Raw genomic sequence first — 72089 nt, 5'->3', positions numbered from 1 at the left:
TGGGCTAATTTATGCTGATTTTTAAGTTAAATAATAAAATATCCTAAGCTTGACACATGGCATTTTCTTATTGGTCCATTTTTAAAACTTTAAAAATTTAAACTTTTTATCTCCACCACATGATTAGTCAAAGGTCAAAAATGAGGATAAAGGAAGACCATGTGCTGGACAAATGTCCTGGTGGTGGAAAATTACAATTTTGCCCTTGGGGTGGTAAAATTACCATTTTACCCCTATACTCTAAATTATACTGAAATTAAAATTTTTCACTTCTAAACCTCAAATCATACTCCAATAAGTCAAATGGGGCCAAAAAAACTTTTCTAAAATTCCCACTTTGTCCTCAAATGGCAAATGACCATTTTACCCCTAGATAGTGAAAATTTCGGTTTGACTCCAAATTGATCCTCAAACTCCGAATTACCATTTTGAGTCATCCATGGACTATGAAGCTCTTAATCTCACCTTAAAATTCCTATCTGATCTAGTTCGAGGATTAAATCAACTTTGTTGTACCTCTAGGTACAATACCGACTTTTGTAAATTTTTCGGGACTCTCCTAGCATGCAATCATGCTATCATCACATGTATATCATGACGAGTATTGTATAAGGTTAAGCTTTACAGGTATTTTCCTAATTTGTTGTCGAGACTGATAATTTGCACCACACTGAGGGACATTGTCACGACTTGGAACCATCCTTGAGTCTGTGACAACCGTCGCGATGTTTCGATAGGCACTCATCCCCCGAACACAAGGCTTTCGTAAGGCTTTCGTATCAGTTTCTTATCTCCCTTGTGGTTAATCGTTGCTAAATGTCGTATTTTAGAGGCTTTTAAGCCTTTTTCCGATTTAAAACAGTGGAAAAATAAATTTCACTTCACAGGGGCATTTTGGTCATTTTTTGTCAAAAATTTTAAATTCGACCAAATGTAGTACTTAAGCGAGAAATGCATATTTTGAAATAGAAATTAAATTTGAATGTCTAAAACGTGATTTAAAATGGAATTATAACCATTTAAATAAAATAAAAATATTCGACAAAATATTCTATTTTCTTACAAATTAATATTTATAGAGTATTCTGAAAATGATTTTTAGTAGCGTAAAAGTTAAATATATTTATACAAACTACAATACGGAAAACCAAAGTATGAAATTTAATTTACAGTGCTACGTGGGCCCATAAATGAACAAAAGTAGTAAAGACAGTAAACCTACAGTTTTTGAAGTAGTATGGCCAACTATAGTCCTCGACGATGTCTGCTATCTACAAGCTAACCCGGCCTGAAATGATGGGATAAAAAAAAAGGTGAGATTATAAAATCTCAGTGAGTAAACAAACACCATCTAAATAATCTAAAGGCGAGTAAAGGGAGACAATTAAAAATAATTCATTTCAGTAAATTTTTCACAACACGAATATTCATTTCAACCAAATAATCAATATGGCTCGTGAATTTCTCAAAACTTGGCTCATGCCAAATCCTGTACTCGGGGAAACCTAGACCAAGGGTATCCAACCGAGTCCGCCAAGGCTGTGAAAATTTTTATACAATTATAAAACTTGTTTTTATTTTTAAAAAAAGCAGTCGTTCCTTGGCGTTGACTGAGTCTCACTTCATGTGGTGGTTAACGTGAACTGCACTCAAAAAGCCCACCTCAGGAGATACCCTACGCGCCTCTACGATCGAGGTGAGAATATAAAAGAGTTTACTATGCCCCTTTAATTGGTTGATCCACGGAACCCCGCCACTATAGTAGCTAATCTTTAATCCACCAATTGCTCAAATCTCAATGGCATAGCATGGCAATTACATTACTAACTAATTTATCAAGACAAAACAGATAGTTCATATTTTTCAACACAAGTATAAATTCAGCCAATCATGCCAATTTATCACAAGCCATTTAATTCAAATCATAATTTACAATAAATCACATGGTCTCCAATTACTCAAATTTTCAAATCCAACATTCTATTTTCAAATCAATTTATAAAAAATTCAATTTATTTTATAATTCCATTTATTTTATAAATTCATATTTTTCTCATAAAACAAGAAATTCATCATTTAAAATAATTTTCACAAATCACAAAATTGAATTAAAACTACTCTAGATAATTCAGATGATAATAGGTTTACTCACAAGTTTCAAAAGTTCAGATTTCGGGTGTACTCAGCTTAGTGATCCCCAAGCGTAATTTCCTTGCCTTTGTCGAAGGGCACACCATCTTGACACAATATAAAATCAAGGAATTTACTACGTTGCCCTTAAATTGAAATAACTAATTTAGATCACTAATGCATGGTATGAAATGTAAAAGGTCTAAATTTTGCCTAAACATCGTATTGACCTATTTCGGTCTTTTACCCGATAAATTGAAATACGCATCCAATTTAGCTCCAATTGATCCCATTTCTTTTTCTAATGCTTCAAATCACCAATGTCCAGCCAAATAACCCAAAAATCAGCAAAGCCACATTCATATTCCTTCTTGGAAAAATTCGGCCAAAATGGTGCATCATTGTCACAAATTTTCCTACTTGATTTTCTTTCCATAATTCATTAATTTCCATATCAAAAACCATGATTTCATAATCAAATAACCTAAAATAACATCACATTCTTCTTCACCATTGACTTGAAAATTCAGCTAAGGCTAGGTAATGGGAAAAATGAATGTTTTTCTACATATTTTGTTTACTAACATGCTAAACTAACACTAAACACTAACATATATCAAAATCAAATCAATCCAACAATTTTCTCTCTCTAGACCCATATGACCAGCCATTAAATCACCATGAAAACATGCAATTTAATCATGGAAAATTAGGAGAAATTCTTGGGAATAAGAAAACTCAAGCTTAATAGAAAAAATCTCACCTTTTTCACTTAATTTCCTTGAAAATTCACACTTTTTCTTTGATTTTCTCTCTCTAGGGTTTTGTTTTTATTTTCTCTCTCTTCTTGCTGGTTTGGCCGGCCATGGGGTGGAAGATGGGCTGATTTTTGTGCCTTTTAAAAAGGAAAATAATAAATTAATAAAGGCATGACACGTGGCATCATGTCATTGGCCCATTTTTAAAACTTTAAAAATTTTAATCCTTTTTATCTCCACCACACAATTAGTCAATGGTCAAAATGAGAATAAGGGAAAACCATGTGCTGGACAAATGTCTTGGTGGTGGAAAATTACTGTTTTGCCCCTAGGGTGGCAAAATTATTGTTTTGCCCCTATGCTCTGAAAAATACCAAGAATAAATTTTTTTCACTTCTTAATCCTCAAATCATACTCCAATAAGTCAAATGGGGCCAAAAATCTTTTCTAAAAATTCTCATTTTGTCCTCAGGTGGCAAATGACCATTTTGCCCCTAGATAGTGAAAATTTCGGTTTGACTCCAAATTGATTCTCGAACTCCAAATCACCATATTAAACCATTCTAGGACTTTAATTGTAAAACCCGACCCTATAAATACATGTCATGACATACATGCATTGAGTAGCATGTTATTACGCTAGAAAAGCACCTAAGAATAGACGAAACCCGATATTGTACCTAACGGTACATTTAAATTGATTTAACCTCGAACTAGTTCAAATGGGAATTGTAGGATGAAATTTAATATTTTATAGTCCAGGAATGACTAAAAATGATTGTTCGGAGTTTGAGGGTTCATTTGGGGTAAAATTAGAAATTTTGATATTCAAGGGCAAAATCGTCATTTTGCCACCTAAGATAATAATTTGATTATGGAGTGAAATTTTTGACCAAGATTAACTATTTGGAGTATAATTTAATGATAGGAAGTGAAAAAGTTTAATTCTGGTGATTTTTGGAGTGTAGGGGCAAAATCGTAATGTTGCCACCCACGGACAGAATTTGAGATTTTGAGAGAATTTAGATCAAATTTGACAAATTGGAGAATGGTATGAGTATAAGGGATGAAAAATATGTCTATGGGCAAATTTTCAATTTTTGGGGTAAAAATGTAATTTTTGACTTTTACGGGGGCAAAAGTGTAAATTTCAAAAAAATTACTCCACCGAGACTTTGGATGAGTCTGACAATTTTATCTAAGCTATGAATATATGAGACAAGTGTATGGTGAAAATTTGGAAACAAATGGATGAAATTTTAAAAAATGGGCCAATGGGAAAGTGGCATGTGGCATTTTTTAATGATATAATATTATTTTAATGAAAAGTCAGCCATTTAAACCCAAATTTTAAGTGCTGGCCGGCCATAAGGAAGAACAAGAGAGGAAAGGAAGAAAAAAGGAAAAACCAAAGAGAAACAAGAAAATTCAAAGGGAAATTCACGGTTTTCGACCGTTTACGAGTCTAACGGTAAGATTTTTCGATTTTAGCTTGATTTCTACCTTTCCTATGCCTTTATTTCCATTTAGCATTCTTGAGGAGAGAGATCAAAAAGTGATATCAAGGGCTGGACAAAATTCTAGGGGAGAGAAATTGAAATTTTTAGGTTTTGATTTTTAGTTAAATTGATAGTTTTAGTTAGTTAAATGTGTTTAGAAATTAAATTGGGCAAGAAATCATTAAATTTTCACAATACCCACTCTTGGCTGGATGCGCAATGCTGTACAATGATGATGAATTGATTTTATTCTAAGGAAAATGAAGAGAAAATGATGAAAAACGATTAAACGTGATAGAAAAACAAAGTAGAAAATCAACCGACTTAATGTCCCATTTTTGGCCAAATTTTTCAAGGAAGGGAGTGAGCTGATTTTGTTGTTTTTAGAAGGTTATTGGCTGATATTTAATGGTTAGAAATGTTGGAGAGAGAATGGGATGATTTAGAGCTAAAATGGAGCGCGTTAGCAATTTATCAAGCAAAGTGTCAAAAATAGGTTAATACCGCGTTTAAGCCGTTTTAGGCTATTGCATTTCATACCATGCATTAGTATAGGATTTAAGTTAATTATATAGTGATTTAGCATCAATGTGATGAATTGTGTAAATTTTTGTAATGTGTCTAGGAGGAGAGCCTTCCGGAAAAGGCAAAGAAGTCGTACCCGACGAGTAGTGATCGGGGCGCTTATAAAGCTTTTAGTTTGTACAAACGGTGAGTAAACATATTATTATTGTAAATTATCTAGAGTTTATTTTAAATGCCATTTATGTATTTTATGAAATGAGAACGAGATTAAAACGGGATTTTTGATGTTTTAGGAATAAATGTGACAAATAAAAATATATTGTATTGATTATGAAATTGAGTAATTGGAGGCTACAAATTGACTTGAAAAATATATATTTTCCTAGGAATGGCTTATGAGAAATGAGTATATGTGGCTATATTTTGTGAATGCATTGGGAAATTTATGTAAGTTGTTTTACTATGCAGGCTGGATAAATAAATAAAAGTCACGTTATACTGTCGAAATTTTATTAAAATTGGTGGGTTAGTCACTGCAGTGACGGGTTTTCGTGGACTGCCTATTAAAGGGGCACGGTAAACCCAGTTATATAGTTACTCCGATTGTAGAGGCGATGAGGGTAACTCTTGGGGTAGTATTAGAGCTCACTTCACGTCGAACCCCCACGTGAATGTGTAACTCGGCCAACGCCAAGGAACGGCTGGTTTTTTAAAAATAAAAATGTGTTTCACGTGTGAATATTTTAACACCCTTGGCGGACTCGGTTAGATGCCTCGGCCAAGGTATCCCCGAGGATTAGTTTTGGCTTGAGCCTTGTTTTAATAAAAGACATAAGCCTTAACAATTGTTTTGGTAAATTACAAATATTTTATGGTTTAAGAAATAAATTGAAAACATTATGAAATGGGTTAAAATTTGTTGTTTAAACTTGCCTCCATTTTACTCACCTTTAGATATTTATGATAATGTCTGTTTACTCATTGGGATTGCAAAATCTCACCCAACTCCTTTCCACCCATTTCAGGTTCAGTATAGACTGTAGATAGCTGATCTCATCGATGACTACCATTGGATCTGCATTTTCCAAACTGTAGGTTCACAGTCCTCTTTACTTTTGTTTATTCGGGGGCCCTCTTGTTATTGTAAATTAAATTAAATATTTTGGCTTACTGTATTTCAGTATGTATAAATTTATTTAGCTTTTACGTTATAAAAATTATTCAGTATAACTCTATAAATATTATTTTATAAGAAAATAGAATATTTTACTTAATATTTCTTTTATTTTCTTATTATATTCAAATAATCGTAATTTCGTTTTAAATGAAGATTTTAGACTTTTAAACTCATTTTGAATATGAATTATGCGTTTTGTACTTGTATATTACGTTTTAGCCAGTTTCAAAATTTTTTAGAAAAAAAAAAGACCAAAATACCCCTGTGTGGCAAAAATTTTATTTTGATTGTTTTTGATCTAAAATAGTGTATATTCTCTAAAAACTCGATATTTAACAACGATTGCTCACAAGAAAGGAAAGAAACTGATATGTAAGCCTTGCGGGGTTTCGGTTGGCATTCCGGATAATGAGTGTCAATCAGGGACGTTGCGACGATTGTCATGGGCCTGAGGGAGGTTCCAGGTCGTGACATTAATATTCTTAATTTCATCTTAAATTCTCTATTTGATCTAGTTCGAGGCTTAAATCAACTTTGTTGTACCTCTAGGTACAATACTGACTTTTGTAAATTTTTTTCGGGACTCTCCTAGCATGCAAACATGTTATCCATCACATGTATGTCATGACAAGTATTTTATAGAGTTAGGCTTGACATCTTTTCCCCTACTTGGATCAACCATATGATCCTTCTTCATGTCTGATTTCGACATCCGGCTAAATATTAATATTTTAATATTATTTCATTAATAAAATATTATTTTATTTCAAAAATTTTATCTTGTCTCTTTGGTTCCCAAAGTTCTTTATTATGCCTCAATTTGCATTCGATCAACTTTATTTATCACCATATCAAAGTATGGGGCATTTCAATCTCCCCCACTTAAATAGAATTCGTCCTCGAATTCACGTCGATATTGCATTATTAATCTCCTTCTATGATCCTATTCCTTTTTCCTTCTATAGGTGTAAAGCTTGACCTTATAAAATACTATTCATGACATACATGTGATGATAGCATGATTGTATGCTAGGAGAGTCCCGAAAAATTTACAAAAGTCGATATTGTACCTAGAGGTACAACAAAGTTGATTTAATCCTCGAACTAGATCAAATAGGAATTTTAAGGTGAGATTAAGATCATCACAGTCCAAGGATAACTCAAAATGGTAATTCAGAGTTTGAGGATCAATTTGGAGTCGAATTAGAATTTTCACTATCGAAGGGCAAAATGGTCATTTGCTGCCTAAGGACAAAATGGTAATTTTAGAAAAGATTTATTTGTCCTCATTTGACTTATTGGAGTATGATTTGAGGTTTAGAAGTGAAATATTTTAATTTCGGTATAATTTGGAGTAAAAGGGTAAAATGGTAATTTTACCACCCCAGGGGCAAAATTGTAATTTTCCACCATCAGGACATTTTTTCCAGCACATGGTCTTCCTTTATCTTCATCTTTGACCCTTGACTAATCATGTGGTGGAGATAAACTGTTTAAATTTTTAAAATTTTAGAAATGGACCAATAAGAAAATGCCATGTGTCAAGCTTAGGATATTTTATTATTTAACTAAAAAATAGCATAAATCAGCCCATTACTCTCCAAATATTCGGCCAAGCAAGGAAGAGAGAGAAAGAGAGGAAGAACAAACCCTAGGTGAGGAATTTCAAGAGAAAAAGTGTGAAAAATCAAGGAAAACAAGTGAAAAAGGTAAGATTTTTCAACTTAAGCTTGAAATCTATTTTCCTTAAGCATTTCTCCTTATTTTCCATGCTTAAATTACATGTTTTTATGATGAATTGTTGGCTGATCAAAATGGGTTAGGAGAGAGAAAGTTCTTAGATTAATTTGATTTTAAGTTATGTTAGTGTTTTTAGTTAGTTTAGCATATTTAGAAACAAAACAACAAGAAAAGAATTTATTTTCTCCCACAACCATTAATGGTCGAATTTACCATGTATGTGTGAGGATGAGTTTGATTTTTGTTCTAGGAGAATTGGTTAAGAAATGATGAAGTATGAGCCTAGAAAAATAATGGGAATTTTCAGAGCAAAAATATGAATTTTTATCCACTAGGGGTATTTTCGTAATTTGCTGTCGAGACTGATAATTTGCACCACACTAAGGGACATTAAGTCAATTTGGGTGCAATTGATGTATAGAAACTGAAAAAAATTAATTTGGGATTAAATTGGACGCGTTAGTAATTTAATCGAGTGATAAGACGAATTAGGCCAATATCGAGTTTAGATAGTTACCAGTGCATTTTTGCATTCCATATTATGCATTATATAAAACCCGACCCTATAAATACATGTCATGACATACATGCATTGAGTAGCATGTTATTACGCTAGAAAAGCACCTAAGAATAGACGAAACCCGATATTGTACCTAACGGTACACTTAAATTGATTTAACCTCGAACTAGTTCAAATAGGAATTGTAGGATGAAATTTAATATTTTATAGTCCAGGAATGACTAAAAATGATTGTTCGGAGTTCGAGGGTTCATTTGGGGTAAAATTAGAAATTTTGATATTCAAGGGCAAAATCGAAATTTTGCCACCTAAGATAATAATTTGATCATGGAGTGAAATTTTTGACCAAGATTAACTATTTGGAGTATAATTTAATGATAGGAAGTGAAAAAGTTTAATTCTGGTGATTTTTGGAGTGTAGGGGCAAAATCGTAATGTTGCCATCCACGGACAAAATTTGAGATTTTGAGAGAATTTAATCAAATTTGACAAATTGGAGAATGGTATGAGTATAAGGGGTGAAAATATGTCTATGGGCAATTTTTCAATTTTTGGGGCAAAAATGTAATTTTTGACTTTTACGGGGGCAAAAGTGTAAATTGCAAAAATTACTCCACCGAGACTTTGGATGAGTCTGAGAATTTTATCTAAGCTATGAATATATGAGACAAGTGTATGGTGAAAATTTGGAAACAAATGGATGAAATTTTGAAAATGGGCCAATGGGAAAGTGACATGTGGCATTTTTTAATGAAATAATATTATTTTAATGAAAAGTCAGCCCATTTAAATCCAAATTTTGAGTGCTGGCCGGCCATAAGGAAGAAAAAGAGAGGAAATAGAGAGGAAAGGAAGAAAAAAAGAAAAACCAAAGAGAAACAAGAAAATTCAAAGAGAAATTCGCGGTTTTCGACCGTTTACGCGTCTAACGGTAAGATTTTTCGATTTTAGCTTGATTTCTACCTTTCCTATGCCTTTATTTCCATTTAGCATGCTTGAGGAGAGAGATCAAAAAGTGATATCAAGGGCTGGACGAAATTCTAGGGGAGAGAAATTGAAATTTTTAGGTTTTGATTTTTAGTTAAATTGATAGTTTTAGTTAGTTAAATGTGTTTAGAAATTAAATTGGGCAAGAAATCATTAAATTTTCACAATACCCACTCTTGGCTGGATGCTCAATGCTGTACAATGATGATGAATTGATTTTATTCTAAGGGAAATGAAGAGAAAATGATGAAAAACGATTAAACGTGATAGAAAAACAAAGTAGAAAATTAACCGAGTTAATGTCTCATTTTTGGCCGAATTTTCCAAGGAAGGGAGTGAGCTGATTTTGTTGTTTTTAGAAGGTTATTGGCTGATATTTAATGGTTAGAAATGTTGGAGAGAGAATGGGATGATTTTGAGCTAAAATGGAGCGCGTTAGCAATTTATCGGGCAAAGTGCCAAAAATAGGTTAATACCGCGTTTAAGCCGTTTTAGGCTATTGCATTTCATACCATGCATTAGTATAGGATTTAAGTTAATTATATAGTGATTTAGCATCAATGTGATGAATTGTGTAAATTTTTTTAATGTGTCTAGGAGGAGAGCCTTCCGGAAAAGGCAAAGAAGTCGTACCCGACGAGTAGTGATCGGGGCGCTTAGAAAGCTTTTAGTTTGTACAAACGGTGAGTAAACTTATTATTATTGTAAATTATCTAGAGTTTATTTTTAAATACCCTTTATGTATTTTATGAAATGAAAACGAGATTAAAACAGGATTTTTGATGTTTTAGGAATAAATGTGATAAATAACAATATATTGTATTGATTATGAAATTGAGTAATTGGAGGCTGCAAATTGACTTGAAAAATATATATTTTTCTAGGAATGGCTTATGAGAAATGAGTATATGTGGCTATATTTTGTTAGTGCATTTGGGAAATTTATGTAAGTTGATTTTACTATGCAGGCTGGATAAATAAATAAAAGCCACGTTATACTGTCGAAATTTTATTAAAATTGGTGGGTTAGTCACTGCAGTGACGGGTTTCCGTGGACTGCCTATTAGAGGGGCACGGTAAACCCAGTTGTATAGTTACTCCGGTTGTAAAGGCGAGGAGGGTAACTCCCGGGGTAGTATTAGAGCTCACTTCACGTCGAACCCCCACGTGAATGTGTAACTCGGCCAACGCCAAGGAACGGCTGGTTTTAAAAATAAAAATGTGTTTCACGTGTGAATATTTTAACACCCTTGGCGGACTTGATTAGATGCCTTGGCCAAGGTATCCTCGAGGATTAGTTTTGGCTTGTGCCTTGTTTTAATAAAAGACATAAGCCTTAACAACTGTTTTGGTAAATTACAAATATTTTATGGTTTAAGAAACAAATTGAAAACATTATGAAATGGGTTGAAATTTGTTGTTTAAACTTGCCTCCATTTTACTCACCTTTAGATATTTATGATAATGTCTGTTTACTCATTGGGATTGCAAAATCTCACCCAACTCCTTTCCACCCATTTCAGGTTCAGTATAGACTGTAGATAGCTGATCTCATCAAGGACTACCATTGGATCTGTATTTTCCAAATCGTAGGTTCACAATCCTCTTTACTTTTGTTTATTCGGGGGCCCTCTTGTTATTGTAAATTAAATTAAATATTTTGGCTTACTGTATTTCAGTATGTATAAATTTATTTAGCTTTTACGCTATAAAAACCATTCACGTATAACTCTATAAATATTGTTTTATAAGAAAATAGAATATTTTTCTTAATATTTCTTTTATTTTCTTATTATATTCAAATAACCGCAATTTCGTTTTAAATGAAGATTTTAGACTTTTAAACTCATTTTGAATATGAATTATGTGTTTTGTACTTGTATATTACGTTTTAGCCAGTTTAAAAATTTTTGAGAAAAAAATGACCAAAATACCCCTGTGTGGCGAAAATTTTATTTTGATTGTTTTTGATCTAAAATAGTATATATTCTCTAAAAACTCGATATTTAACAATAATTGCTCACAGGAAAGGAAAGAAGCTGATATGTAAGCCTTGCGGGGTTCCGGTTGGCATTCCGGATAATGAGTGTCAATCGGGACGTCGCGGCGATTTTCATGGGCTCGAGGGGAGTACCGGGTCGTGACACATTAATAGTCTAAATTAGTTTAATTTCAATTTAGTACCAATGTAGTGAGTTTCTCAATTTTGTACTGTGTCAAGGTGGTGAGTCCTCCGATAAAGGCAAGGAAATTGCATCCGAAGACCAGTAGACAGAGTGCTTCGAAAGTCTGCATTCTAGACATTGTGAGTAAATTTACTGTCATTTTAATTATCTAGGGTGGTTTTTAGATGATTTCATGAATTTTATGGAAAAAGGAATTTAAAAAAAAAAGGTAAATTTTCATGTTTTATGAATAAATGTGTTTCAATGAAATTAAATTATAAATTGTTTTGAAATTAATAGTGATTTTGAAAAATAGAGTACACGGAGACTGTTAATTGTGGTAATTTGATTGTTTAAATTGATTGGCTTATGATAAATCGGGCATGATTGGCTAGTTGGTAATTGTATTGAAATGCGAATTGTTTGATTGCCTTGAAAGACTGTGAATTACAAAATTGCCATATCATGTTATTGAGTTTTATTGTATGGTGGATTATATATATTAATTAATCACTACAGTAGGGGGTTTCTATGGACCAGCCTTTTAGAGGGACACGGTAAACCTCATTATATTCTTACCTCGAACGGAGAGGCGTGTAGGGTATCTCCTAGGGTAAAGCTTAGGGTTCACTTCACGCTAAACCACCACGTGAGGGGGAACTCAGCCAACGTCAAGGAATGCCTATGTTTTCAAAACAAAAGAAACATGATTTATGTGAAATGTGAATTTTAATAGCCTTAGTGGTCTTGGTAGGATGCCTCGGCCAAGGTGTCCCTGAGAATGGATTTATGGCACAAGTCTAGTTTTTATGAAATTCATAAGCCTCTTTACATATTTTAAATGAAATGTATTCTTATGCTGTGACCCAGTTTACTATGATTTATTTTATTGTCTCCATGTACTCAACTCTAGATATTTATGATGATGTCTGTTTACTCATTGGGATTTTATAATCTCACAACCCTCATTTCCACCCATTTTAGGTTCAGTATAGGCTGTAGATAGCTGATCTCATCGAGAACTACCGTTGGATCTGCATTTTCCAAACCGTAGGTTCACAGTCCTCTTTACTTTTGTTTATTCGGGGGCCCTCTTGTTATTGTAAATTAAATTAAATATTTTGGCTTACTATATTTCAGTATGTATAAATTTATTTAGCTTTTACGCTAATAAAATTATTCACGTATAACTTTATAAATATTATTTTATAAGAAAATAGAATATTTTACTTAATATTTCTTTTATTTTCTTATTATATTCAAATAATCGTAATTTCGTTTTAAATGAAGATTTTAGACTTTTAAACTCATTTTGAATATGAATTATGTGTTTTGTACTTGTATATTACATTTTAGCCAGTTTTGAAAATTTTGAGAAAAAAATGACAAAAATACCCCTACGAGACAAAAATTAATATTTTATTTATTTTTAGTTGGAAACAATTTAAAATCTTTTAGAACACGATATTTGACAATGGTTGCTCACAAGGAAAATGAGAAACTGATAGTAAACCCTTGCGGGGTTTCGGGTTGACATTTCGGGCAATGAGTGTCTACCGGGACACCGTGGCGGTTGTCACGGGCTCGAGGGGAGTACCGGGTCGTGACAATAGGGACATTCAATTTATTTACCTCGTTCACCTTCAGTTCAATTAAATGCTTTATTTATGGCAATTATCATCCTTTGAAGCCAGATCAACAGTACCTTTCTCATTCATGATTTCTTATATCGAGTCACCAAGCATACCTTTATCACCCTTATTAAATTTGAACCATAACTTCATCTCAATTATACCGATTTTGATCACATATCATACTTACTTATGTATACTTAATCATCATTTTATTAATTTGCTCCATGCCAAATTTCTCAACCTTGATTCATTCATCTTATACTGGTCCATACCCTTCCTTTAATAGAGTTCCATTAAGAACTTAAACAATCCAAGGTTTACCTTCAAAGTCACTCATAACTTTAATCATTCATTGCATGCCCGTTAACATTTTAGCTCACTGACCTCTCTGGACATTATTTCAAAATCTCCCAATTATTGAGAACAATTCTTCACCTTAGTTAGTAAAATTATCAATTTCATGTATACATATGTACATGTATTTTCAAATGTCAACATCTCTCATTATGTATAGAGATCCATGTGTTCAAATGCCTTGGACTACATTCCCCTTTATTCATCCACATCCCAATCCAAGTTTCAATATAATAACTCTTATAGTGCATATCAACCTTCTTATTATACTTGCGTACAACTTCATATCATTCATATCTTTTCCAACCATATACTTAAGTTTCCTTGTACTATATGTCATTGCATCACAATGTCATCTCCATTGAATTATAATCTATTATGCGTGTATGCTTTATAATCCTATTGATGCCTCAAAGATTTATCTCAACTTGATCATTGCATCTCATGCAATACCACAATTCCTAAGAGTCATCATTTTTCCTTGATTATCCTTCATATAATGTAGAGGCATGATTCATGCACATCCTTAGCATTTTCGAACTCCGTTTTCCACAATATGTATATTAAGAAAGTTTCATTACAATATTCCCTATAAACTCATTTACTATATTATTCTTGAAACCTTTATTTACATTCTCATCACTTAATATTTACATCTCTTATTACTATTTTATACCTATGTCTAACTTTTCACTCATTCTCTCTAGGTTGGACTCGTGCTTCGTCTTCCGCTACAGCAAAAACCCTTGTCGAAGTACGAGTCTGTGGTCTAGGAGGTGGATATGCCGGGGTGTTACTCTCCACGTCAGATCGTATAGTCACTCCCTATCTCAGTTATAGTTTAGTGGAATCTTTCCTTTGTATATTCGTACGGGCTGATGGAGATGGAACAACTACAGTGGTTCGTCCTAACTGTGGGCAATCACTCCTATAGTGACTTAGCTGATCACAATGAAAGCATCTTACAAGCTTCCTACATAGTCCGACGTGATATTTCCCACAATGTCTGCATTTATCAAAACCTCCGAAACTCTTCTCAGAAGTAGTCATCTCAGACTTACTAAATCTCGGATGCCTCTGCTGTGTCTGTGAAACTAAAGGTCGGGAAGATGTTATTGGGGCAGAAGTAGTACTTCTTGAAGCCATTGAGTCGTTACTCCTTTTTGGCTGCTGACTAGAAGATCCACTCGGATTCCTTCTCTTTGCAATTTCAGCTCGCATTCTCCTATTTTCATTTGCTAGCTTCTCGTCCCTTAGAGCCATCTGTACCACTTCCTTACGTGGCTCCCTACCTATCATTGTCATTCGTTCTTTTATCTCATTACGAAACCCTTCCTCAAAATAACTAGCCTAGTCTTGTTCCAATTTCACCAAATCAGGCACGTATAACATCAGCTCGTTAAAACGAGCTTCGTACTCCTCTATTGTTAGATTCCCCTGCTTCAAATCTAAAAATTCTCTCCTCTTTTCTTTCTGATGGAAGTGGGTATAATATTGGCCCACAAATTCCCTCAAAAAGTCTAACCAGGTTAGTGGAGTAGTAGTTCGAGATTTTACTGAGTTCCACCAAGTATGAGCCTTCTTCTTCAATAATCGCGTAGCCACCATTAACTTCATGTCTGTAAAACCCGACCCTATAAATACATGTCATAACATACATGCACTGAGTAGCATGTTATTATGCTAGGAAAGTCCTTAAGAATAGACGAAACCCGGTATTGTACCTAACGGTACACTTGAATTGATTTAACCTCGAACTAGTTCAAATAGGAATCGTAGGATGAAATTTAACATTTTATAGTCAAGGAATGACTAAAAATGATTGTTCGGAGTTCGAGGGTTCATTTGGGGAAAAATTAAAAATTTTAATGTTCAGGGGCAAAATCGTAATTTTTTCACCGTGGAAAAAATTTGAGATTTTGAGAGAATTTAGATCACATTTGACAAATTGGAGAATGGTATGAGTATAAGGGATGAAAAATATGTCTATGGGCAATTTTTCAGTTTTTGGGGCAAAAATATAATTTTTGACTTTTACGGGGGTAAAAGTGTAAATTTTAAAAATTACTCCACCAAGACTTTGGATAAGTCTGAGAATTTTATCTAAGCTATGGATATGTGGGACAAGTATATGGTGAAAATTTGGAAACAAATGGATGCAATTTTAAAAATGAACCAATGGGAAAGTGACACATGGCATTTTTTTTAATGGTTTAATATTATTTTAATGAAAAGTCAACCCATTTAAACCCCATTTTAAGTGATGGCCGGGCATAAGGAAGAACAATAGAGGAAATAGAGAAGAAAGGAAGAAAACAAAGAAAACAAAGGGAAACTAGAAAAATTCAAAGGGGAATTTACGTTTTTCGCCCGTTTACGCGTCTATTGGTAAGATTTTTCAACTTTAGCTTGATTTCTAGCTTTCCTATGCCTTTGTTTCCATTTAGCATGCTTGAGGAGAGAGATCTAAAAGTGACATCAAGGGCTGGCCGAATTTCAAGGGGGGAGAAATTGAAATTTTTAGGTTTTGATTTTTAGTTAAATTGACAGTTTTAGTTAGTTAAATGTGTTTAGAAATTAAATTGGGCAAGAAAGCATTAAATTTTCACAATACCCACCCTTGGCCGAATCTGTAATGAGGTACAATGATGATAATCTGATTTTTATTCTAAGAGAAATGAAGAGAAAATGATGAAAAATGGTTAAATGTGATAGAAAAACAAAGTGAAAAATTAATCGAGTTAATGTCCCATTTTTGGCTGAATTTTTCAAGGAAGAGAGTGAGCTGATTTTGGTGATTTTAGAGGAATATTGGCTGATAATTAATGGTTAGAAATGTTGAAGAGAGAATGGGACAATTTAGAGCTAAAATGGAGCACGTTAGCAATTTATCGGATAAAGTGCCAAAAATAGGTTAATACCGTGTTTAAGCCGTTTTTGGCTATTGCATTTCATACCATGCATTAGTATAGGATTTAAGTCAAATATATAGTGATTTAGCATTAATGTGATGAATTGAGTAAATTTTTGCAATGTGTCTAGGAGGAGAGCCTTCCGGTAAAGGTAAGGAAATCGTACCCGATGAGTAGTTATCGGGGCACCTAGAAAGCTTTTAGTTTGTACAAACGGTGAGTAAACTTATTATTATTGTAAATTATCTAGAGTTTATTTTTAAATGCTCTTTATGTATTTTATGAAATGAAAACGAGATTAAAACGAGATTTTTGATGTTTTAGAAATAAATGTGACAAATAAAGATATATTGGGTTGATTATGAAATTGAGTAATTTGAGGCTATTAACTGTCTTGAAAATTATATATTTTTCCTATGAATGGCTTATGAGATATGAGTATATGTGGCTATATTTTGTAAGTGTATTGGGAAATTTATGTAAGCTGTTTTTACTATGCAAGCTGGATAAATAAATAAAAGTCACGTTATACTGTTGAAATTTTATTAAAATTGGTGGATTAGTCATTGCACTGACGGGTTTTCGTGGACTGCCTATTAGAGGGGCACGGTAAACCCGATTATATAGTTACTCCGGTTGTAGAGGCGAGGAGGGTAACTCCTGGGGTAGTATTAGAGCTCACTTCACGTTGAACGCCCACGTGAATGTGTAACTCAGCCAACGCCAAGGAACGACTTGTTTTAAAAATAAAAATGTGTTTCACATGTAAATGTTATAACAACCTTGGCGGACTCGGTTAGATGCCTCGGCCAAGGTATCCCTGAGGATTAGTTTTGGCTTGAGCCTTGTTTTTAATAAAAGACATAAGCCTTAACAACTGTTTTGGTAAATTACAAATATTTTATGGTTTGAGAAATAAATTGAAAACATTATGAAATGGTTCGTAATTTGTTGTTTAAACTTGCCGCCATATTACTCGCCTTTAGATATTTATGATAATGTCTGTTTACTCATTGGGATTGCAAAATCTCACCCACCTCCTTTCCAAACATTTCAGGTCTGTGGTAGCTTGTAGATACCCTATTTTGACGAGGATTCCAGTTGACATCTCTACCACGCAAACAGTAGGTTTCTAGCTCCAACACTGGGTGTATTTTGTGCCACTTGTCATTGTAACCATTATTGTACATTATAACTTAGTAAATTTTTGTATGTATGAATTTATTTTACTTACACATTACAAAAGATTTCTTACACGTGTTTCTATAAATATTGTTTTATATAAAAATGTTATATTTTAATTAATATTTTGAATAGTGATATTTGTCTATAAATCTTTTTTAAAAAAAATTTATCTTTGGATTTATTTGAGTCGAAAACGACCGGTAATTGTTTTAAATGGAATGTTTAACAACGATTGCTCACAGGAAAGGAAAGAAACTGATATGTAAGCCTTGCGGGGTTTCGGTTGGCATTCGGGGTAATGAGTGTCAATCGGGACATCGCGATGGTTATCATGAGCCCGAGGGAGGTTTCGGGTCTTGACAATTCAATTGGTATCAAAGCTTTTGGTTTAAAAGCTTATGGTTTTGAAAGAAGTTTTTGATTTTTAAAGTTCTTAGATTTAAAGTTATTTTTAAAATAATTTACAATGTCAATGTGACCTAGTTAAGATTAGTTAGTTGCATGTAGTTGCATATAGAGTCTTAAGTTATCTAAACCAAGTCCGTTCTTTTTGTAGATCATGATGCCTCCTCGACGTGAGCTACCACCTATTACTAGATCTACCGGTAGGGGAAGAAGTCGCCCCAAACAGAGTGGGTTGGATTCCATAGAAGAGGAGTCGGCTGCATCTTCTTTTAGAGTAGTTCTTACTGCTAAGTCTACAGACCATCCTGTACCTCCTCCACCACTTGTTGCTACTCTTGACGTACCTACCATAACACCCGAGGCAGCTCAAGCATTAGCAGCTTTTCTCACTACTCTTACGGGGCAGGCTCAAGCTGGTCCAGTTCCACCCGCTATTTTCCCTGTAACAGCCCCAGTACCACCACCTCCTATTCCACCCCAAACACCGGATGTCTCCATTTCTAAGAAATTGAAGGAAGCTAGACAGTTGGGTTGCGTCTCGTTTACTGGTGAGTTGGATGCGACCGCAGCTAAGGATTGGGTTAATCAAGTTTCGGAGACTCTTTCTGATATAAGATTAGATGACGACATGAAGCTAATGGTGGCTACTAGATTACTAGAGAAAAGGGCCTGTATCTGGTGGAATTCAGTGAAGTCCCGTTCCACTACTCCTCATACATGGCCTGACTTCCTCAGAGAATTTAATGGTTAGTATTTTACTTACTTTCTTCAGAAAGAAAAGAAAAGAGAATTTCTGAGTTTGAAACAAGGAAATCTAACTGTAGAGGAGTACGAGACTCGTTTTAACGAGTTGATGTTATATGTGCCGGATCTGGTGAAATCTGAGCAGGATCAAGCCAATTATTTCGAGGAAGGGCTCCGTAATGAGATCAGGGAACGGATGACAGTGACTGGTAGGAGCCATATAAGGAAGTTGTGTAGATGGCCTTACGAGCTGAGAAGCTCGCCATTGAGAATAGACGGATCCGAGCTGATTTCGCAAAGAGAAGGAATCCGCCTACGTTCTCGAGTCAGTCTTCAAAGAGAGGTAGAGATTCGACATCTACTGCAAGAAGTACTACCTCAGCGTCTGTGGCATCCACTAGACCTCCATCTCAGCAGTTACAGTCGTGATCTTCTAGATTTGATCCGCCAGTGATGAGTAGTCAAGGGAGGACTTCAGGAGGATTGGATAGATGCCGTAATTACGGAGGATTTCATGTTGGGTCATGTAGACAGCCTGTAAAGTGTTTTCAATGTGGCCAACAGGGGCATATCAGAAGAGATTGTCCCCAGTTGAGACGGGGTACAATAACTACTTCTACTCCTCCGACTCGTCCTAGTATACCACGGAGAGACACTTCGGGATCACAGTCCAGACAGGGCCTAGTGATACGGTCAGGCATGGGGAGTAATACCCCAGAGCAGCCATCTTTCAGACCGCAGTCTCAGATTTCGACCAGGGTCTTTGCAGTGACTGAGGATGAAGCCCGAGCTCGACCTAGCACCGTGATAGGTACTATAATTGTGTTTGATAGAGATGCATATGTTTTGATAGATTCAGGCTTCTATAGATCATACGTGAGTATATCATTTGCATCATTCTCAGATAGGAACCTGTCATCATTAGAGGAAGAGATTGTAATGCATACTCCCCTAGGCGAGCGATTAGTAAGAAATACGTAGTATAGAGACTATGGTATTAAAGTTAGGGAGGAAGAATTCATGGGTGATTTAATCCCTTTGGAGATTCAGGACTTTGATTTGATCTTGGGTATGGATTGATTGTCCATTCATCGAGCAAAGGTGGATTGTTTTAAGAAAGAAGTGATTCTCTAGAGTTTAGAGGGAGCAGAAGTTGTATTTACTGGGGAGCGTCGAGTATTACTGTTTTGTGTAATCTCAGCCCTCAAAGCTTTGAAATTGGTACGAAAGGGATATCTGGCATATTTGGCTCACGTGATTGATATATCGAGGGAGGAACCTAAGTTAGAGAATGTCCCCGTAGTAAGTGAGTTCTCTGATGTATTTCCTGATAAATTACCGGGACTTCCTCCCGATCGTGAGTTAGAATTCACCATTGATTTATTTTCAGGTACTGCCCCTATCTCTATTCCTCCATATAGAATGGCTCCGGCAGAGTTAAAGGAGTTGAAAGTGCAGTTGAAAGAGTTAGTGAACAAGGGTTTTATACGCCCTAGTACATCTCTGTGGGGAGCACTGGTTTTATTTGTGAAAAAGAAAGACAGTACACTTCGGTTATGTATTGATTACCGACAGCTTAACAGAATGACCATTAAGAACAAGTATCCGTTACCGAGGATTAATGATCTTTTCGATCAATTACAAGGAGCTACAATGTTTTCTAAGGTTGATCTGAGGTCTGGGTATCATCAGTTGAGGATTAAAGAACAGGATGTACCCAAGACAGCGTTCAGGACTCGGTACGGTCATTATGAGTTCTTGGTCATGCCTTTCGGGTTAACTAACGCACCTGCAGCTTTTATGGATCACATGAACAAGGTGTTCCACCTTTACTTGGACAATTTTGTTATTGTGTTCATTGATTACATACTTGTTTACTCGAGAGATAATGATGAGCACGCTGCCCACTTTCGTATAGTATTACAAACTTTGCGGGAAAGACAATTGTATGCAAAGTTTTCGAAGTGTGAGTTTTGGTTACAGGAAGTGGTATTCTTGAGACATGTAGTATCGAGAGCTGGAATATATGTTGATCCCAAGAAGATAGAGGCAATTTTACAATGGGAGCAACCTAAGACAGTGACAGAGATTCGTAGTTTCCTCGGATTAGCCGATTATTATCGGAGGTTTGTTCAGAGGTTTTCCTTAATAGCAGCTCCTTTGACCCATCTAACTCGTAAGGGAGTTAACTTTGAGTGGAATTGATCGATTTAACTAATGACAAAATCAAGGTTATACGAGAGAGGCTAAAGGTAGCCCAGGATAGGCAGAAGAGCTATACAGATAAACAGAGAAAAGACTTGGAGTTTGAGATCGATGATAAAGTTTTTCTTAAGGTTTCTCCTTGGAAAGGTAATAATTTGAATACTTTGAAGTATTAAATCTTATTGATTATACTATCATGATAAATTATGGTGTTTTATTAGATAATGAAAGGTGTGATTCGATTTGCAAAAAAGGGAAAGCTCAACCCGAGATATATTGGACCCTTTCATATCATTGAAAGGATTGGGCCAGTGGCTTACAGTCTTGAATTACCCCCAGAGTTAGATCGGATCCATAATGTCTTCCACGTCTCGATGTTGAAAAAGTATGTTCCCGATCATTCCCACATTCTAGAGACACCACCGATTGAACTGCATGAAGATTTAAAGTTGGAGGTGCAGCCAGTACATATTCTAGATTGAAAGGATCGAGTGTTGAGGAACAAGAGCATTCCAATGGTGAAAGTATTGTGGAAGAATGCTCGAATGGAAGAAATGACATGGGAAGTAGAGCATCAGATGAAGAGCCAATACCCGCATCTATTTGTCGAATCTGGTAAGTGAAATTTTGAGGTCAAAATTTTATTTTAAGGGGTGTAGAATTGTAAAACCCGACCCTTTAAATACATGTCATAACATACATGCACTGAGTAGCATGTTATTATGCTAAGAAAGTCCTTAAGAATAGATGAAACCCGGTATTGTACCTAACGGTACACTTGAATTGATTTAACCTCGAACTAGTTCAAATAGGAATCGTAGGATGAAATTTAACAATTTATAGTCAAGGAATGACTAAAAATGATTGTTCAGAGTTTGAGGGTTCATTTGGGGAAAAATTGAAAATTTTGATGTTTAGGGGCAAAATCGTAATTTTTTCATCTGTGGACAAAATTTGAGATTTTGAGAGAATTTAGATCACATTTGACAAATTGGAGAATGGTATGAGTATAAGGGATGAAAAATATGTCTATGGGCAATTTTTCAGTTTTTGGGGTAAAGATGTAATTTTTTATTTTTACGGGGGCAAAAGTGTAAATTTTAAAAATTACTCCACCAAGACTTTGGATAAGTCTGAAAATTTTATCTAAGCTATGGATATATGGGACAAGTATATGGTGAAAATTTGAAAACAAATGGATAAAATTTAAAAAAAGGACCAATGGGAAAGTGACACATGGCATTTTTTTAATGGTTTAATATTATTTTAATGAAAAGTCAACCCATTTAAACCCCATTTTAAGTGATGGCCGACCATAAGGAAGAACAAGAGAGGAAATAGAGAGGAAAGGAAGAAAAGAAAGAAAACAAAGGGAAACTAGAAAAATTCAAAGGGGAATTCACGTTTTTTGCCCCTTTACGCGTCTAACGGTAAGATTTTTCAACTTTAGCTTGATTTCTACCTTTCCTATGCCTTTGTTTCCATTTAGCATGCTTGAGGAGAGAGATCTAAAAGTGACATCAAGGGCTGGCCGAATTTCAAGGGGGGAGAAATTGAAATTTTTAGGTTTTGATTTTTAGTTAAATTGATAGTTTTAGTTAGTTAAATGTGTTTAGAAATTAAATTGGGCAAGAAAGCATTAAATTTTCACAATACCCACCCTTGGCTGAATCTGCAATGAGGTACAATGATGATAGTCTGATTTTTATTCTAAGAGAAATGAAGAGAAAATGATGAAAAATGTTTAAATGTGATAGAAAAACAAAGTGGAAAATTAACCGAGTTAATGTCCCATTTTTGGTCAAATTTTTCAAGGAAGAGAGTGAGCTGATTTTGGTGATTTTAGAGGAATATTGGCTGATAATTAATTGTTAGAAATGTTGAAGAGAGAATGGGACAATTTAGAGCTAAAATGGAGCGCGTTAGCAATTTATCGGGTAAAGTGCCAAAAATAGGTTAATACTGCGTTTAAGCCGTTTTTGGCTATTGCATTTTATACCATTCATTAGTATAGGATTTAAGTCAAATATATAGTGATTTAAATGGAATTTTTAACAACGTTTGCTCACAAGAAAAGAAAGAAACTGATATGTAAGCCTTGCGGGGTTCTGGTTGGCATTTCTGGTAATGAGTGTCAATCGAGACGTCGCGACGGTTGTCATGGGCCCGATGGAGGTTCCTGGTCCTAACAATTCAATTGGTATCAGAGCTTTTTGTTTAAAAGCTTATGGTTTTGAAAGAAGTTTTTGATTTTTAAAGTTCTTGGATTTAAAGTTATTTTTAAAATAATTTACAATGTCAGTGTGGCCCAATTAAGATTAGTTAGTTGCATGTAGTTGCATATAGAGTCTTAAGTTGTCTAAACCAATTTCGTTCTTTTTGTAGATCATTATGCCTCCTCGACGTGAGCTACCACCTATTACTAGATCTATCGATAGGGGAGGAGGTCGCCCCAGATAGAGTCGGCCGGATTCTATAGAAGAGGAGACGGCTGCGTCTTCCTTTAGAGCAGTTCCTACTGCTGAGTCTACAGACCTTCTTGTACCTCCTCCACCACCTGTTACTACTCCTGGCGTACCTGCCATAACACCCGAGGCAGCTCAAGCATTAGTAACTTTTCTCACTGCTCTTACGGGTCAAGCTCAAGATGGTCCAGTTCCACCCGCTGTTTCCCCTGTAACAGCTCCAGTACCACCACCTCCTATTCCATCCCAAATACCGGATGTCTCCATTTCTAAGAAATTGAAAGAAGCTAGACAGTTGGGTTGCGTCTCGTTTACTGGTGAGTTGGATGCGACCGCAGCTAAGGATTGGGTTAATCAAGTTTCAGAGACTCTTTCTAATATGAGATTAGATGACGACATGAAGCTAATGGTGGCTACTAGATTACTAAAGAAGAGGGCCTGTATCTGGTGAAATTCGGTGAAGTCCCGTTCCACTACTCCTCAAACATGGTCTGACTTCCTCAGAAAATTTGATGGTCAGTGTTTTACTTACTTTCTTCAGAAAGAAAAGAAAAGAGAATTTCTGAGCTTGAAACAAGGAAATCTAACTGTAGAGGAGTACGAGACTCGTTTTAACGAGTTGATGTTATATGTGCCGGATCTGGTGAAATTTAAGTAGGATCAAGCCAATTATTTCGAGGAGGGGCTTTGTAATGAGATTAGGGAACGGATGACAGTGACTAGTAGGGAGCCACATAAGGAAGTTGTGCAGATGGCCTTACGGGCTGAGAAGCTCGCCACTGAGAATAGACGGATCCGAGCTGAGTTCGCAAAGAGAAGGAATTCGCCTACGTTCCTGAGTCAGTCTTTAAAGAGAGGTAAAGATTCGACATCTACTACAGGAAGTACTACTTCAATGTCTGTGGCATCCACTAGACCTCCATCTCAGTAGTCACAACCGAGATCTTCTAGATTTGATCGGCCAGTGATGAGTAGTCAGGGGAGGACTTCAGGAGGATTGGACAGATGCCGTAATTGTGGAGGATTTCATGTTGGGTCATGTAGACAGCCTGTAAAGTGTTTTCAATGAGGCCAACAGGGGCATTCAGAAGAGATTATCCTCAGTTGAGATGGGGTACAGTAACTACTTCTACTCCTCCGACTCGTCCTAGTATACCGCGGAGAGACATTTCGGGATCACAATTTAGACAAGGCCCAGTGATACGGTCAGGCATGGGGAGTAATACCCCAGAGCAGCCATCTTCTAGACCGCAGCCTCAGATTTAGACCAGGGTCTTTGCAGTGACTGAGGATGAAGCCCGAGCTCGACCTCGACCTAGCACCGTGATAGGTACTATGATTGTGTTTGATAGAGATGCACATATTTTGATAGATTCAGGCTTCGATAGATCATACGTGAACATATCATTTGCATCATTCTAAGATAGGAATCTGTCATCATTAGAGGATGAGATTGTAGTGCATACTCCTCTAGGCGAGCGATTACTAAGAAATACGTATTATAGAGACTGTGGTATTAAAGTTGGGGAAGAAGAATTCATGGGTGATTTAATCCCTTTGGAGATTCGGGACTTTGATTTAATCTTGGGTATGGATTGATTGTCCACTCATCGAGCAAAGGTGGATTGTTTTAAGAAAGAACTGATTCTCTAGAGTTTAGAGGGAGCAGAAGTTGTATTTACGGGGGAGAGTCGAGTATTACCGTTTTGTGTAATCTCGGCCCTAAAAGCTTTGAAATTGGTGCGAAAGGGATATCTGGCATACTTGGCTCACGTGATTGATATATCGAGGGAGGAACCTAAGTTAGAGAATGCCCCCGTAGTAAGTGAGTTCTCTAATATATTTCCTGATGAATTATCGGGACTTCCTACCGATCGTGAGTTAGAATTCACCATTGATTTATTTTCGAGTACTGCCCCTATCTCTATTCCTTCATATAGAATGGCTCCGGCAGAGTTGAAAGAGTTGAAAGTGCAGCTGAAAGAGTTAGTGGACAAGGGTTTTATACGCCCTAGTACATCTCCGTGGGGAGCACTGGTTTTATTTGTGAAAAAGAAGGACTGTACACTTCGGTTATGTGTCGATTATCGACAGCTTAACAGAATGACCATTAAAAACAAGTATCCGTTACCGAGTATTGATGATCTTTTCGATCAATTATATGGAGCTACAGTGTTTTCTAAGGTTGATATGAGGTCTGGGTATCATCAGTTGAGGATTAAAGAACAGAATGTACCCAAGACAGCGTTCAGGACTCGGTACGGTCATTATGAGTTCTTGGTCATGCTTTTCGGGTTAACTAACGCACCGACAGCTTTTATGGATCTCATGAACAAGGTGTTCCACCCTTACTTGGACAAGTTTATTATTGTGTTCATTGATGACATACTTGTTTACTCGAGAGATAATGATGAGCACGCTGCCCACTTACGTATAGTATTACTGTCATGACCCGAAACTCCCATCGGGCCTGTGACAACTATCGTAACGTCTCGATAGGAACCCCGCAAGGCTTAGCATCAGCTTTCGCATCTCCCCGTTGAGCGATAGTTATTAAATCTTGCATTTCAAAAAAATCATAAGTCGTTTCCAAATCAAAACAATAAAATATTATTTTCTAGCTCATAGGGGCATTTTCATCATTTTTCTTCGATAATACCGAAACTCGCCAAAAACATGGTGTAAAAGCTTAATATGTTCATACATATTTTAAATCAGATAACTAAAGTATAAAATTACTTTTACAATGACACGTGGGCCCTCAACTAACCAATAAAATGCGAGTCTGTGAACCTATAATTTTGACAATACAAGGCTAACTGAAGTCCTTGATGCAATCGGCTATCTACCGGCTATCCTGAACCTGAAATGTGGGAAATTGAGGGTGGTGAGATTATAAAATCCCAGTGAGTAAACAGACACCATCTAAACTATCTAAAGGCGAGTAAATGGAGACAATTAAAAAATAATTAACTTCAGTAAATTTTTCACATCACGAATATTCATTTCAACCAAATAATCAATATGGCTCGTGAATTACTCAAAACTTGGCTCATGCCAAATCCTGTACTCGGTGACACCTGGACCAGGGGTATCCCACCGAGCCCGCCAAGGCTGTTAAAAATTCATATTTCGCATAAATCATATTTTTATTTTGAAACATAGTCGTTCCTTGGCGTTGGTTGAGTCTCACTCTCACGCGGTGGTCCACGTGAAGTGCACTCAAAAAGCCCATCTCAGGAGATACCCTACGCGCCTCTACGACCGAGGTGAGAATATAAAGGAGTTTACCGTGCCCCTCTAATAGGCTGGCCCACGTAACCCCCCACCACTGCAGTAGCTAATCTTTTATCTACCACCTGATTTATAAAATCTTTTTCTGCATGACATGGCAATTTATCGCAACCTAGCCTCTCAAGGCTGAATACATAGTACAAATAATTCTAACACCAAAAATCAATTTAGCCATTCATGCTCATATATTGTCATAAGCCATTCAATTTAAAACCATAAATTTACAACACAAGCAGCAGTCTCCAATTACTTTATTTTCAAAACCAGTATTCGATTTTCTAGAAAATTTATAAAATCATTTTATAAAATCACAATTTCTCTTAAAACATAGCAATTTACCATTTAAACCCATTTTTCATAAAATCACAAAATTGTATAAAACTACTCTAGATAATTAAGACGATAATAAGTTTACTCACCGTTTCTGAAAACTAAATTCGGGTACTCCAACTATTACTCCTTGAGTGCGATTTCTTTGCCCTTGCTAGAGGATTCGCCACCTTGACAAATTGCACAATTAAGAGGTTTACTACTTTGGTCCTAAACCAAAATAAACTAATTTATACTACTAATGCATGATATGAAGTGCAAAATGTCTAAATTTTGCCTAAACGAGATGTTAGCCTATTTCAGTCTTTTACCCGATAAATCGATATACGTGTCCGTTTAAACTCCAAATTAATTTTTTTCAATTTCTATACCTCAATTGCGCCCAAATTGACTTAATGTTCCTCAGTGTGGTGCAAATTATCAGTCTCGATAGCAAATTACGAAAATACCCCTAGTGGGTAAAAATTCATATTTTTGCTCTGAAAATTCCCATTATTTTTCTAGGCTCATAATTCATCATTATTCATCATAATTCCTCAAATAAACATCAAGATCAGCAGCCAATATTCCCCTAGAAAATTCGGCATAATGGGTTTCAATGGGAGAAAATTATTTCTCTAGCTTATTTTTGCTATATTTCAATATAACCTAACTAAAATCACTTAATTCAATTAAAATCAACCAAAACTCAAGTTCAAAACTCATCCATGGAGGTTTGGCCAGCATGGGTGTCCATACCCACTTTCTAATTTTGCATGGAAATGAGAAAAAAATGCATGGGTAGTGAAAATCACAAGAAAAATCAATGAAATTTACCTTTTTAATGCTTGATTTCTTGATTTCTCTTGATTTTCCCCAAATTTTTTTAGCTAGGGTTCTTATTTCTTTTCCCCCTTTTTCTCTCCTGGCTTGGACAGCTGAAGAAGATGAAAATTCTGGAATTTTGACATTTTTAAAGGCTAAAATAATGTAATATTATTTTATTCATTTTTTTTGTTTTATTAATTCCTTAAATTCTAGCCATCCATTTATTTCCAAATTTTTACCATACACTTGTCCCACATATCCATAGCTTAGATAAAATTCTCAGACTTATCCAAAGTCTTGGTGGAGTAATTTTTGAAATTTACACTTTTGCCCCCGTAAAAGTCAAAAATTACATTTTTGCCCCAAAAACTGAAAAATTGCCCATAGACATATTTTTCATCCCTTATACTCATACTATTCTCCAATTTGTCAAATGTGATCTAAATTCTCTCAAAATCTCAAATTTTGTCCGCGGGTGGAAAAATTATGATTTTGCCCCTACACTCCAGAAATCACCGAAATTAAACTTTTTCACTGCCAAACCCTCAAATTAAACTCCAATAAGTTTAATATAATCAATCTTAATCAAACGGGATTAAAAATTTCCATATTCATCCTCATGTGGCAAATTACCATTTTACCCCTAGAATACTTAAAGTCCGGATTAACTCCATATCGAACCTCAAACTCTGAATCCTCATTTTAAATCAACCCATGGGTTTTAGTTTTCTCAAATTCATCCTCGATTCTTTATTTAAACTAGTTCAAGACTTATTTGACTGAACCGTACCATTAGGGGCAATACAGTCATTTAACTTGTTTTTCGGGGCAATTCAATATACAAACATGCTATCCAAAGCATTTGAATGATATATCACAGATAATTTAGGGTTGGGTGTTACAATTACAAACTTTGCGGGAAAGACAGTTGTATGCAAAGTTTTCGAAGTGTGAGTTTTGGTTACAAAAAGTGGTATTCTTGGGACACGTAGTATCGAGAGCTGGAATATATGTTGATCCCAAGAAGATAGAGGCAATTTTAGAATGGGAGCAACCTAAGACAGTGACGGAGATTCGTAGTTTTCTCGGATTAACCAGTTATTTTCGGAGGTTTGTTCAGGGGTTTTCCTTAGTAGCAGCTCCTTTGACCCGTCTAACTCGTAAGGGAGTTAAGTTTGAGTGGAATTGATCGATTTAACTAATGACAAAATCAAGGTTATATGAGAGAGGCTAAAGGTAGCCCAGGATAGGCAGAAGAGCTATGTAGATAAACGGAGAAAAGACTTGGAGTTTGAGATCGATGATAAAGTTTTTCTAAGGTTTCTCCTTGGAAAGGTAATAATTTGAATACTTTGAAGTATTAAATCTTATTGATTATACTATCATGATAAATTATGGTGTTTTATTGGATAATGAAAGGTGTGATTTGATTTGCGAAGAGGGGAAAGCTCAACCTGAGATATATTGGACCTTTTCGTATCATTGAAAGGATTGGGCCAGTGGCTTACAGACTTGAATTACCCCCGGAGTTAGATTGGATCCATAATGTCTTCCACGTCTCGATGTTGAAAAACTATGTTCCCGATCCTTCCCACATTCTAAAGACACCACTGATTGAACTGCATGAAGATTTAAAGTTGGAGGTGTAGCTGGTACATATTATAGATCGAAAGGATCGAGTGCTGAGGAACAAAAGCATTCCAATGGTGAAAGTATTGTGGAAGAATGCTCGAATGGAAGAAATGACATGGGAAGTAGAGCATCAGATGAGGAGCCAATACCCGCATCTATTTATCGAATCTGGTAAGTGAAATTTTGAGGTCAAAATTTTATTTTAAGGGGGTAGAATTGTAAAACCCGACCCTATAAATACATGTCATAACATACATGCACTGAGTAGCATGTTATTATGCTAGGAAAGTCCCCAAGAATAGATGAAATCTGGTATTGTACCTAACGGTACACTTGAATTGATTTAACCTCGAACTAGTTCAAATAGGAATCGTAGAATGAAATTTAACATTTTACAGTCAAGGAATGACTAAAAATGATTGTTCGGAGTTCGAGGGTTCATTTGGGGAAACATTGAAAATTTTGATATTTAGGGGCAAAATCGTAATTTTTCCATTCGTGGACAAAATTTGAGATTTTGAGAGAATTTAGATCACATTTGACAAATTGGAGAATGGTATGAGTATAAGGGATGAAAAATATGTCTATGGGCAATTTTTCAGTTTTTGGGGTAAAAATGTAATTTTTGACTTTTACGAAGGTAAAAGTGTAAATTTCAAAAATTACTCCACCAAGACTTTGGATAAGTCTGAGAATTTTATCTAAGCTATGGATATGTGGGACAAGTACATGGTGAAAATTTGGAAACAAATGGATGAAATTTTAAAAATGGACCAATGGGAAAGTGACACATGGTATTTTTTTTAATGATTTAATATTATTTTAATGAAAAGTCAGCCCATTTAAACCCCATTTTAAGTGATGGCCGACCATAAGGAAGAACAAGAGAGGAAATAGAGAAGAAAGGAAGAAAAGAAAGAAAACAAAGGGAAACTAGAAAAATTCAAAGGGGAATTCGCGTTTTTCGCCCATTTACGCGTCTATTGGTAAGATTTTTCAACTTTAGCTTGATTTCTACCTTTCCTATGCCTTTGTTTCCATATAGCATGCTTGAGGAGAGAGATCTAAAAGTGACATCAAGGGCTGGTCGAATTTCAAGGGGGGAGAAATTGAAATTTTTAGGTTTTGATTTTTTGTTAAATTGATAGTTTTAGTTAGTTAAATGTGTTTAGAAATTAAATTGGGTAAGAAAGCATTAAATTTTCACAACACCCACCCTTGGCTGAATCTGCAATGAGGTACAATGATGATAGTCTGATTTTTATTCTAAGAGAAATGAAGAGAAAATGATGAAAAATGTTTAAATGTGATAGAAAAACAAAGTGGAAAATTAACCGAGTTAATGTCCCATTTTTTGTCAAATTTTCCAAGGAAGAGAGTGAGCTGATTTTGGTGATTTTAGAGGAATATTGGCTGATAATTAATGGTTAGAAATGTTGGAGAGAGAATGGGACAATTTAGAGCTAAAATGGAGCGCGTTAGCAATTTATCGAGTAAAGTGCCAAAAATAGGTTAATACCGCGTTTAAGCCGTTTTTGGCTATTGCATTTCATACCATGCATTAGTATATGATTTAAGTTAAATATATAGTGATTTAGCATTAATGTGATGAATTGAGTAAATATTTGCAATGTGTCTAGGAGAAGAGCCTTCTGGTCAAGGCAAGGAAATCGTACTCGATGAGTAGTTATCGGGGCACCTAGAAAGCTTTTAGTTTGTACAAACGGTGAGTAAATTTATTATTATTTTAAATTATCTAGAGTTTATTTTTAAATGCTTTTTATGTATTTTATAAAATGAAAACGAGATTAAAACGAGATTTTTGATGTTTTAGAAATAAATGTGACAAATAAAGATATATTGGGTTAATTATGAAATTGAGTAATTGGAGGCTATTAACTGTCTTGAAAATTATATATTTTTCCTATGAATGGCTTATGAGATATGAGTATATGTGGCTATATTTTGTAAGTGTATTGAGAAATTTATGTAAGCTGTTTTTACTATGCAGGCTGGATAAATAAATAAAAGTCACGTTATACTGTTGAAATTTTATTAAAATTGGTGGGTTAGTCACTGCAGTGACGGGTTTTTATGGACTGCCTATTAGAGGGGCACGATAAATCTGGTTATATAGTTACTCCGGTTGTAGAGGCGAGGAGGGTAACTCCTAGGGTAGTATTAGAGGTCACTTCACGTCGAACCCCCACGTGAATGTGTAACTCGGCCAACGCCAAGGAACGACTTGTTTTAAAATTAAAAATGTGTTTCACATGTAAATGTTATAACAATCTTGGTGGACTCGGTTAGATACCTCGGCAAAGGTATTTCCGAGGATTAGTTTTGGCTTGAGCCTTGTTTTTAATAAAAGACATAAGCCTTAACAACTGTTGTCACGACCCGGAACTCCCCATCGAGCTTGTGACAATCGCCGCGAAGCCTCAACAAACATTCTTCACCCCAAATGTCGATCGAAACCTCGCAAGGCTCTCGTATCAGCTTTCGCACTTCCCTAGTGAGCAATAGTTATCAAATAATAAAAATACGAAGGATTACAAATCATTTCCAAATCATAACATAACATATTGTTTTTTTTTGGCTCACAGGGGTATTTTCGTCATTTTTGTCGAAAACTTCGAAACTTGCTAAAAATGTAGTAGGTAAGCCGAAAATATATATTTAATGATTTAAAAAAAATTAAGTATCTAAAACGTTCATTTGAAGTGAAAATTTGACCATTTGAATATAATAAAAATATTCAATAAAATAAACTATTTTCTTGTAAAATAATTTTCGTAAAACTATCGGTACATAATTCTTATAGCGTAAAAGTTAATTATATTCACATATACTATAAAGCAAATAACCAAAGTATAAAATTTATTTTACAGTGACACATGGGCCCACCTCTAACCAAAATGCATCGAAAGCTGGAAACCAACAGCTTTTACCGATTCGAGTCCAAATGAAAGTCCTTGTCAAAGTCAGCTAACTATGGAATTCCCCGAGCCTGAAATGTGAGGAAATGAGGGTGGTGAGATTATAAAATCCCAGTGAGTAAACAGATACCATCTAAACTATCTAAAGTCGAGTAAATGGAGACAATTAAAATAAGTCATCATACTGTAATTTCATTACCTTTCAACTCATTTCAACCAAATAAAATCAATCCATATAAATCGAGTAATCAACTTGGCTTATGAATTTCTTAAAACTTTGGCTCTTGCCAAAACTCATACTCGGTGATACCTTGCGCAGGGCATCCAACCGAGTCCGCCAAGGCTGTTAAAATTTTGTATACACTTAAAATATATTTTTAGTTTGAGAAAAATACAGTCGTTCCTTGACGTTGGCTGAGTTCCCCTTCACGTGGTGGTTTGGGGTGAAGTGAACCCTAAGCTTTACCCCAGGAGATACCCTACGCGCCTCTCCGTTCGAGGTAATAATATAATGGAGTTTACCGTACCCCTCTAATAGGCTGGTCCACGGAACCCCTTCTGCAGTAAATAATTAATATATAATCCACCAATCAATAAAATTCATTCTAGCATGACATGGCAATTTATCGCAACCTAGCCTCTCAAGGCTGAATACGCAGTATAAAAAATTCTAACACCAAAATTAGTTTAGCCATTCATGCTCATTTATTGTCATAAGCCATTCAATTCAAAACCATAAATTTGCAACACAAACTGACAGTCTCCAATTACTCTATTTTTAAAACCAATATTCCATTTTCCAGAAAATTTATAAAATCATTTTATAAAATCACAATTTGTCTTAAAACATAGCAATTTACCATTTAAACCCATTTTCCATAAAATCACACAGTTGTATAAAACTACTTTAGATAATTAAGACGATAATAAGTTCACTCACAGTTCTAGGAGTTGATGTACTCCTAATCCTAGTCTCCAAGCACAATTTCTATACTTTTACCAGTGTACTTTGCTCACCACCTATCCACAATGTACAATACATAATTCATCACATCAATGCTTGACCATTATAAACTCAATTCAGGCTCGGTATATATGCATGATAGGATATACAACTTATCCGACTACCGCTTAAATGCGGTGTTGACCTAATTCGGCCTATTATCTCCAATTTAACTCCAAATCAATTCTTCTCACTTTCTACACTCCAATTATAACTAAATTACCTCCATGACTGTGAATGAGATTCAATTTATCAGTCTCGATAGCAAATTACGAAAATACCCCTAATGGGTAAAAATCGTATTTTTGCTCTGGAAATTTCCATTATTTTTCTAGGCTCATAATTCATCATTTCTTAACCAATTCTCCTAAAATGAAAATCAAATTTATCCTCACTCAACACATGATAAATTCGGCCATTAATGATTGTGGGAGAAAATAAGTTCTTTTCTCGTTGTTTTGTTTCTAAATATGCTAAACTAACTTAAAACACTAACATAACTTAAAATCAAATTAATCTAACAAGTTTCTCTCTCCTAACCCATTTTTTCAGAATTGAATTCATCATGAAAACATGTAATTTAATCATGGAAAATAAAGAGAAATGCTTGGGAATAAGAAAACTCAAGCTTAATAGAAAAAATCTCACCTTTTTCACTTAATTTCCTTGAAAATTCACACTTTTTCTTTGATTTTCTCTCTCTAGGGTTTTGTTTTTATTTTCTCTCTCTTCTTGCTGGTTTGACCGGCCATTGGGTGGAATATGAGCTGATTTTTGTGCCTTTTAAAAAGGAAAATAATAAATTAATAAAGGCATGACACGTGGCATCATGTAATTGACCCGTTTTTAAAACTTTAAAAATTTTAATCCTTTTTATCTCTACCACACAATTAGTCAATGGTCAAAATGAGGATAAAGAAAGACCATGTGCTGGAAAAATGTCCTGGTGGTGGAAAATTACAATTTTGCCCCTGGGGTGGTAAAATTACCATTTTACCCTTTTACTTCAAATTATACCGAAATTAAAATTTTTCACTTCTAAACCTCAAATCGTACTCCAATAAGTCAAATTATACTCCAATAAGTCAAATGGGGCCAAAACAATCTTTTCTAAAATTCTCATTTTGTCCCTAGGTGGCAAATGACCATTTTGCCCCTAGATAGCGAAAATTTTAATTTATCTTCAAATTGATCCTCAAACTCCGAATCACCATATTAAAGCATTCTAGGACTTTAAAATTCTTAATTTCATCGTAAATTCTCTATTTGATCTAGTTTGAGGCTTAAATCAACTTTGTTGTACGTCTAGGTACAATACCGACTTTTGTAAATTTTTTGGGACTCTCTTAGCATGCAAACATGCTATCCATCACATGTATGTCATGACAAATATTTTGTAGAGTCGGGCTTGTCATCTTCTCCCCCACTTGGATCAACCATATGATCCTTCTTCATGACTGATTTCGATATCAGACTAAATATTAATATTTTAATATTATTTTATTAATAAAATATTATTTTATTTTAAAAATTTTATCTTGTCTCCTTGGTACCCGAAATATCTTATTATGCCTCACTTGACTTCTGAATCGCCTTTTATCTCACAAATTCTCCTCCAATAAAATTATTATTATTTTATTATTATTTTCTCATTTGCGAAAGATTGTATCCTAAACTACTCCTTTCGTCTTTTATCACTTTTAAATATTTTAATTGACCTCAATTTGCATTCGATCAACTTTATTTATCACCATATCAAAGTATGGGGTATTTCAATCTCCCCCACTTAAATAGAATTTGTCCTCGAATTCCCGTCGATGTTGCGTTATCAATCTCCTTCTATGATCCTACTCCTTGTTCCTTCTATAGGGACATTCAATTTATTCACCTCGTTCACCTTCAGTTCAATTAAATGCTTTATTTATGGCAATTATTATCCTTTGGAACTGAATCAGTAATACTTTTCACAACCATGATCTCTTATATCGAGACACTAAGCATGCCTTTATCACCATTATTAAATTTGAACCATAACTTCATCTCAATTATACCGATTTCGATCACATATCATACTTACTTATGTATACCTATTCATCGTTTTATTAATTTGCTCTACGCCAAATTTCTCAACCTTGATTCATCCATCTTATACTGGTCCATACCCTTCCTTTAATAGGGTTCCATTAAGAACTTAAACAATCCAAGGTTTACCTTCAAAGTCATTCATAACTTTAATCGTTCGTTACATGTCCGTTAACACTTTAGCTCACTAACCTCTCTGGACACTATTTCAAAATCCCCCAATTACCGAGAACCATTCTTCACTTCAGTTAGTAAAATTATCAATTTCATATATACATATATACATGCATTTTCAAATGTCAACATCTCTCTTTATATATAGGAATCCATGTGTTCACATGCCTTGGACTACATTCCCCCATTATTCATCCGTATCCCAATCCTAGTTTCAATATAATAATTCTTATAGTGCATGTCAACCTTCTTATTATACTTGTGTATAACTTCATATCATTCATCACAATGTCATCTCCATTGAATTATAATCTATTATGCGTGTATGCTTTATAATCCTATTGATGCCTCAAAGATTTATCTCAACTTGATCATTGCATCTCATGCAATACCACAATTCCTAAAAGTCATCCTTTTGTCCTTAATCATCTTTCATGCCTCTATATTACCTTGTATCTTTCTTGCATTACGATATTGATTTGTCACTTAAGACTCAAACCCATTTTAATCATGTATGCCTTAAGCATTTTCGAATTCCAATTTCCATAATATATTAGGAAAGTTTCATTATCTGGCTTCATTTTCAAGGTCAACTTCTATCATCCTTTGTTCCACTCCTTCATATGAACATAACATCATTTTTCCTTAACTAATTTATAAATTGTACTTGAAATTGTAAAACTTAAAACTAGATTCCCCTCAAGTATTTTTCAATACTAATACTAATATCACTCTCAGCTTACAGCTTCCTTTTTATAATCACATAACTTAGTGCTTGCTTTAACGAGATCCAGAGCAAAACTTCTCTTGAGTATTTCCTTGGGAATATCTATCTTAAACTTATGTCTCACAGCATGTGATCCCTTAACTTGTGATTTAGTCGTTAGGCTTCTCAATAAGTTTTAAAAATTTTACGTTTCATACTTGCTGTGTATGATTAGAATCTCTTCTCAAAGATGTTTATGTATTCCTAAAACACTTAATCTTAAAGGTATATAAATACGTACTCATCCATTCAATCCCTAACTCATCTTCATAGGTTTCTAGGGTGTCACACAATTAGCCTCATGTTGTTCCTAACTCTTGTCATTTTACTGTATCAAAATAGATATTACAAATTCTTGTAATGATATTCTATATAAACTGATTTCCTATACCAGTCTCGTAATTCTTCCTTCACACTTTCATTATTTGGTATCTCATCTCAATATAGTCATTTCAAGAATCTTTCAATTTTTTTCTTTTAATTATATGCCCATCTACAAGGCAATAAAGAAGTTTTTCAATTCATTTGGGTAAACATTCCCCAGAATATTCAACACTCCCAGATAATAAAACACAATGACCAATAACCAAAATTCAATTTGTAAGCTCATTATCATGTCACTCCCATCTTACTCATGCATCATAAGCGTGAGGTATTCGGAGCATTACAACGTTGAACAGTCAATGCTAAAGTACTGTAGCTATTGGAAATTTTCTCATCAAAGCTATTTGTCTGCATTCAAAGTCACCACATCAATCATTCTCAACTAGTGGTTTCCCTTATAGATATATATCATGAGTTCCATAAGTATAGGTACCTTCTATTTTCTTGTCATACACACTAATCTAGATTAATACTTTCATCTCATGTCATCTTTTGACTTTTATCAACATTCATAAAATTCCACCTCAAAACATCCTTTCCATACAGTGTAATAAATTCATGATACATATACCACTCCACACATAAGTTGCTTACTATCTACAATTTTCCTCAAATTTATTGCCATCCCTATCCAATTATCTTCTTTGTCTTATACTCTAATAATTTTATTGACTTTCGGTATAATTAACTACGAAAACAGCCCAGCTTTCCCCTCACTTTATTCTCGCAATCCTTACTGAATCAAAATTTTATATTCCCCATATTCCATAATTTAACTTGATTGGGTTATATTTGGCCCAACTATTGCCTCATAGTGTCATAACATCACTGAATAATCCCCTTCATGCTTAAATTACAATCATTAACGTAATCACATTATCCATTTCGAATGTCATTTATAACCTTATTGCTTCCTTCTATAACCTTTCTCAATAATTATATTACCAATTTATCCCTATCATACTAAAGATTCCCATATACCTTCAGTTACTTAAACAGCCATTTTATAATACATTCTAGTCATATACTTTTAAAAGCCAAACTATTTTTACTTTTTTGTACAGATAATTATTATCTCTTTTACACAACATCTACTTAAAGTTAAGGTAGTGTAAAATCCTACGAAAATATTACATGTCCTTGGGATCATCATCTTAATCTGATCTTATCGAAAGATTCTACTCCAAGTCCTCCTAAAGATCCTCTTCCGAGTTTTCCTCCTCTTGAGATTTTTTTTCTTTGCTTTTCAATCCAGGCTTGTTGTCTTTTCCCAATTTCCTCGACACTTACCGGTGCAGCATTTCTTCCACATCTAGGAGGAAAATGGCGTACAATGTTCACCCCCTTCCTAAGACGAATATCTCCCCTTGCAATTGCCTTCCTCGTATGTTCTCTATGGTACTCTTCGAATTGTTTCAAAAGGAAATCTATTTCAGTTTTCAGAATATTGGAGCTACTCTCACTTTTAAAATTCTGGCTACTCTCAAAGCTTTCCTTATTATGAACCCATTTTGCTAAATTTCGATGAATTCTGTTATTAGGAATTCGGGATGGACCACCTTCCGAATCACTTGTATCAGGGTGCCATTTGCTTCTAGCCGTAGAATCTAAAGATCCCTCGCTATCACTATAAGAGGTATCGAGACTACCAACTCTTCTAGACATGGTGTGTATGTCACGACCCGGAACTCCCCATCGAGCCCGTGACAACCGCCGCGAAGCCTCGACAAACATTTTTCACCCCGAATGTCGATCGAAACCTCGCAAGGCTCTCGTATCAGCTTTCGCACTTCCCCGGTGAGCAATAGTTATCAAATAATCAAAATACGAAGGATTTCAAATCATTTCCAAATCATAACATAACATTTTTTTTTTGCTCATAGGGGCATTTTTGTCATTTTTGTCGAAAACCTCGAAACTTGCTAAAAATGTAGTAGGTAAGCCGAAAATATATATTTAATGATTTAAAAAAAATTAAGTATCTAAAACGTTCATTTGAAGTGAAAATTTGACCATTTGAATATAATAAAAATATTCAATAAAATAAACTATTTTCTTGTAAAATAATTTTCATAAAACTATCGATACATAATTCTTATAGCGTAAAAGATAATTATATACATATATACTATAAAACAAATAACCAAAGCATAAAATTTCTTTTACAGTGACACGTGGGCCCATATCTATCCAAAATGCATCGGAAGCTGGAAACCTACAGCTTTTACCGATTCGAGTCCAAATGAAGGTCCTTGTTCAAGTCAGCTAACTACGAAATTCCCTGAGCCTGAAATGTGAGGAAATGAGGGTGGTGAGATTATAAAATCCCAGTGAGTAAACAAATACCATCTAAAGTATCTAAAGTCGAGTAAATGGAGACAATTAAAATAAATCATCATACTGTAATTTCATTACCTTTCAACTCATTTCAACCAAATAAAATCAATACATAAAAATCGAGAAATCAACTTGGCTTATGAATTTCTTAAAACTTTGGCTCGTGCCAAAACTCATACTCGGTGATACCTTGCGCAGGGCATCTAACCGAGTCCGCCAAGGCTGTTAAAATTTTGTGTATACTTAAAATATATTTTTGTTTGAAAAAAATACAGCCGTTCCTTGGCGTTGGCTGAGTTCCCCTTCACGTGGTGGTTTGGCGTGAAGTGAACCCTAAGCTATACCCCAGGAGATACCCTACGCGCCTCTCCGTTCGAGGTAATAATATAATGGAGTTTACCGTGCCCCTCTAATAGGCTGGTCCACGGAACCCCCTCTGCAGTAAATAATTAATATATAATCCACCAATCAATAAAATTCATTCTAGCATGTCATGGCAATTTATCACAACCTAGCCTCTCAAGGCTGAATACAGAGTATAAATAATTATAACACCAAAATCAGTTTAGCCATTCATGCTCATTTATTGTCATAAGCCATTCAATTCAGAACCATAAATTTGCAACACAAACTAGCAGTCTCCAATTACTCTATTTTCAAAACCAATATTCGATTTTTCAGAAAATTTATAAAATCATTTTATAAAATCACAATTTCCCTTAAAACATAACAATTTACCATTTAAACCCATTTTTCATAAAATCACATAGTTGTATAAAACTACTCTAGATAATTAAGACGATAATAAGTTTACTCACAATGTCTAGAATGCAGACTTTCGAAGCACTCTGTCTACTGGTCCTCGAATGTAATTTTCTTGCCTTTATTGGAGGACTCACCACCTTGACACAGTACAAAATCGAGAATTTCACTAAGTTGGTACTAAATCAAAATTAAACTAATTTGGACTACCAATGCATGATATGGAATGCAAAAATGCACTGGTAACTATCTAAATCCGGTATTAGCCTAATTCGTCTTATCACCCGATTAAATTCCTAACGGGTTCGTTTAAACTCCAATTTAATTCTTTTCAGTTTCTATACCTCAATTGCACCCAAATTAACTTAATGTCCCTCAGTGTGATGCAAATTATCAGTCCCAACAGCAAATTACGAAAATACCCCTAGTGGGTAAAAATTCGTATTTTTGCTCCGAAAATTCTCATTATTTTTCTAGGCTCATAATTCATTATTCCTTAACCAATTCTCCTAGAATAAAATCAAACTCATCCTCACTCACTACATGGTAAATTCAGCCATTAATGGTTGGGGGAGAAAATAAATTCTTTTCTTGTTGTTTTGTTTCTAAATATGCTAAACTAACTAAAAACACTAACATAAATTAAAATCAAATAAATCCAACAACTTTCTCTCTCCTAACCCATTTTTTCAGAATTGAATTCATCATGAAAACATGTAATTTAATCATGGAAAATAAAGAGAAATGCTTGGGAATAAGAAAACTCAAGCTTAATAGAAAAAATCTCACCTTTTTCATTTAATTTCCTTGAAAATTCACACTTTTTCTTTGATTTTCTCTCTCTAGGGTTTTGTTTTCTCCTTTCTCTCTCTTGTTTCTTGCTTGGCCGAATGTTGAAGAAGAAGAATGGGTGGGCTGATTTTTTTTATGCCTTTTTATTGTTTAATGAAATAATATTATTTTATTCATATTTTAAATATTTTATTAATTCATTTTTTTTTCTAGCCATCCACTTGTCCTATTTTTTTCACCATGCATTCCCTTTGACTTATCCAAGTCTTAAGTGAAATTTTCAGATTTTTCCAAAGTTTTGGTGGAGCAAATTTTTCAAAATTACACTTTTGCCCCCGAACTTTTCAAAAATTACATTTTTACCCCAAAAATTGAAAATTTTCCATAATGCATAATTTTCACTCCTCATACTCATTTCACACTCCAAATAATTAAATTTGATCAAAATCCTTTCAAAAAATTAAATTTTCGATTCCGAATGGTAAAATTACCATTTTACCATTTTACTCCAAATTATACCGAAATTAAAATTTTTCACTTCTAAACCTCAAATCTTACTCCAATAAGTGAAATGGGGCCAAAAATCTTTTCTAAAAATTTCCATTTTGTCCCCAGGTGGCAAATGACCATTTTGCCCCTAGATAGCGAAAATTCCAGTTTGACTTCAAATTGATCCTCGAACTCCGAATCACCATATTAACCCATTCTGGGACTTTAAAATTCTTAATTTCATTGTAAATTCTCTATTTGATCTAGTTCGAGGCTTAAATCAACTTTATTGTACCTCTAGGTACAATACCGACTTTTGTAAATTTTTCAAGACTATCTTAGCATGTAAACATGCTATCCACCACATGTATGTCATCACAAATATTTCTGTAGAGTCGAGCTTGTCATCTTCTCCCCCACTTGGATCAACCATATGATCCTCCTTCTTGATTGACTTCGACATCCGGCTAAATATTAATATTTTAATATTATTTTATTAATAAAATATTATTTTATTCTAAAAATTTTAGCTTGTCTCCTTGGTACCAAAAATACCTTATTATGCCTCACTTGACTTCCAAATCGCCTTTTATCTCATAAATTCTCCTCCGATAAAATTATTATTATTTTTTTATTATTTTCTCACTTGCGAAACATTTTATCCTAAACTACTCCTTTCGTCTTTTATCACTTTTAAACATTTTAATTGACCTCAATTTGCATTCAATCAACTTTATTTATCACCATATCAAAGTATGGGGTATTTCAGTGTATGTCACCAGTGCACTTCAAAACCTATATGCAATCAAATAGTAATTGCTTAATTATTTATGCATCTCAAAAGTAGGTAGATTTCTATATGTAGATGCATACATTCTATTCAATCTAACCTAACTTAACTTAACTTAACTTATCTTAACTTAACTTGACTTGGGGCCACGCAGTGTTAGTGTAGATTCCTTAAAACAACTTTAAAACCATAGGTTTTAAAATCTAATGCTTTAAAATCAAAATATCTGATCTTTAAACCATGCTCTGATATCAATCTAAATTGTCACGACCCGAAACTCCCCATTGAGCCCGTGAGACCTGTCGCGAAGCCTCGACAAACATTCTTCACCCTGAATGTCGATCGAAACCTCGCAAGGCTCTCGTATCAGCTTTCGCACTTCCCTAGTGAGCAATAGTTATCAAATAATCAAAATACGAAGGATTACAAATCATTTTCAAATCATAACATAACATATTGTTTTTTTTTTTTGCCTCACAGGGGTATTTTCATCATTTTTGTCGTAAACTTCGAAACTTGCTAAAAATGTAGTAGGTAAGTCGAAAATATATATTTAATGATTTTAAAAAAAATTAAGTATCTAAAACGTTCATTTGAAGTGAAAATTTGACCATTTGAATATAATAAAAATATTTAATAAAATAAACTATTTTCTTGTAAAATAATTTTCGTAAAACTATCGGTACATAATTCTTATAGCGTAAAAGTTAATTATATTCATATATACTATAAAGCAAATAACCAAAGTATAAAATTTATTTTACAGTGACACGTGGGCCCACCTCTAACCAAAATGCATCGGAAGTTGGAAACCTACAGCTTTTACCGATTCAAGTCCAAATGAAAGTCCTTGTCAAAGTCAGCTAACTATGGAATTCCCCGAGCCTGAAATGTGAGGAAATGAGGGTGGTGAGATTATAAAATCCCAGTGAGTAAACAGATACCATCTAAACTATCTAAAATCGAGTAAATGGAGACAATTAAAATAAGTCATCATACTGTAATTTCATTACCTTTCAACTAATTTCAACCAAATAAAATCAATCCATATAAATCGAGTAATCAACTTGGCTTATGAATTTCTTAAAACTTTGGCTCGTGCCAAAACTCATACTCGGTGATACCTTGCGCAGGGCATCCAACCGAGTCTGCCAAGGCTGTTAAAATTTTGTATACACTTAAAATATATTTTTAGTTTGAGAAAAATACAGTCGTTCCTTGGCGTTGGCTGAGTTCCCCTTCACATGGTGGTTTGGCGTGAAGTGAACCCTAAGCTTTACCCCAGGAGATACCCTACGCGCCTCTCCGTTCGAGGTAATAATATAATGGAGTTTACCGTGCCCCTCTAATAGGCTGGTCCACGGAACCCCTTCTGCAGTAAATAATTAATATATAATCCACCAATCAATAAAATTCATTCTAGCATGACATGACAATTTATCGCAACCTAGCCTCTCAAGGCTGAATACGCAGTATAAAAAATTCTAACACCAAAATTAGTTTAGCCATTCATGCTCATTTATTGTCATAAGCCATTCAATTCAAAACCATAAATTTGCAACACAAACTGACAGTCTCCAATTACTCTATTTTTAAAACCAATATTCGATTTTTTAGAAAATTTATAAAATCATTTTATCAAATCACAATTTCTCTTAAAACATAGCAATTTACCATTTAAACCCATTTTCCATAAAATCACATAGTTGTATAAAACTACTCTAGATAATTAAGACGATAATAAGTTCACTCACAGTTTTAGGAGTTGATGTACTCCTAATCCCAGTCTCCAAGCACAATTTTTGTACTTTTACCAGTGTACTTTGCTCACCACTTATCCACAATGTACAATACATAATTCATCACATCAATGCTTGACCATTATAAAATCAATTCAGGCTCGGTATATATGCATGATAGGATATACAACTTATCCGACTATTGCTTAAATGCGGTGTTGACCTAATTCGGCCTATTATCTTCAATTTAACTCCAAATCAATTCTTCTCACTTTTTACACTCCAATTATAACTAAATTACCTCAATGACTGTGAATGAGATTCAATTTATCAGTCTCGATAGCAAATTACAAAAATACCCCTAGTGGGTAAAAATCATATTTTTGCTCCAAAAATTTCCATTATTTTTCTAGGCTCATAATTCATCATTTCTTAACCAATTCTCCTAAAATGAAAATCAAATTTATCCTCACTCAACACATGATAAATTCGGCCATTAATGATTGTGGGAGAAAATAAGTTTTTTTCTTGTTGTTTTGTTTCTAAATATGCTAAACTAACTTAAAACACTAACATAACTTAAAATCAAATTAATCTAACAAGTTTCTCTCTCCTAACCCATTTTTTCAGAATTGAATTCATCATGAAAACATGTAATTTAATCATGGAAAATAAAGAGAAATGCTTGGGAATAAGAAAACTCAAGCTTAATAGAAAAAATCTCACATTTTTCACTTAATTTCCTTGAAAATTCACACTTTTTCTTTGATTTTCTCTCTCTAGGGTTTTGTTTTTATTTTATCTCTCTTCTTGCTGGTTTGGCCGGCCATGGGGTGGAAGATGAGCTGATTTTTGTGCCTTTTAAAAAGGAAAATAATAAATTAATAAAGGCATGACACGTGGCATCATGTCATTGGCCCGTTTTTAAAACTTTAAAAATTTTAATCCTTTTTATCTCCACCACACAATTAGTCAATGGTCAAAATGAGGATAAAGGAAGACCATGTGCTGGAAAAATGTCCTGGTGGTGGAAAATTACAATTTTGCCCCTGGGGTGGCAAAATTACCATTTTACCCTTTTACTCCAAATTATACCGAAATTAAAATTTTTTACTTCTAAACCTTAAATCTTATTCCAATAAGTCAAATGGGGCCAAAACAATCTTTTCTAAAATTTCTATTTTGTCCTCAGGTGGCAAATGACCATTTTGCCCCTAGATAGCGATAATTTCGATTTGTCTTCAAATTGATCCTCGAACTCCGAATCACCATATTAAACCATTCTGAGACTTTAAAATTCTTAATTTCATTGTAAATTCTCTAGTTGATCTAGTTCGAGGCTTAAATCAACTTTGTTGTATGTCTAGGTACAATACCGACTTTTGTAAATTTTTTGGGACTCTCTTAGCATGCAAACATTCTATCCATCACATGTATGTCATGACAAATATTTTATAGAGTCGGGCTTGTCATCTTCTCCCCCACTTGGATCAACCATATGATTCTTCTTCATAATTGATTTCGATATCAGACTAAATATTAATATTTTAATATTATTTCATTCATAAAATATTATTTTATTCTAAAAATTTTATCTTGTCTCCTTGGTACCCAAAATACCTTATTATGCCTCACTTGACTTCCAAATCGCCTTTTATGTAACAAGTTCTCCTCCGATAAAATTATTATTATTTTATTATTATTTTCTCACTTGCGAAATATTTTATCCTAAACTACTCCTTTCGTCTTTTATCACTTCTAAACATTTTAATTGACCTTAATTTGCATTCGATCAACTTTATTTATCACCATATCAAAGTATGGGGTATTTCAACTGTTTTGGTAAATTACAAATATTTTATGGTTTGAGAAATAAATTGAAAATATAATGAAATGGTTCGTAATTTGTTGTTTAAACTTGCCTCCATTTTACTCGCCTTTGGATATTTATGATAATGTCTGTTTACTCATTGGGATTGCAAAATCTCACCCACCTCCTTTCCAAACATTTCAGGTCTATGGTAGCTTGTAGATATCTTATTTTGTCGAGGATTCCAGTTGACATCTCTACCACACAGACAGTAGGTTTCTAACACCAACACTAGGTGTATTTTGGGCCATTTGTCATTGTAACCATTATTGTACATTATAACTTAGTAAATTTTTGTATGTATGAATTTATTTTACATACAAATTACAAAAGATTTCTTACACGTGTTTCTATAAATATTGTTTTATATAAAAATGCTATATTTTAATCAATATTTTTAATAGTGATATTTGTCTATAAATCCTTTAAAAAAAATTTATCTTTGGATTTATTTGAGCCAGAAACGACCAGTAATTGTTTTAAATGGAATGTTTAACAACGATTGCTCACAGGAAAGGAAAGAAAATGATATGTAAGCCTTGCGGGGTTCCGGTTGGCATTCCGGATAATGAGTGTCAATCGGGACGTCGCGGCAGTTGTCAGGGCCCGAGGGAGGTTCTGGGTCGTGACAATGTCATCCTCTAATCTCATGTCAGAGAGAGTTTTTGAAACTTGGTTAATCCAGTCTTTGGCTACAGTAGGATCCAACTCCCCCAAAAAAGAAACGTAACCTAGCTGCCTAGCTTCCTTCAATTTCTTAGAAATAGAAATATCCGGCATCGGTGGCACTGTAAAAGTAGCTGGAGGCACTATAGGTGGAACTTGACCAGTCTGAGCCGGACCAGCCATAGCGATGAAGAAAGTTGCCAATGCCTGTGATACCTCAGGAGGCATGGCAGGAATGTCGATAGGTGGTGGAGGATGTGGAGGACTTTCGGGCTGCTCAACAGCAGGTGCTGCTCTAATAATGGACGCAGTCGATTCCTTTTTCGTAGGATCTGGTCGATTCTGTCGAGGACGACCTCTGCCCCGCCTAGCTGATCTAGTAAGGGGCGGACGTCCACGTCGAGGAAGCATAATGTTCTATAAAAGAAAACAAAACAAGTCTAAGCAACCTCAAACTCTATATGCAGACCTACGCATTCTAATCGACCTAATTTAACTCGGGGCCACACTGACACTGTAAACCTTTAAAACAATTTCAAAATCAAAAGCTTTAAAACCATACTCTGATACCACTTTAATTGTCACGACCTGAAACCATCCTTGAGTCTGTGACAACCGTCGCGATGTCCCGATAAGCACTCATCTCCCGAATACCATATCGAGACCTCGCAAGGCTTTCATATCAGTTTCTTATCTCCCCTGTGGTTAATCGTTGTCAAATGTCGTATTTTAAAGGCTTTTAAGCCTTTTTTCGATTTAAAATAGTGGAAAAATAAATTTTACTTCACAAAGATATTTTGGCCATTTTTCGTCAAAAATTTCAAATTCGACCAAAATGTAGTACTTAAGCGAGAAATGCATATTTGGAAATCGAAATTAAATTTGAATGTCTAAAACGTGATTTAAAATGGAATTATAACTATTTAAATAAAATAAAAATATTCGACAAAAGATTCTATTTTTTTTACAAATTAATAGTTATAGAGTATTCTGAAAATGATTTTTAGTAGCGTAAAAGTTAAATATATTTATACAAACTATAATATGAAAAACCAAAGTATGAAATTTAATTTACAGTGCTACGCGGGCCCACAAATGAACAAAAGTAGTAAAGATAGTAAACCTACAGTTTTTGAAATAGTATGGCCAACTATAGTTCTCGACGATGTTTGCATCTACAGGCTAACCCGGCCTGAAATGATGGGATAAAAAAAAGGGTGAGATTATAAAATCTCAGTGAGTAAACAAACACCATCTAAATAATCTAAAGGCCAATAAAGGGAGACAATTAAAAATAATTCATTTTAGCAAATTTTTCACAACACGAATATTCATTTCAACCAAATAATCAATATGGCTCGTGAATTTCTCAAAACTTGGCTCATGCCAAATCCTATACTCGGGGACACTTGGACCAGGGTATCCAACCGAGTCTGCCAAGGCTGTGAAAAATTTTATATAATCATAAAACTTGTTTTTATTTAAAAAAAAAAGCAGCCATTCCTTGACGTTGACTGAGTCTCACTTCACGTGGTAGTTAACGTGAACTGCACTCAAAAAGCCCACCTTAAGAGATACCCTACGCGCCTCTACGACCGAGGTGAGAATATAAAAGAGTTTACCGTGCCCCTCTAATAGGTTGGTCCACGGAACCCCACCACTGCAGTAGCTAATCTTTAATCCACCAATTGATCAAATCTTAATGGCATAGCATCGCAATTACATTACTAACCAATTTATCAAGACAAAACAGACGATTCATATTTTTCAACACAAGTATAAATTCAGCCAATCATGCCAATTTATCACAAGCAATTTAATTCAAATCATAATTTACAATAAATCACATGGTCTCCAATTACTCAAATTTTCAAATCCAACATTCTATTTTCAAATCAATTTATAAAAAATTCAATTTATTTTATAATTCTATTTATTTTATAATTCCACTGATTTTATAAATTCATATTTTTCTCATAAAACAAGAAATTCATCATTTAAAATAATTTTCACAAATCACAAAATTGAATAAAAACTACTCTAGATAATTCAAACGATAATAGGTTTACTCACAGGCTTTAAAGGTTCAGATTTCGGGTGTACTCAGCTTAGTGATCCCCAGGCGTAATTTCCTTGTCTTTGTCAAAGGGCACACCACCTTGACACAGTATAAAATCAAGGAATTTACTACGTTGCCCTTAAATTGAAATAACTAATTTAGATCACTAATGCATGGTATGAAATGCAAAAGGTCTAAATTTTGCCTAAACACCGTATTGACCTATTTCGATCTTTTACCCGATAAATTGAAATACGCATCCAATTTAGCTCCAATTGATCCCATTTCTTTTTCAAATGCTTCAAATCACCAATGTCCAGCCAAATAACCCAAAAATCAACAAAGCCACATTCATATTCCTTCTTGGAAAAATTTGGCCAAAATGGTGCATCATTGTCACAATTTTTCCTACTTGATTTTCTTTCCATATTTCATTAATTTCCATATCAAAAACCATGATTTCATAATCAAATAACCTAAAATAACATCACATTCTTCCTCACCATTGACTTGAAAAATCAGCTAAGGCTAGGTAATGGGAAAAATGAATGTTTTTCTACATATTTAGTTTACTAACATGCTAAACTAACACTAAACACTAACATATATCAAATCAAATCAATCCAACAATTTTCTCTCTCTAGACCCATATGACCAGCCATTAAATCATCATGAAAACATGCAATTTAATCATGGAAAATAAGGGGAAATGCTTGAGAATCAGAAAACTCAAGCTTAATAGAAAAAATCTCACCTTTTTCACTTAATTTCCTTGAAAATTCACACTTTTTCTTTGATTTTCTCTCTCTAGGGTTTTGTTTTTATTTTCTCTCTCTTCTTGCTGGTTTGGCCGGCCATGGGGTGGAAGATGGGCTGATTTTTGTGCCTTTTAAAAAGGAAAATAATAAATTAATAAAGGCATGACACGTGACATCATGTCATTGGCCCGTTTTTAAAACTTTAAAAATTTTAATCCTTTTTATCTCCACCACACAATTAGTCAATGGTCAAAATGAGAATAAGGGAAAACCATGTGCTGGACAAATGTCCTGGTGGTGAAAAATTACTGTTTTGCCCCTAGAGTGGTAAAATTACCATTTTGCCCCTATGCTCTGAAAAATACCAAGAATAAATTTTTTTCACTTCTTAATCCTCAAAACATACTCCAATAAGTCAAATGGGGCCAAAAATCTTTTCTAAAAATTTCCATTTTGTCCTCAGGTGGCAAATGACCATTTTACCCTTAGATAGTGAAAATTCTGGTTTGACTCCAAATTGATCCTCGAACTCCAAATCACCATATTAAACCATTCTGGGACTTTAATATTCTTAATTTCATCTTAAATTCTCTATTTGATCTAGTTCGAGGCTTAAATCAATTTTGTTGTACCTCTAGGTACAATACTGACTTTTGTAAATTTTTTTTGGGACTCTCCTAGCATGCAAACATGCTATCCATCACATGTATGTCATGACAAGTATTTTATAGAGTCAGGCTTGACATCTTTTCCCCTAGTTGGATCAACCATATGATCCTTCTTCATGTCTGATTTTGACATCCGGCTAAATATTAATATTTTAATATTATTTCATTAATAAAATATTATTTTATTCTAAAAATTTTATCTTATTTCTTTGGTTCTCAAAGTTCCTTATTATGCCTCAATTCGCATTCGACCAACTTTATTTATCATCATATCACAATATGGGGCATTTCAATCTCCCCCACTTAAATAGAATTCATCCTCGAATTCACGTCGATATTGCGTTATTAATCTCCTTTTATGATCCTATTCCTTCTTCCTTCTATAGGGACATTCAATTTATTACCTCGTTCACCTTCAGTTCAATTAAATGCTTTATTTATGGTAGTTATCATCCTTTGAAGCCAGATCAGCAGTACCTTTCTCATTCATAATTTCTTATATCGAGTCACCAAGCATACTTTTATCACCCTTATTAAATTTGAACCATAACTTCATCTCAATTATACCGATTTTGATCACATATCATACTTACTTATGTATACTTAATCATCATTTTATTAATTTGCTCCATGCCCAATTTCCCAACCTTGATTCATTCATCTTATACTGGTCCATACCCTTCCTTTAATAGAGTTCCATTAAGAACTTAAACAATCCAAGGTTTACCTTCAAAGTCACTCATAACTTTAATCGTTCATTGCATGCCCGTTAACATTTTAGCTTACTTGTAAAACCCGACCCTATAAATACATGTCATAACATACATGCACTGAGTAGCATGTTATTATGCTAGGAAAGTCCCTAAGAATAGACGAAACCCGGTATTGTACCTAACGGTACACTTGAATTGATTTAACCTCGAACTAGTTCAAATAGGAATCGTAGGATGACATTTAACATTTTATAGTCAAGGAATGACTAAAATGATTGTTCGGAGTTCGAGGGTTCATTTAGGAAAAATTTGAAAATTTTGATGTTTAGGGGCAAAATCGTAATTTTTCCATTCGTGGACAAAATTTGAGATTTTGAGAGAACTTAGATCACATTTGACAAATTGTAGAATGGTATGAGTATAAGGGATGAAAAATATGTCTATGGGTAATTTTTCAGTTTTTGGGGTAAAAATGTAATTTTTGACTTTTACGGGGGCAAAAGTGTAAATTTCAAAAATTACTCCACCAAGACTTTGGATAAGTCTGAGAATTTTATCTAAGCTATGGATATGTGGGACAAGTGTATGGTGAAAATTTGGAAACAAATGGATGAAAATTTAAAAACAGACCAATGGGAAAGTGACACATGGCATTTTTTTAATGGTTTAATATTATTTTAATGAAAAGTCAGCCCATTTAAACCCCATTTTAAGTGATGGCTGGCCATAAGGGAGAAAAAGAGAGAAAATAGAGAGGAAAGGAAGAAAAAAAGAAAAACCAAAGAGAAACTAGAAAAATTCAAAGGGGAATTTACGTTTTTCTCCCGTTTACGAGTCTAACGGTAAGATTTTTTGACTTTAGCTTGATTTCTACCTTTCCTATGCCTTTGTTTCCATTTAGCATGATTGAGGAGAGAGATCTAAAAGTGACATCAAGGGCTGGACAAATTTCAAGGGGGGAGAAATTGAAATATTTAGGTTTTGATTTTTAGTTAAATTGATAATTTTAGTTAGTTAAATGTGTTTAGAAATTAAATTGGGCAAGAAAGCATTAAATTTTCACAATACCCATGTCACGACCCGAAACTCCCATCTAGCCCGTGACAACCGCCGCGACGTCTCAATTTACATTCATTACCCGGAATGTCAACCGAGACCCCGCAAGGCTTTAATATCAGCTTCTCATTTCCCCTGTGGGTAACTGTTTCCAAATACCACATTTTAAAAGATTTTAAACTGTTTCCAACTTAAACAAATGAAATAATAATTTCCGTCTCACAGGGGTGTTTTTGTCATTTATCCCAAAAATCTCAAAAATCATCTAAAAATATAGTATGTAAGTGGAAAACACATATTTCTTAATCAAAAATAATTTTGGATGTCTAAAACATTCGTTTAAAATGGAATTATGACTGTTATAATAAAATAAAAATATTCAATAAAATATTCAATTTTCACATAAAACGATATTTTAAGAACACTGCATAAATAATTTTTATAGCGTAAAAGCAAAATAAATTCTTACATACCGTAATACAGATAACCAAAGTATAGAATTTAATTTACAGTGACACGTGGGCCCACGAATGACCAAAAGTATCAAAAGAAATGAACCTACAGTCTTTGGATGTGGCAAGTTCAACTGTAATCCTTGCCGATATCAGTTATCTACAATCTATTCTGAACCTGAAATGGGTGGAAATGAGAGTGGTGAGATTATAAAATCCCAGTGAGTAAACAAACATCACTCAAAATATCTAAAGTCGAGTAAAAGGAGACTATTAAAACATTTCATCAAACTGTAATTTATCATCTTTCAACTTATTTCAACCAAATGAAATCAATTTATTTAAAGCAAGTAATCAGTATGGCTTATGAATTTCTTAAAAAACTTGGCTCATGCCAAAAATTATTATCATACTCAGTTATTTGGGATACCTTGGCCGAGGGCTATCCCAACTGAGTCCGCCAAGGCTATTAGAAAGTCATGTTTTTATTTTGAAAACATAGCCATTCCTTGACGTTGGCCGAGTTCCCCTTCACGTGGTGGTTTGGCGTGAAGTGAACTCTAAAAGTTATACCTCAGGAGTTACCCTACTCGCCTCTCCAACCGAGGTAAAAATATAACAGGATTCCGTGCCCCTCTAATAGGCTAGTCCACAGAATCCAGCCCACTGCAGCAGGTCAAACCCACCATACAATAAAATTTTGACAGCATGACAGGGCTAATATATTACTACCCAGCCTGCAAGGGTAAAATAAAGCAATTCATATAATTCATAAAAACACAGCCCAGCCAGTCATGCCAATACAATAACATAAGCCATTAATTCAATTTTAAATTTACAACATATCAGTGGTCTCCAATTACTCTATTTTTCAAAATCGTTATTTCGTTTCAAGACAATTTATAAAATATTTTCATTTAAACTCATTTTGTTTACAAAACATAAAAATTTACCATTTGAACTCATTTTCATAAAATTCACCAAAACCGAATAAAAACATACTTTAGATAATTAAAATGATGGTAAGGTTACTCACCGTGTCTAGAGTGAGGATTTTCGAAATACTCAGACTATTGGTCCTCGGGTGCAATTCCCTTGCCTTTATCAGAGGACTCACCACCTTGACATAGTACAAAATCGAGAAATTCACCACATTGGTACTAAATTGAAATTAAACTAATTTAGACTACTAATGCTTGATATGGAATGCAAAAATGTCTAAATTTTTGCCTAAATGCGGTGTTAGCCTATTTCGGTCTTTTACCCGATAAATTGATATACGCGTCCGTTTAAACTCCAAATTAATTTTTTTCAGTTTCTACACCTCAATTGCACCCAAATTGACTTAATGTCCCTCAGTGTGGTGCAAATTATCAGTCCCGATAACAAATTACGAAAATACCCCTAGTGGGTAAAAATTTGTATTTTTGCTCTAAAAATTTCCATTATTTTTCTAGGCTCATAATTCATCATTATTCATCATAATTCCTCAAATAACCATCAAGATCAGCAGCCAATATTCCCCTAGAAAATTCAGCATAATGGGTTTCAATGGGAGAAAATTATATTTCTAGCTTATTTTTGCTATATTTCAATATAACTTAACTAAAATCACTTAATTCAATTAAAATCAACCAAAAATCAAGCTCAAAACTCATCCATGGAGGTTTGGCCAGCATGGGTGTCCATACCCACTTTCTAATTTTGCATGAAAATGAGAAAAAAATGCATGGGTAGTGAAAATCACAAGGAAAATCAATGAAATTTACCTTTTTAATGCTTGATTTCTTGATTTCTCTTGATTTTCTCCAAATTTTTCAGGTAGGATTCTTGTTTTTTTTTTCCCTTTTCTCCCCTGGTTTGGACAGCTGAAGAAGATGAGAATTCCGGAATTTTCACCTTTTTAAAGGCTAAAATAATATAATATTATTTTATTCATTTTTTTAATGTTTTATTAATTCCTTAAATTCTAGCCATCCATTTATTTCCAAATTTTCACCATACACTTGTCCCACATATCCATAGCTTAGGTAAAATTCTCAGACTTATCCAAAGTCTTGGTGGAGTAATTTTTGAAATTTACACTTTTACCCCCGTAAAAGTCAAAAATTACATTTTTGCCCCAAAAATTGAAAAATTGCCCATAGACATATTTTTCATCCCTTATACTCATACCATTCTACAATTTGTCAAATTTGATCTAAATTCTCTCAAAATCTCAAATTTTGTCCGCGAGTGGCAAAATTACGATTTTGCCCCTACACTCTAGAAATCACTGGAATTAAACTTTTTCACTGCCAAACCCTCAAATTATACTCCAATACTCAAATCATACTCCAATAAGTCAAATGGGGCTAAAAAAATTCTTTTCTAAAAATTCCCATTGTGTCCTTGGGTGGCAAATGACCATTTTGCCCCTGGACAGTAAAAATTCTAGTTTGACTTCAAATTGATCCTCGAACTCCAAATCACCATATTAAACCATTTTGGGACTTTAATATTCTTAATTTCATTTTAAATTCTCTATTTGATCTAGTTCGAGACTTAAATTAACTTAATTGTACCATTTGGTACATTGTCGTCTTTTAACGATTTTTCTTTCAGGGCTTTCCAAGTATGCAAGCATATTGTCAATCATATGAATGACATGGAAAGTATTTTATAAGATCGGGCTTAACAACACTATCCCCCTTAAAATAAAATTTTGACCTCAAAATTTCATGTACTGAACTCAGAGAAAATGTGGGGGTATTGTTTTCTCATATAATGCTCGAATTCTTATGTCTTCCCCTTTATAGGGAATTTCGATTTGTTCACCTCATTTACCTCCAATTCAACTCAAGTATTTCGCTTATGTCTATTATTATCCTTTAAAATCAGATCAACAATAACCTTCACAATTATGATATCTTATATTGAGACATTAAGCATGCTTCTATTACTATCATTAAGCTTGAACCATAACTCCATCTCAATCATACCAATTTCGATCGCATTTTATTCTTATTTAGGTATACCAATCACTATCTTATTACTTCATTCCATATCAAACTTCTCGACTTTCATTCATTCATCCTATCCTCATACACTATTGTGTAGTTTACAACATCATTAACACGCCATACTCATTCCTGTACATATCCTCAGCGTTCAGGAAAATTAATGGCTTTAATTATTTCTACTTATTTCATGTTTACTTTGCATTTAGGAAATTTCAATCTTCTTAATCCTATTAATCCATCTCATATGGCTTAATCGTACTATAGATTATATTCCCTTAACTATTTCTCCAAAATTCCTTAGGTCACCATAAATCGTCTTCTGATAAGATTCTTAATCGTTACATTATCTATACAACTCATCAAATATATTGAGTTCAAATCTTGAACCACTAAAACCATTATTCATTTAGTTGGGTACATCACTACTCCACACATACATATACATATACATTCAAATGTCTATATTCCTCATTATGTATACGAGTCTCTGTTTTCAAATGCCTTCAGACTAATTTCTCTTAATTCATTCCCATCCACAATCAAGATTCAATAGAATAAGCTTCATAATTCATACAAATTCTCATCATGCCTGTGTATAGTTCCTCATCATTTATATACTTATATTCTCTTCTTATCGTTTCCAATTATATGCTTAAGTTTCCTTGTACTGTATATCATTGCATCACAATGTCATCTCCATTGAATTATAATCTATTATGCGTGTATGTTTTATAATCCCATTGGTATCTCAAAAATTTATCTTGACTTGATCATTGCATCTTATGCAATACTACAATTCCTAAAAGTCATCCTTATTCCTCGATTATCCTTCATGTCTCCTATATATTGTATCCTTATTGCATTTCGATATTGATTTGTCACTTAAAACTCAGATTCATTTGAATCATGTATGCCTCACGCATTTTCGAATTCCAATTCCCATAATATATTAAGAAAGTTTCATTATCTGACTTCATTATCAAGGTTAACTTCTATCATCCTTTATTCCACTCTTTCATATGAATATAACATCATTCTTCCTTAACTAATTTACAAATTGTACTTGAAATTACAAGACTTGAAACTAAATTCTCCTCAAGTACTTTTTAATGTTAATACTTATACCACTCTCAGCTTATAGCTTCCTTTTTATAACTACATAACTTAGTGCTTGCTTTCACAAGATCCATGGCAGAACTTCTCTTGAGTATTTCCTTAGGGATATTTATTTTAAATTTATGTCTCACAACATATGATCATTTAACCCGTAACTTAGCCATTTGGCTCCTTAGCAAGTTTCAAAGTCACGCATCTTATGCCCATCATGTATAACTTATAATTCTTTCTCAAGGGCGTTTAAACATTCTTGAAACACTTAATCACTTATTTACTCTTTTATACACCAAGTATATCATTTCCATAAAGGCATGCCCAACTACTCATGCTTCAATTTATCTCCATGGGTTTCTAGCATGTCACCTAGTTTACTTGTGTTGTTACTAATCCTTTCCTTTCAACAAGGTCAAGACAAGATCAGTATATTCTCATAACAATATTCTATATAAACTCATTTGCTATATCATTATTGAAATCTTTATTTACATTTTCCTCACTTGCTATTGACATCTCTTATCAGTATCTCATACATTCATCTAACCTTTCGCTCGCTTCCTCTTTAGTCTTTAACAAGACTTAATCTCTTGTCTTCTTTATTTCTTAAGATTTGACTTCAGTCATCATATTATTCATCTTAACACTCCACATGTTAATTTATTTTTATGTAGCCATCTCAAAAATTCTCTAACTTTTCTTCCTCTTACATGCCAATATATATAAGGCAATAATAAAAAAATAAAAAAAAAACTTTGCAATTTCACTCATCATCTTTATCTTAATACCTCCCAATGCACTTAAGACTCCAAACAACAAAGCTTAGCATGAAAACCAATGACCATTCTTCAACTCGTGAGTTTCATCTTCATGCCACTCTCAATTTGCTCTTGCTTGTTAGCCATTAGGGGTTCTTAACGCGACAGTGTTTGAGAGTCAGTACTGTGGCGTTGCAACTATTTGATTTCACTTTATCCCAGCAACTCTTCTCCCCTTAAAGCTACTACCTCAATTATTCACAATCGTGTGGCTTCCCTTCGAGTCTATACCACAATTAGTAAGACTAACTTTCTATCACAAGTTTGCGATCAAAACATTGATTTAACATATTTATTTTGCCACTAGCATTCATATATCTTTACCATAACATTTAATACAAGTTTGCTTAAGCAAAAATCTCCAAATTTATTCATAGCTACATGTATCTCAAATTGTTCATCACTTATCATCAGTCAATAAATCCCACTCGAAAATACCCTTTCCATATTGTATAGTGATTTCACCATATAGCATCACTGCACGATGTTCCTCCATTCTACTATCATGGATACTCCATAGAAATTAATTAAAAGATTTACGTACCCTAACTAATGCTAATTCCATTTAATCATATCTTAAATACTTCAAACTTGTAAATTACAACTCCAAATGTATGTCCATATATTGATAATCTTTATATATTTCATGATCATGAAAACTACAACTTACAAACTAGCTTTCTATCATACGTACTTTATTAGAGCACTAATTTCAACTTATTTAATCTACCCTTGGTGGTATGTCAAAATCATCCCTGTCTCGGTTGCAATCCAGAGGAATCTCTCCTCTGTATATCCGTATGAGCTGGTGGAGATGGAGCAGCTACAGTAGCCCGTCCTAACTGTGGACAATCTCTCCTAATGTGACCCAGTTGATCACAATGAAAACATCGTGCAGGCCCTCTGCACGGCCCAACATGATAATTCCCACAATTTCTGCATCTACGTGAACTTCCTGAAACAGAGGAGTCTTTGCCCCTTTTTGGTGGCTGACTAGAAGATACACTCAGATTTCTCCTTTTTGCTAACTCAGCTCGCAAACTCCTATTTTCATTCGCAAGCTTCTCAGCTCTTAAAGCCATTCGCACCACCTCTTTAGCCACGGTTGCGTCCGACTCACCCATAAAAGAAACACAACTATGTTGCCTAGCCTCTTTAAGCTTCTTAGAATCAGAAACATCCAGCACTGGTGGTGGGATAGGAGGTGGGGATGGTGGTACTGAAGGAGCAGCCAGAGGAACTGTAGGAAGAGCTTGACCAGCCTGAGCCTGGCCAACAATAGCAGTAAAGAAGGCTGCTAATGCCTGAACTGCCTCAAGAGGCATAGCAAGAATACTAGTAAGTGGCAGAGGAGGTGGAGGATGTGGAGGAGTCTCGGTTTGTTCAGCAGCAGGTGCTGCCCGAATGGTGGATGCAGTCGATTCCTCCTCTATTGCACCTAACTGACGACGTTGGAAACGACCTCTTCCCCTTCCAGCTGATCTAGTGAAAGGTGGTTGTTCGCGTCGAGGAGACATAATAATCTATAATAGGGAACAAAGTGAGTTTAGGCAACCTCAGGCTCTATATGCTTATGCATGTATTTTATTCAACCTAACCTAACTTAACTCGGGGCCACACTGACACTGTAAATTTTTAAAACAGCTTTAAAATAACTTTAAACCCAAAACTCTAATCTTTCAAACCAACAGCTCTGATACCAACTTAATTGTCAAGACCCGAAACTCCCATCGAGCCCGTGACAACCGCCGCGACGTCTCAATTTACATTCATTACCCGGAATGTCAACCGAGACCCCGCAAGGCTTTAATATCAGCTTCTCATTTCCCTTGTGGGTAACTGTTTCCAAATACCACATTTTAAAAGATTTTAAACTGTTTCCAACTTAAACAAATGAAATAATAATTTCCGTCTCACAGGGGTATTTTTGTCATTTATCCCAAAAATCTCAAAAATCATCTAAAAATATAGTATGTAAGTGGAAAACACATATTTCTTAATCAAAAATAATTTTGGATGTCTAAAACATTCGTTTAAAATGGAATTATGACTGTTATAATAAAATAAAAATATTCAATAAAATATTCAATTTTCACATAAAACGATATTTTAAGAACACTGCATAAATAATTTTTATAGCGTAAAAGCAAAATAAATTCTTACATACCGTAATACAGATAACCAAAGTATAGAATTTAATTTACAGTGACACGTGGGCCCACGAATGACCAAAAGTATCAAAAGAAATGAACCTACAGTCTTTGGATGTGGCAAGTTCAACTGTAATCCTTGCCGATATCAGTTATCTACAATCTATTCTGAACCTGAAATGGGTGGAAATGAGAGTGGTGAGATTATAAAATCCCAGTGAGTAAACAAACATCACTCAAAATATCTAAAGTCGAGTAAAAGGAGACTATTAAAACATTTCATCAAACTGTAATTTATCATCTTTCAACTTATTTCAACCAAATGAAATCAATTTATTTAAAGCAAGTAATCAGTATGGCTTATGAATTTCTTAAAAAACTTGGCTCATGCCAAAAATTATTATCATACTCAGTTATTTGGGATACCTTGGCCGAGGGCTATCCCAACTGAGTCCGCCAAGGCTATTAGAAAGTCATGTTTTTATTTTGAAAACATAGCCATTCCTTGACGTTGGCCGAGTTCCCCTTCACGTGGTGGTTTGGCGTGAAGTGAACTCTAAAAGTTATACCTCAGGAGTTACCCTACTCGCCTCTCCAACCGAGGTAAAAATATAACAGGATTCCGTGCCCCTCTAATAGGCTAGTCCACAGAATCCAGCCCACTGCAGCAGGTCAAACCCACCATACAATAAAATTTTGACAGCATGACAGGGCTAATATATTACTACCCAGCCTGCAAGGGTAAAATAAAGCAATTCATATAATTCATAAAAACACAGCCCAGCCAGTCATGCCAATACAATAACATAAGCCATTAATTCAATTTTAAATTTACAACATATCAGTGGTCTCCAATTACTCTATTTTTCAAAATCGTTATTTCGTTTCAAGACAATTTATAAAATATTTTCATTTAAACTCATTTTGTTTACAAAACATAAAAATTTACCATTTGAACTCATTTTCATAAAATTCACCAAAACCGAATAAAAACATACTTTAGATAATTAAAATGATGGTAAGGTTACTCACCGTGTCTAGAGTGAGGATTTTCGAAATACTCAGACTATTGGTCCTCGGGTGCAATTCCCTTGCCTTTATCAGAGGACTCACCACCTTGACATAGTACAAAATCGAGAAATTCACCACATTGGTACTAAATTGAAATTAAACTAATTTAGACTACTAATGCTTGATATGGAATGCAAAAATGTCTAAATTTTTGCGTAAATGCGGTGTTAGCCTATTTCGGTCTTTTACCCGATAAATTGATATACGCGTCCGTTTAAACTCCAAATTAATTTTTTTCAGTTTCTACACCTCAATTGCACCCAAATTGACTTAATGTCCCTCAGTGTGGTGCAAATTATCAGTCCCGATAACAAATTACGAAAATACCCCTAGTGGGTAAAAATTTGTATTTTTGCTCTAAAAATTTCCATTATTTTTCTAGGCTCATAATTCATCATTATTCATCATAATTCCTCAAATAACCATCAAGATCAGCAGCCAATATTCCCCTAGAAAATTCAGCATAATGGGTTTCAATGGGAGAAAATTATATTTCTAGCTTATTTTTGCTATATTTCAATATAACTTAACTAAAATCACTTAATTCAATTAAAATCAACCAAAAATCAAGCTCAAAACTCATCCATGGAGGTTTGGCCAGCATGGGTGTCCATACCCACTTTCTAATTTTGCATGGAAATGAGAAAAAAATGCATGGGTAGTGAAAATCACAAGGAAAATCAATGAAATTTACCTTTTTAATGCTTGATTTCTTGATTTCTCTTGATTTTCTCCAAATTTTTCAGGTAGGATTTTTGTGTTTTTTTTCCCTTTTCTCCCCTGGTTTGGACAGCTGAAGAAGATGAGAATTCCGGAATTTTCACCTTTTTAAAGGCTAAAATAATATAATATTATTTTATTCATTTTTTTAATGTTTTATTAATTCCTTAAATTCTAGCCATCCATTTATTTCCAAATTTTCACCATACACTTGTCCCACATATCCATAGCTTAGGTAAAATTCTCAGACTTATCCAAAGTCTTGGTGGAGTAATTTTTGAAATTTACACTTTTACCCCCATAAAAGTCAAAAATTACATTTTTGCCCCAAAAATTGAAAAATTGCCCATAGACATATTTTTCATCCCTTATACTCATACCATTCTCCAATTTGTCAAATTTGATCTAAATTCTCTCAAAATCTCAAATTTTATCCGCGAGTGGCAAAATTACGATTTTGCCCCTACACTCTAGAAATCACTGGAATTAAACTTTTTCACTGCCAAACCCTCAAATTATACTCCAATACTCAAATCATACTCCAATAAGTCAAATGGGGCTAAAAAAATTCTTTTCTAAAAATTCCCATTGTGTCCTTGGGTGGCAAATGACCATTTTGCCCCTGGACAGTAAAAATTCTAGTTTGACTTCAAATTGATCCTCGAACTCCAAATCACCATATTAAACCATTCTGGGACTTTAATATTCTTAATTTCATTTTAAATTCTCTATTTGATCCAGTTCGAGACTTAAATTAACTTAATTGTACCATTTGGTACATTGTCGTCTTTTAACGATTTTTCTTTCAGGGCTTTCCAAGTATGCAAGCATATTGTCAATCATATGAATGACATGGAAAGTATTTTATAAGGTCGGGCTTGACAACCCACCCTTGGCCGAATCTGCAATGAGGTACAATGATGATAATCTGATTTTTATTCTAAGAGAAATGAAGAGAAAATGATGAAAAATGGTTAAATGTGATAGAAAAACAAAGTGAAAAATTAACAGAGTTAATGTCCCATTTTTGGCTGAATTTTCCAAGGAAGAGAGTGAGCTGATTTTGATGATTTTAGAGGAATATTGACTGAAAATTAATAGTTAGAAATGTTGGAGAGAGAATGGGACAATTTAGAGCTAAAATGGAGCGCTTTAGCAATTTATCAGGTAAAGTACCAAAAATAGGTTAATACCGCGTTTAAGCCGTTTTTGGCTATTGCATTTCATACCATGCATTAGTATAGGATTTAAGTCAAATATATAGTGATTTAGCATCAATGTGGTGAATTGGGTAAATTTTGCAATGTGTCTAGCAGGAGAGCCTTCCGGTAAAGGCAAGGAAGTTGTACCCGACCAACAGTGATTGGGGCACCTAGGAAGCATTTCATCTGTACAAACGATGAGTAAACCTATTATTATTGTAAATTATCTAGAGTTTATTTTTAAATGCTTTTTATGTATTTTATGAAACGAAAATGAGATTAAAACGAGATTTTCAATGTTTTAAAAATAAATGTGACAAATAAAAATATATTGTGTTGATTATGAAATTGAGTAATTGGAGGCTACCAATTGTCTTGAAAAATATATTTTCTTATGAATGGATTATGATATATAAGTATATGTGGCTATATTTTATAATTGCATTGGGAATAGAATGTAAGCTGTCTTTTACTATGCAGGCTGGATAAATAAATAAAAGCTACGTTATACTGTCGAAATTTTATTAAAATTGGTAGGTTTAGTCACTGCAGTGATGGGTTTTCGTGGACTACCTATTAGAGGGGCATGGTAAACCCAGTTTCATAGTTACTCCGATTGTAGAGGCAAGGAGGGTAACTCCCGGGGTAGTGTTAGAGTTCACTTCACGTCAAACCCTCACGTGAATGTGTAACTCGGCCAACGCTAAGGAACGACTTGCTTTCAAAACTAGAATGTGTTTAACATGTAAATATCTTAACAACCTTGGCGGACTCGGTTAGATGCCTCGGCCAAGGTATCCCCGAGGACTAGATTTTGGCTTGAGCCATGTTTTTAATAAAGGTTATAAGCCTTGACAAATGTTTTGGTAAATTACAAATGTTTTAAGGTTTAAGAAAAAATTGAAAACATTATGAAATGGTTCGTAATTTGTTGTTTAAACTTGCCTCAATTTTACTCGCCTTTAGATATTTATGATAATGTCTGTTTACTCATTGGGATTGCAAAATCTTACCCACCTCCTTTCCAAACATTTCAGGTCTGTGGTAGCTTGTAGATACCCTATTTTGTCGAGGATTCCAGTTGACATCTCTACCACACAGACAGTAGGTTTCTAGCACTAACACTGGGTGTATTTTGGGCCACTTATCATTGTAACCATTATTGTACATTATAACTTAGTAAATTTTTGTATGTATGAATTTATTTTACTTACACATTACAAAAGATTTCTTACACGTGTTTCCATAAATATTGTTTTATATAAAATGCTATATTTTAATCAATATTTTGAATAGTGATATTTGTCTATAAATCCTTTTAAATTTTTTTTTTGATTTATTTGAGCCGGAAACGACCGGTAATTGTTTTAAATAGAATGTTTAACAACGATTGCTCACAAGAAAGGAAAAAAACTGATATGTAAGCCTTACGGGATTTTGGTTGGCATTTCAGGTAATGAGTGTCAATCGGGACGTCGCGACAGTTGTCATGGACCCGAGCGAGGTTTCGGGTCGTGACATCACTAACCTCTCTGGACATTATTTCAAAATCTCTTAATTATTGAGAATAATTCTTCACCTTAGTTAGTAAAATTATCAATTTCATATATACATATGTACATGTATTTTCAAATGTCAACATCTCTCATTATGTATAGAGATCCATGTGTTCACATGCCTTGGACTACATTCCCCTTTATTCATCCACATCCCAATCCTAGTTTCAATATAATAATTTTTATAGTGCATGTCAACCTTCTTATTATACTTGCGTACAACTTCATATCATTCATATCTTTTCCAACCATATGCTTAAGTTTCCTTGTACTATATGTCATTGCATCACAATGTCATCTCCATTGAATTATAATCTATTATACGTGTATGCTTTATAATCCTATTGATGCCTCAAAGATTTATCTCAACTTGATCATTACATCTCATGCAATACCACAATTCCTAAAAGTCATCCTTTTTTCTTGATTATCCTTCATATAATGTAGAGGCATGATTCATGCACATCCTTAGCATTTTCGAACTCCGTTTTGTACAATATGTATATTAAGAAAGTTTCATTACAATATTCCCTATAAACTCATTTACTATATTATTCTTGAAACCTTTATTTACATTCTCATCACTTAATATTTACATCTCTTATTACTATCTTATACCTATGTCTAACTTTTCACTCATTCTCTCTAGGTTGGACTCATGCTTTGTCTTCCGCTACAGTAAAAATCCTTGTCGAAGTACGAGTCTGTGGTCTAGAAGGTGGATATGCCGGGGTGTTACTCTCCACGACAGATCGTATAGTCACTCATTGTCTCAGTTGTACTTTAGTGGAATCTTTCCTCTGTATATTCGTACGGGCTGATGGAGATGGAACAACTACAGTGGCTCGTCCTAACTATAGGCAAGCATTCCTATAGTGACCTAGCTGATGACAATGAAAGCATCTTACAAGCTTCCTACATAGTCCGATGTGATATTTCCCACAATGTCTGCATTTATCAAAGCCTCCGGAACTCTTCTCAGAAGTAGTCATCTTAGACTTACTAAATCTCAGAAGCCTTTGCTGTGTCTGTGAAATTAAAGGTCGGGAAGATGTTATTGGGGCAGAAGTAGTACTTCTTGAAGCCATTGAGTCCTTACCCTTTTTTGGCTGCTGACTAGAAGATCCACTCAGATTCCTTCTCTTTGCAATTTCAGCTCGTATTCTCCTATTTTCATTTGCGAGCTTCTCGACCCTTAGAGCCATCTGTACCACTTCCTTATGTGGCTCCTTGCCTATCACTGTCATTCATTCTCTTATCTCATTACGAAGCTCTTCCTCAAAATAACTAGCCTGGTCTTGTTCCGATTTCACCAAATCAGGCACGTATAACATCAGCTCGTTAAAACGAGCTTTGTACTCCTCTACTGTTAGATTCCCTTGCTTCAAATCTAAAAATTCTCTCCTCTTTTCTTTTTGATGGAAGTGGGTATAATATTGACCGTCGAATTCCCTCAAAAAGTCTAACTAGGTCAGTGGAGTAGTAGTTCGAGATTTTACCGAGTTCCACTAGGTACGGGCCCTCTTCTCCAATAATCGCGTAGTCACCATTAACTTCATGTCATCCTTTAATCTCATGTCAGAGAGAGTTTCCGAAACTTGGTTAATCTAGTCTTTGGCTACGGTAGGATCCAACTCACCCATAAAAGAAACGTAACCTAGCTACCTAGCTTCCTTCAATTTCTTAGAAATAGAAATATCCGGCATTGGTGGTACTGTAGGAGTAGCTGGAGGCACTATAGGTGGAACTTGACCAGTTTGAGCCTGACCAGCCATAGCGATGAAGAAAGCTGCCAATGCTTGTGCTACCTCAGGAGGCATAGCAGGAATGCCAGTAGGTGGTGGAGGATGTGGAGGACTTTCGGGCTGCTCAACAGCAGGTGCTGCTCTAATAGTGGACGCAGCGGATTTCTCTTCCATAGGATCTGGCCGATTCTATCGAGGGTGACCTTTGCCCCGCCTAGCTAATCTAGTAAAGGGTGGACGTCCACGTCGAGGAAGCATAATGTTTTATAAAAGAAAACAAAACAAGTCTAAGCAACCTCAAACTCTATATGCAGACCTACGCATTCTAATCAACCTAATTTAACTCGGGGCCACGCCGACACTGTAAACCTTTAAAACAATTTCAAAACCGAAAGCTTTAAAACCATGCTCTGATACCACTTTAATTGTCACGACCCGAAACCATCCTTGAGTCCGTGACAACCGCCGCGATGTCCCGATAGGCACTCATCCCCCGAATACCATATCGAGACCTCGTAAGGCTTTCATATCAGTTTCTTATCTCCCCTGTGGTTAATCGTTGTCAAATGTCGTATTTTAGAGGCTTTTAAGCCTTTTTCCGATTTAAAACAGTGGAAAAATAAATTTCACTTCACAAAGGCATTTTGGTCATTTTTCGTCAAAAATTTCAAATTCGACCAAAATGTAGTACTTAAGCGAGAAATGCATATTTCGAAATCGAAATTAAATTTGAATGTCTAAAATGTGATTTAAAATGGAATTATAACCATTTAAATAAAATAAAAATATTCGACAAAATATTCTATTTTTTTTCAAATTAATAGTTATAGAGTATTCTGAAAATGATTTTTAGTAGCGTAAAAGTTAAATATATTTATACAAACTATAATACGGAAAACCAAATTATGAAATTTAATTTACAATGCTACGTGGGCCCACAAATGAACAAAAATAGTAAAGACAGTAAACCTACAGTTTTTGAAGTAGTATGGCCAACTATAGTCCTCGACGATGTCCGCTATTTACAGGCAAACCCGGCCTGAAATGATGGGATAAAAAAGAAGGTGAGATTATAAAATCTTAGTGAGTAAACAAACACCATTTAAATAATCTAAAGGCGAGTAAAGGGAGACAATTAAAAATAATTCATTTTAGCAAATTTTTCACAACACGAATATTCATTTCAACCAAATAATCAATATGGCTCATGAATTTCTCAAAACTTGGCTCATGCCAAATCTTGTACATGGGGACACCAAGACCAGGGGTATCCAACCGAGTCTGCCAAGGCTGTGAAAAATTTTATATAATTATAAAACTTGTTTTTATTAAAAAAAAAGCAGTTGTTCCTTGGCGTTGACTGAGTCTCACTTCACGTGGTGGTTAACGTGAAATGCACTAAAAAAGGCCACCTCAGGAGATACCCTACGCGCCTCTACGATCGAGGTGAGAATATAAAGGAGTTTACCTTGTCCCTCTAATAGGTTGGTCCACGGAAACCCACCACTGCAATAGCTAATCTTTAATCCACCAATTGATCAAATCTCAATGGCATAGCATGGCAATTACATTACTAACCAATTTATCAAGACAAAACAGACAGTTCATATTTTTAAACACAAGTATAAATTCAGCCAATCATGCCAATTTATCACAAGCCATTTAATTCAAATCATAATTTACAATAAATCACATGGTCTCCAATTACTCAAATTTTCAAATCCAACATTCTATTTTCAAATTAATTTATAAAAAATTCAATTTGTTTTATAATTCCATTTATTTTATAAATTCATATTTTTCTCATAAAACAAGATATTCATCATTTAAAATAATTTTCACAAATCACAAAATTGAATAAAAACTACTCTAGATAATTCAAACGATAATAGGTTTACTCACAGGTTTCAAAAGTTCAGATTTCGGGTGTACTCAACTTAGTGATCCCCAAGCGTAATTTCCTTGCCTTTGTCGAAGGGCACACCACCTTGACACAGTATAAAATCAAGGAATTTACTACGTTGCCCTTAAATTGAAATAACTAATTTAGACCACTAATGCATGGTATAAAATGTAAAAGGTTTAAATTTTGCCTAAACACTGTATTGACCTATTTCGATCTTTTACCCGATAAATTGAAATACGCATCCAATTTAGCTCCAATTGATCCCATTTCTTTTTGTAATGCTTCAAATCACCAATGTCCAGCCAAATAACCCAAAAATCAGCATAGCCACATTCATATTCCTTCTTGGAAAAATTCGGCCAAAATGGTGCATCATTGTCACAATTTTTCCTACTTGATTTTCTTTCAATAATTCATTAATTTCCATATCAAAAACCATGATTTCATAATCAAACAACCTAAAATAAAATCACATTCTTCCTCACCATTGACTTGAAAATTCAGCTAAGGCTAGGTAATGGGAAAAATGATTTTTTTTCTACATATTTTGTTTACTAACATGCTAAACTAACACTAAACACTAACATATATCAAAATCAAATCAATCCAACAATTTTCTCTCTCTAGACCCATATGACCAGCCATTAAATCACCATGAAAACATGCAATTTAATCATGGAAAATAAGGAGAAATGCTTGGGAATAAGAAAACTCAAGCTTAATAGAAAAAATCTCACCTTTTTCACTTAATTTCCTTGAAAATTCACACTTTTTCTTTCATTTTCTCTCTCTTCTTGCTGGTTTGGCCAGCCATGGGGTGGAAGATGGGCTGATTTTTGTGCCTTTTAAAAAGGAAAATAATAAATTAATAAAGGCATGACATGTGGCATCATGTCATTGGCCCGTTTTTAAAACTTTAAAAATTTTAATCCTTTTTATCTCCACCACACAATTAGTCAATGGTCAAAATGAGAATAAGGGAAAACCATGTGCTGGACAAATGTCCTGGTGGTGGAAAATTACTGTTTTGCCCCTAGGGTGGCAAAATTACCATTTTGCCCCTATGCTTTGAAAAATTCCAAGAATAAATTTTTTTTCACTTCTTAATCCTCAAATCATACTCCAATAAGTCAAATGGGGCCAAAAATCATTTCAAAAAATTCTCATTTTGTCCTTAAGTGGCAAATGACCATTTTGCCCTTAGATAGTGAAAATTTCAGTTTGACTCCAAATTGATCTTCGAACTCCAAATCACCATATTAAACCATTCTGAGACTTTAATATTCTTAATTTCATCTTAAATTCTTTATTTGATCTAGTTCGAGGCTTAAATCAACTTTGTTGTACCTCTAGGTACAATACCAGCTTTTGTAAATTTTTTTCAGGACTCTCCTAGCATGCAAACATGCTATCCATCACATGTATGTCATAACAAGTATTTTATAGAGTCAGGCTTGACATCTTTTCCCCTACTTGGATCAACCATATGATCCTTCTTCATGTCTAATTTTGACATCCAGCTAAATATTAATAGTTTAATATTATTTCATTAATAAAATATTATTTTATTCTAAAAATTTTTTCTTGTCTCTTTGGTTCCCAAAGTTCCTTATTATGCCTCAATTCGCATTCGACCAACTTTATTTATCACCATATCAAAGTATGGGGCATTTCACTAGTAGTTTGAGTATTTCGAAAATCCCCACTCTAGACACTGTGAGTAACCTTACCATCATTTTTATTATCTAAAGCATGTTTTTAATCGAATTTGGTGAAATTTTATGAAAATGAGTTTAAATGGTAAATCTTGAGTTTTACAAACAAAATATATCTACATGAAAAGATTTTATAAATTGTTTTAAAATTGAATGATGATTTTGAAAAAATAGAGTAATTGGAGACCACTTGTTACATTGTAAATTTATGATTTGAAATCGAATGGCTTGTGACAATATTTGCATGAATGGTTGTATTGATATTTGTGTTGAAATGTATGAAATATATATTTAGCCTTGAAAGGCTGTGAATTACTATAATTGCCATGTCATCTTATTGAATTTTATTGTATGGTGGGTTTGACCTGCTGCAGTGGGCTGGGTTCTGTGGACTAGCCTATTAGAGGGGCACAGAATCCTGTTATATTTTTACCTCGGTTGGAGAGGTGAGTAGGGTAACTCCCGAGGTATAACTTTTAGAGTTCACTTCACGCCAAACCACCACGTGAAGGGGAACTCGACCAACGCCAAGGAACGACTATGTTTTCAAAATAAAAACATGACTTTCTAATAGCCTTGGCAGACTCAGTTGGGATAGCCCTCGGCCAAGGTATCCTAGATAACTGAGTATGATAATAATTTTTGGCATGAGCCAAAGTTTTAAGATATTCATAAGGCATACTGATTACTTGCTTTAAATAAATTGATTTCATTTGGTTGAAATAAGTTCAAAGATGATAAATTACAATTTGATGTAATGTTTTAATAGTCTTCTTTTACTCGACTTTAGATATTTTGAGTGATGTTTGTTTACTCACTGAGATTTTATAATCTCACCACCCTCTTTTCCACCCATTTCAAGCTCAGAATAGATTGTAGATAACTGATATCGGCGAGGATTACAGTTGAACTTGCCACATCCAAAAACTGTAGGTTCATTTCTTTTGATACTTTTGGTCATTCGTGGGTCCACGTGTCACTGTAAATTAAATTCTATACTTTGGTTATCTGTATTATGGTATGTAGGAATTTATTTTGCTTTTACGCTGTAAAAATTATTTATGCAGTGTTCTTAAAATATTATTTTATGTGAAAATTGAATATTTTATTTAATATTTTTATTTTATTATAACAGTCATAATTCCATTTTAAACGAATGTTTTAGACATCCAAAATTATTTTTGATTATGAAATATGTGTTGTCCACTTACATACTATATTTTTAACTGATTTTGAGATTTTTAGGATAAATGACCAAAATACCCCTGTGAGACGAAAATTATTATTTTATTTGTTTAAGTTGGAAACAGTTTAAAATCTTTTAGAACGTGGTATTTGACAACAGTTACCCACAGGGGAAATGAAAAGCTGATATTAAAGCCTTGCGGGGTTTCAGTTGACATTCCGGGTAATGAATGTCGATAGGGACGTTCGCGGCGGTTCTCACAGGCTCGATGGGAGTTCCGAGTCGTGACAACAAGTTTTTACGTCAATTCTTACAATTTTACGTCAAGACTTTTTTATACCAACTTTAAAGTATAATTATTTTTACCCTTGTTTTCTTTATTTAAAAATTAAAATTTGTACATCGTTAAATACTTTTAATCAGAAAATATAATTTTAAATATTTATTTGTCATCAAATTGAAATTTTTTTTACTTAATTGACTTGTTACGTTAACTCTCACATATTTATGTTAAGATTTAAAATTTAGTTATTCCACCTGTACAAGTTTTTACGTCAATTCTTACTGTTTTACGTCAAGACTTTTCTATGCCAACTTTGAATTAGAATTATTTTTATCCTAATTATTCTTTATTTAAAAATTAAAATTTGCACATCGTTAAACACTTTTAATTCAAAAATATAATTTTAAATATTTATTTTTCATCAAATTTAAATTATTTTTACTTAATTGACTTGTTACGTTAACTCTCACACATTTACGTTCAGATTTAAAATTTAGTTATTCCACCTTTACAAGTTTTTACGTCAATTCTTACTGTTTAACGTCAAGACTTTTTCATGCCAACTTTGAAGTATAATTATTTTATCCTTGTTATTCTTTATTTAAAAATTAAAATTTGTACATCATTAAACACTTTTAATTTGAAAATATAATTTTAAATATTTATTTGTCATCAAATTGAAATTATTTTTACTTAATTGACTTGTTACGTTAACTCTCACATATTTACGTTAATATTTCAAATTTAGTTATTCCACCTTTACAAGTTTTTACGTCAATTCTTACTATTTTACGTCAAAGTTTTTCTATGCCAACTTTGAATTAGAATTTTTTTTTTATCATATTACAATGATATCAAGAACAAAAGAAATCACTCCAAGTTTCTTACTATTTTACGTCAAGGTTTTTCTATGCCAAATTTGAATTAAAATTATTTTTATCCTTATTATTCTTTGTTTAAAAATTAAAATTTGCACATCGTTAAATACTTTTAATTCAAAAATATAATTTTAAATATTTATTTTTCATCAAATTTGAATTATTTTTACTTAATTGACTTGTTACGTTAACTTTCACACATTTACGTTAAGTTATTCCACCTTTACAAGTTTTTAGGTCAATCTTACTGTTTTACGTCAAGACTTTTTCATGCCAACTTTGAAGTATAATTATTTTTATCCTTATTATTTTTTATTTAAAAATTAAAATTTGTACATCATTAAAACACTTTTAATCCGAAAATATAATTTTAAATATTTATTGTCATCAAATTGAAATTGTTTTTTACTTAATTGACTTGTTACGTTAACTCTCACATATTTACGTTCAGATTTAAAATTTAGTTATTCCACCTGTACAAGTTTTTACGTCAATTCTTACTGTTTCACGTCAAGACTTTTTCATGCCAACTTTAAAGTATAATTATTTTTATCTTTGTTATTCTTTATTTAAAAATTAAAATTTGTATATCGTTAAACACTTTTAATTAGAAAATATAATTTTAAATATTTATTTGTAATCAAATTGAAATTTTTTTTACTTAATTGACTTGTTACGTTAACTCTCATATATTTACGTTAAGATTTAAAATTTAGTTATTCCACCTTTACAAGTTATTACGTCAATTCTTATTGTTTTACGCCAAGGTTTTTCTATGCC

The 72089-nt window shown here is 34.0% G+C and overlaps 3 long non-coding RNA genes across 4 annotated transcripts; all 3 read right to left on the bottom strand.

The window, feature by feature from the left end:
* Positions 1-1252: 1252 nt before the first annotated feature.
* LOC148762080 (uncharacterized) lies at positions 1253-2935 on the bottom strand. Its single transcript, XR_016027014.1, has 3 exons — positions 2894-2935; positions 2153-2237; positions 1253-1288 (listed from the first exon to the last, which is right to left on the bottom strand). It is a non-coding gene; the product is annotated as an uncharacterized LOC148762080 (long non-coding RNA).
* Positions 2936-38854: 35919 nt separating this feature from the next.
* On the bottom strand, positions 38855-49197 carry LOC148762079 (uncharacterized). Of its 2 annotated transcripts, none has more exons than XR_016027187.1 (3): positions 49075-49197; positions 39972-40055; positions 38855-39103 (listed from the first exon to the last, which is right to left on the bottom strand). It is a non-coding gene; the product is annotated as an uncharacterized LOC148762079 (long non-coding RNA). The 2 variants fall into 2 exon arrangements; XR_016027186.1 differs by lacking the exon at positions 49075-49197 and adding an exon at positions 40705-41092.
* Positions 49198-51946: 2749 nt separating this feature from the next.
* LOC148762078 (uncharacterized) lies at positions 51947-53833 on the bottom strand. The gene is made up of 3 exons (XR_016027180.1): positions 53737-53833; positions 53004-53087; positions 51947-52145 (listed from the first exon to the last, which is right to left on the bottom strand). It is a non-coding gene; the product is annotated as an uncharacterized LOC148762078 (long non-coding RNA).
* Between the last annotated feature and the right edge of the window lie 18256 nt (positions 53834-72089).

This window comes from Theobroma cacao, chromosome 6 (genome assembly GCF_053813885.1).
Source record: "Theobroma cacao isolate CCN51 chromosome 6, ASM5381388v1, whole genome shotgun sequence".
Classification (NCBI taxonomy): Eukaryota; Viridiplantae; Streptophyta; class Magnoliopsida; order Malvales; family Malvaceae; genus Theobroma; species Theobroma cacao.
This window is presented reverse-complemented; position numbering and strand designations above follow the sequence as displayed.